Source organism: Azolla caroliniana, unplaced genomic scaffold (genome assembly GCF_043228905.1).
Source record: "Azolla caroliniana isolate FFs.n. ecotype wild unplaced genomic scaffold, voAzoCaro1.0.p SCAF_5, whole genome shotgun sequence".
Classification (NCBI taxonomy): Eukaryota; Viridiplantae; Streptophyta; class Polypodiopsida; order Salviniales; family Salviniaceae; genus Azolla; species Azolla caroliniana.
The window spans coordinates 3896845-3968446 of NW_028230440.1; the positions used below are offsets into that span (position 1 = coordinate 3896845).

At 39.2% G+C, this 71602-nt stretch overlaps 5 protein-coding genes across 8 annotated transcripts in view; 2 read left to right on the forward strand and 3 right to left on the reverse strand.

Annotated features, from left to right (window-relative positions):
• Positions 1–23778: 23778 nt before the first annotated feature.
• Positions 23779–35276, forward strand: LOC147863729 (putative clathrin assembly protein At2g01600). The gene is made up of 15 exons (XM_087319435.1): positions 23779–24332; positions 24913–24982; positions 29489–29586; positions 31066–31207; positions 31293–31396; positions 32340–32432; positions 32549–32599; positions 32685–32750; positions 32828–32893; positions 33002–33082; positions 33168–33248; positions 33370–33549; positions 33655–33730; positions 33814–33920; positions 34711–35276. Exons 1-15 carry the CDS (start codon positions 24234–24236, stop codon positions 35086–35088), a joined length of 1692 nt encoding a protein of 563 aa, XP_087175561.1. The 5' UTR covers positions 23779–24233; the 3' UTR covers positions 35089–35276.
• Positions 35277–36551: 1275 nt separating this feature from the next.
• LOC147863730 (protein WHAT'S THIS FACTOR 1 homolog, chloroplastic-like) lies at positions 36552–38238 on the forward strand. The gene has a single exon (XM_087319088.1). The coding sequence runs from the start codon at positions 36581–36583 to the stop codon at positions 37817–37819; it is 1239 nt and encodes a 412-aa protein (XP_087175214.1). The 5' UTR covers positions 36552–36580; the 3' UTR covers positions 37820–38238.
• A 2017-nt stretch (positions 38239–40255) lies between these two features.
• Positions 40256–45195, reverse strand: LOC147863731 (uncharacterized). Its single transcript, XM_087319306.1, has 16 exons — positions 44950–45195; positions 44736–44888; positions 44517–44666; positions 44073–44297; positions 43873–43982; positions 43635–43783; positions 43085–43200; positions 42954–42996; positions 42792–42883; positions 42548–42596; positions 41714–41829; positions 41583–41625; positions 41420–41511; positions 41176–41224; positions 40702–40772; positions 40256–40622 (listed from the first exon to the last, which is right to left on the reverse strand). Exons 1-15 carry the CDS (start codon positions 45193–45195, stop codon positions 40741–40743), a joined length of 1665 nt encoding a protein of 554 aa, XP_087175432.1. The 3' UTR covers positions 40256–40622; positions 40702–40740.
• Positions 45196–48334: 3139 nt separating this feature from the next.
• Positions 48335–51307, reverse strand: LOC147863732 (uncharacterized). Of its 2 annotated transcripts, none has more exons than XM_087320393.1 (11): positions 51204–51307; positions 50966–51114; positions 50499–50614; positions 50368–50410; positions 50205–50296; positions 49961–50009; positions 49488–49555; positions 49283–49408; positions 49048–49133; positions 48794–48839; positions 48335–48706 (listed from the first exon to the last, which is right to left on the reverse strand). In XM_087320393.1, the coding sequence occupies exons 1-11, from the start codon at positions 51293–51295 to the stop codon at positions 48665–48667; spliced, it is 909 nt and encodes a 302-aa protein (XP_087176519.1). In that variant the 5' UTR covers positions 51296–51307; the 3' UTR covers positions 48335–48664. The 2 variants fall into 2 exon arrangements, with proteins under 2 accessions (XP_087176519.1, XP_087176518.1); XM_087320392.1 differs by having other exon boundaries at positions 49488–49558.
• A 7550-nt stretch (positions 51308–58857) lies between these two features.
• LOC147863733 (uncharacterized) overlaps positions 58858–71602 on the reverse strand; it is a 17337-nt gene continuing 4592 nt past the window's right edge. Inside the window, exons 9-21 of one of the 3 annotated variants that reach the window (XM_087319437.1) lie at positions 62211–62237; positions 61824–61943; positions 61625–61734; positions 61388–61536; positions 60838–60953; positions 60708–60750; positions 60545–60636; positions 60302–60350; positions 59829–59896; positions 59624–59749; positions 59389–59474; positions 59127–59172; positions 58858–59039 (exon numbers count right to left, since the gene is read on the reverse strand). In XM_087319437.1, coding sequence (XP_087175563.1) covers positions 58998–59039; positions 59127–59172; positions 59389–59474; positions 59624–59749; positions 59829–59896; positions 60302–60350; positions 60545–60636; positions 60708–60750; positions 60838–60953; positions 61388–61536; positions 61625–61734; positions 61824–61943; positions 62211–62237 — 1074 coding nt within the window. In that variant the 3' untranslated portion in view covers positions 58858–58997. Of the gene's footprint in view, positions 59040–59126; positions 59173–59388; positions 59475–59620; positions 59750–59828; positions 59900–60301; positions 60351–60544; positions 60637–60707; positions 60751–60837; positions 60954–61387; positions 61537–61624; positions 61735–61823; positions 61944–62210; positions 62238–71602 lie in introns of those variants that run through there. The other 2 variants (XM_087319436.1, XM_087319438.1) reach the window with 2 other exon arrangements.

Below are 71602 nucleotides of genomic sequence, written 5' to 3' on the forward strand. Positions count from 1 at the left end.
CAAGAGGACCGACGGAGAGATCGGGAGCGGCAAAGAGGAGAGAGTCGGGAACCGACCTGACCGGAAGATGAACCGGTCGATAATCCGACACGACCGAAAGATGACGTTGTCGTGAAGAAAACCGGCCATAAGCGGAATCGGAGAGAAAGCGCATAAACCGGCTCTTACACGGATGGACGCGTGACTTGATATTTTGTACACGGATCGGTGGATGTAAATACTAAGCAACACACATTTATTAGGGGATTGTTCATATCTTTGTCAAGGGGGGGGACAGGGAATAAAGCGAATTGACAGGAGGATGGGGATAAAAAGGAGAAGAGAAAGGGGAGAAAGGGGTATCGCGCACTAGGGAGGACGAACTGCTACTGCAGATCTGAGTGTCGAGCTCTCTCTTCTCCTTCGGTTGTTGGTCTCTGTGGGTCGGGAGTTCGCCGCCTCTGCTTCGTGGACAGCCCGTGCGCTTCCAGCAGAGGCTCTTCCCCTTTGTTTTGTTTCTGGGAGTCGAGCGAGTGTTGTCTATGTGTGTGAGTAGGATCCCTGTGTCGGGTCCATCGCCGCCTTGTCGGTTGTAACCGTCAGAGTTGTATTCTCTTGTTATTGTAATCTCTTGTTACTGAAATCAAGTGTTACGTTCCATATCTCGCCTTCTCGCTCCGCGTATCTACAAATCTCTCTCTCTCTCTCTCTCTCTCTCTCTCTCTCTCTCTCTCTCTCTCTCTCTCTCTCTCTCTCTCTCTCTCCTCGGTTCAAGACCCCCATGGTCCCGCCCCTTTCTACACGCACGTGCGTAACAACGCGACAACGCGGAAGAAAATTGGAGTGGGGTCCGGTCAACCGGGCCCGAACCGAAGAAGAGCCGACAAGGCCGGATTTGTTCAGACAAACATGTACCGGCCGGTTATGATTACGGAAGGGAGCCGACCAAACCGGAACTCGATCGGCCAAGACCGATCCGGGCGAAGGCTAAGCCGACATGATTGGAGGTCGAGGCGAACGAGCCACAACACCCGGTGGGAGCCGATGAGCGCGAGAAGGAGGCCAAGAGCGAGAGGAGCCCTCCACATCTACCCTTGAGACTTTGGCGGTTGCATATCAACATAAGACCGAAGAGACAGCGGGTGGCGGCAAGGAGTCGGAGACCGGAACGGACGAGGCTACCGGAACAGGTACCCGGTGTGTGAAGACGGACGAGCACAGCCAAGAGGGCCAAACGGAGACGGAAGAGTGTACGACAACGAAGGATGAAGAGACCGACGCGGAGGTCGGGTCTACGGTGGATGAGGTGCGTAATACGAAGTATGCACTACGGCGTAAAACAGAGCATGCTCTATAGCCGCTCGAGGGCCAAGAAGCAAGCATGCACCCGGAAGAGCGGCAACGAGTGACCGGCAACGGCGGACCAATCGAGCCTTTGAGAGGCAAGCACGCGGCAAGAGACGGAGCGGTGAGTTGCCGGGATCGGCGGATAAACGACGAGAGCGGAGGATGGTGCGCGGAGAGCAAAGAGCTATGCACCAAGGAGAGAAAAAGCGACGTCTCGGAGGACATGCGGGGCCAAGCGGGCCAAGAGGATGCGAGTCGAGATGAAGCGGTAACGAGAGTCGTGAAGGACCCTGACACGAATGTCGAGATGACGATACGCTCTACGGCGAGAGAGCACGACGGGCAAAGGAGAAGCAAGGAACGCGGAATGGGGTCGCCTAAGGGCCAAAGAATGAGCGCATATTCGGGGGACAACATCGGCGCACGGGAAGAGCCTACGGAAGGCAAGCGCGGAGCGAGAAGAGTCAACACACCGAGGTGTTCGGCATGCGGAGACGATAAAACCAAAGGAGCGGAACGCAAAGGGCGGAAACCGGAGTGTGATCAGAGAGATCCGAAGGACATACGAGGCGGACCAAGAGGGTGTACCTCGGGGCGAAGTGGCAACATCGGAGGTTGCGGAGGACACCGAAGACGAGAGCACCGACACGGATGTCAGGGAAGCAACGTACCTTTTCGAAAGGGTACGCAGAGCGGAGCGAAGTGCGAGACGTGCGATGTGGCCACGTAAGGGCCGAGCAACGAGCACGAGGATGAGCGACGACGAAGTTCAGCGCGCGACAGTGCCGAGTCAAGGAAGCGGCCAAGGGAAGACATGCATGGACGAAGAGCACATGGTGCGATATTCGGCAAACGGTCGGGAAGAACGAGGATTCGGTCCAAGGTCACGCACGGGAAACGAAGGAAGACAAAGAGAGGTTTGCGAAGACCGGGTCTGGCGATCCCCTCTCCCCTCTCTCCTCTCCTTTTTATACCCCCATCCTCCTGTCAATTCGCTTTATTCCTTGTCCTTCCTGACAGAGATATGCACAATCCCCTAATAAATGTGTGCTACTTAGTATTTACATCCACTGATCCATTTATGAATCGTGTACAAAATGTCAAGTCACGCGTCCATCCGTGTAAGAGCCGGTTCATGCGCTTTTCTCTCCGATTCCGCCTATGGCCGGTTTTCTTCACGACAACGTATACTAGGAAATGGTGTATAGAAATAAGAGGGCAAATTTTATCCCACATTATAAGGTCCCTCCCTCCTTGGGCTATAAAAGGAAGGGAGGGGTTGCCTATTTTGCATATGAAAGGTATGCCACTTAGTCTAGAGTTCTTACCGTTTTAGGGTTAGGGTTTCGTTTAGGGTTTTCCTTATTCATCTTCGGTTAGGGTTCTCTCATAGTCGTTTGGTGCGGCCCATGCGGCCACCATTGTTGTAATCATTTGTTTGTTTTAATATATCTTGTTGAGTATCTTACCTCCGCCAATCTCTCCTTCTATGTGGTGATCTTATTCTTTCTTCTTCTCCTCTTGAGTTAAGCTTCCAAACATATATTATTCTTTCTCCTCTACTCCCTAGTCCAAGACCCCCATGGTCCCGCCCCTTCTACACGCACGCGCGTAACAACGCGACAACGTGCCATGGCACTGTCCCACAGGCGTGCCAGGTGTTGTCCGCCGGAATAGTAACCGACGAACAAGAGCGTAGTAATATGGAATAGAATAATTTTGTACCGCATGTAACAGTTCACGCGGGAAGCGTGAACGGCTAAAAGACCCTGCGTATATAAAGGGCAAAAAACCTCTTATAGAGGTAGCGTGTAATTTTGAATGTAAAAGACGTGTCGTAATAAAGTTCTATCTTCTCTGATATCTGTGTGTAGCTGCGGTTAATCTACTGTGTGTCTGAAATTCTTGAGAGCATAGAAGTAAGTAACGTTGTGTGTGCTAGGCCACTGTCTAAGGAGCTCAGTTGTAGTCGTCTCCCTTATACGCTGCTAGGTTACGCGCGTGCATGTAGGAAGAGGCGGGACCACGGGGGTCTTGGACCAAAGAGAGAGAGAGAGAGAGAGAGAGAGAGAGAGAGAGAGACAAGAATCCAATTACTAAAATCAATAACTTACAACTCGAACAGTTACAACTGGCAACCCGGTAATGGGCCCGACACGGGGTCCCACTCACGCACACAGACGACTGCCACACAACTCCAGGAACCAAAAAGGGAGATCAGCCGGGAGAGAGCCTTTGCTTGACGCACACGGGCTGTCAACGAAGCAAAGGTAGCGAGCTCCCGACACCCACAGAGACCGACGACCAGAGGAGGAGAAGAGGAGAGAGCTCGGCACTCCGTTCCGCAGCAGCACTTCCTCTTCCCCAACGCGCCCCCCCTCTCTTCCTCCTCTCCCTCTCTTTTATAGCACAAGGAGGGAGGCCCTTATCACCCATTACATCATATTAACTCTCTGTCCTTTCGGATAGAGATCCAATCCGATTCTCTCCCTATTGAATGCGTGCTACCTAGGATTTTACCTCAGCCGACTTGTACCTACCTACTTACTATACAACGAAAAGTGTGCTCGCGTGCAAAGGCCGGTTTGCACATGCTAAACTCGGTTTCCGCCTACGGACGGTTTTCTTCACGACAACGGGAAGTATCCCACTAAGTATTACGCACAGATGCTACCATTCGTTGTCACACAGTCACTTGGAGGTCTAGGTCGAAGGACTAACCATAGACTGTGTTCCTAGTCGGTAACAACAGGCTCTGACTCTGAGCTAATCCATAAACCCTTGGACTTATTCCAATTGATGAAGGCTCTGTCGAATACAAGTGTATAATGGACGTATTCACACTATCCCTTTGTATAGATCAAGTTTGGGCCATTTGTGTAATTAGCATAAATGGTAGATGCCCTAAGTCTGTCACTATATATAGTGACCTTGTAACCTTTTTGTAAGGTTGGGTTGTATTATTGCTTTATGGAATAGAAAGAGTCGTTTTGTGTCTCTCTCTCTCTCTCTCTCTCTCTCTCTCTCTCTCTATCTCTGTGCAACGACCTAGAAACTGTCATACGCAGGTACAGAACAGAATCAAATGCTTCTTGATCTTCCGCATAGACGACCTTGTCTCCAACATCTGGTATCAGAGCCTGCACAGTATTCGGTCCTTCAATCCGCTGTCGGACGTCGTCTCAGCCTACACAGCATTCAGTTTCCTGCGTCATTCGAAGAAGAGAGAAGAAGAAGAAAAAAACGAGGCTTGCATCTCATCGCGTTAGATCATCTTCGCTTGGAGTAAGCCAGCCGCTTGTACTCTGTTTCTTGTGATCGTAACCGCTCGAGGTGAAATCCCCTTGTGCAACATTGACACGATCGTGCTCCACTCGGTTAAACGGCATCCGAAGAGGTCATCAAACGCTGCTCGCCGCTCATTGTAACCACTCGGTGCAGATCGGTCTCAAGACAACAACCCCAATTCGTGCTTTATCCGGCTGATCGACATTCGAGAGGATCAGTTGGATCCGTCTCTCTCGTCGCTGCAGTCACCCGAAGCAGAATCGGTCCAGACAATCGGATTCAATAATCGGTATTTGGCATATATATTCGGAAGCGAACCGGGCTCACTCCGACTCGGCAACATTCGGGAAGACCAGTCGGTTCTGTCCCTCAAGTTACCGGAGTCAATTCGAGCAAGTTCAACAATACATATATCCGAGCCGAACCGACTCGGGTTCAAATCCGACTAGAACGATATCGGGTGAGCCAACCGGCTGCACTCCAACAAGGTTCGTAGTCAACTCCGAACCGAGCTTCGTCAACCGAAACCAAATTTGATGGCATCAACATCCGGCTCGTCAGAAATGAGTCTACGAAAGTTCGATGGATCGAACTTCAACTTCTGGAAGGAGCAAATGCAGGACTATCTCATAGTCAAGGGGCAAATCGATCCCATCGAAAATGAAGAACCTCCAAAAGGATACAAACCAATTGAGTGGCAGAAGCTGGACAGAATCGTCCGCGCCACGATTCGGATGCACCTATCGGAATCGGTATACTTTACGGTGCAATCGTGTACGACAGCATTCGAACTATGGAAAACACTGTCGGACACCTACGAAAAGAAGGTCGCTGCAACGAAGATGTTTCTGATCCGGCGCCTCTACAACTTGCGGATGAAAGAATCCGATTCGGTTCAAGCACATCTCAATGAGTACGAAAGCATAAGCTCCCAAATCTCGTCACAGGGGACGGCAATCGAGGATGAACTCAGAGCAATGATACTCATGAGCAGCCTTCCCTCATCATGGGAAACTTTCGTCACAACCGTGTGCAACGCGTCAACCACGGCTGTTAAATACTCCGAAGTCACGAGCGCAATCCTGACCGAAGCAGCTCGGAGAAAGTCTTTCGCCAAAGACTCAACAGACGACGCTTACGTAGTACAAGGTTCGACTGTCATAACTAGACTCGAACCCATAACCTTTTGTTACACGGGTCGAGACTTTACCATTAGGTTATGAATTGTAATTTGAAGGATATTATTTTCATTTAGGTTTTATTAGGAAATTGATGTATATTCCAGATTTCTCTGGAACATTCTAGAAACTTCAGGAGTATTCCTGAAGACACTATAAAAGGAGGCGCAAGGCATTAGTTCGAACCAAATCGGTTCAACGCCAGTCTTAAGCCTTCTAACTACTGTTGTATATCTTCCTTCATATAATACATATACCTTTCGCATCATCATTCTCTCTCTCTCTCTCTCTCTCTCTCTCTCTCTCTCACTCACCCATTCCTTCTCTCAAAGTTCGACACCTCTCATAGTACTAATCCTTCTCTGTCTTAGTACTATTCCCCGACAATAGTACTAATCCTTCTTTTAGTACTAATTCCTTCTCTGCCTTAATAGAGTTCCTGACAGTTTGAACCGATTTTCTCGGTGCCTGTCTGGTCTTTTCTCTCCCTCTTCCTTCTGTCTCCCTCCTTTCCTATTAGTCTCTTATTTTCCTTTTCCTTCATCCCATGGCCACCGTTAGCGCTGAAGAGTATCAATCCGTTTTCTCGGAATTTCAATGCTTGAAAGAGAAGTTTCATGCTTTGGAACAAGAAAATCAACGCTTGTTGGGGGATCTTCAGCAAATTTCCTTAGAAAAGCAGCAAACGCAACAACAGCATGGGGAACTTGCGTTACGCGTGCAACAACTCGAAGCAACCATCGTAGCAATGCAACAACAAGGGCACGGAGCACGAGGGATTCATAAAGAACCCAAGATTGGCCTTCCCACGAAGTTTGATGGAACGCGATCGCAGTTTAGAGGGTTTCTTAACCAGGTACGGTTAGTTATTCAAATGCATCCGTCCCGATATCCCACCGATGCATCACGAGTGGGTTTAGTAGGCACGTTGTTAAATGGCTCAGCATTAGCATGGTTCGCTCCGCTACTAGAAAAGGAATCTCCAGTACTAAATAATTTTGAAGAATTCATAAATGAGTTTAAAGCATGTTTTGGAGATACTGACAGCATAAGGACTGCAATCAACAAAATCCGGCGATTACGCCAAGGTGACCGTCCAGCCTCCGCATATGCTGCAGATTTCCGCCTACTCGCCGCCGATATCCCCTGGGATGATCAAGCATTGATGGAGCAGTTCCGCTATGGTCTACGCAACGATGTCAAGGATTTACTCTTGACTTTCCCTGAAGAGCCAAAATCATTAACAGAAGCAATCAGTCGAGCGGTCAGATGTGACAACCGCCTCTTCGAGCGACGTTCGGAACGACAATTTCAGATGCCGAGGGCAAGATCCGAGCCTACCTATGCCTCAGTGGTAGCAAAACCTTTTCAAAGGGAGTCACATAATGCGCCTCCAGTAAGTACTCCAACTCCAATGGAAATTGACACTACACGTCGTCGTGGGCCGCTATCGGAGGAGGAAAAGCAACGACGCCGAACAAACCGATTATGCCTTTATTGCGGTGGACCAGGGCATATCGCGATAAACTGTCCCCATAGACCAAGAAGGCAGGTAAACCAAGTCGTTGTTAGTTCTGACTATACTAAACCCGAGTCTATTTCAGTAGGAATCTCTGATAGTCCTCATAGTCATAATAGTCCTAATAGTACTAATAGTCCAAATCTCGCAAACAAATTTGATGTCCTTAGCCAATTAGAAGAAGAGTTAAACGACTAAGTCCAGCCAAAATAGGAGCCGTTTGGTTGGACAGCCCTAGATCTGTGCAGCCCATTAGTGGTTCCATTCCCTCTAAGCAAGTTAGTGATGTGTTCGTAGCCCAAGTAGCAGTTAGTACTAAAAGTACCCCTCCAGTACATACCTTAGCCCTTCTAGATTCCGGAGCTAATTCTTGCTTCATGGATAGGAATTTTGCCCGAGCTCATCAGATATCTCTCAGAAAGCTCCCATGTCCAGCCTCAGTAGTAGTCATTGATGGTCGTCCCATTGCTTCTGGTAATATCATAGAAGAGTCGGAACCCGTTAATATTGTCCTAGATAACTTAACATGTGTAGTATCATTTAATATTATTAGTATTCCAGAACATCCCATAGTTTTAGGATTACCATGGTTCGAGTTACATAACCCAGACATAGATTGGAGGACAAGGGAAATCCGGTTGCGACAAACCCAAGGATCTACCCAGAAGGTTGCAACCATTTCGCTACGTCAGTTGCGTGAGGAAGGGCGCAAGGAGGAAATGTTTCTCTTCGCAATATCAGTACAACCCTCCAGTACCACCAAAGAGGAGTCCACCGTTCAACTTCCCGAGAAGTATCGTCAGTATGCTGATGTGTTCGATAAAGTACAAGCCAACACACTTCCTCATCATCGGCCGTACGATTGCGCCATCGACTTACAACCGGGAAAAGAGCCGCCATGGGGGCCGATCTACAATTTGTCACCAACCGAGCTAGAAGTCCTTCGAGCCTATATAGAGGAGAATTTGGAGAACGGTTTCATTCGGCATTCGAAATCTCCAGCCGGCGCACCCATTTTCTTCGTCAAGAAAAAAGATGGCTCGCTTCGACTCGTTGTAGATTACCGTGGCTTGAATAAGGTCACAGTAAGAAATAGGTATGCTCTTCCCCTTATCTCAAGTCTTTTAGAACGGATCAACGGTGCCAGGTTCTTCACGAAGATCGACTTACGAGGAGCCTATAACCTCGTACGGATCCGACCAGGAGATGAATGGAAGACCGCGTTTCGCACCAGATATGGGCACTTCGAGTATACGGTCATGCCGTTCGGACTCACTAATGCGCCGGCAGTCTTCCAGCACATGGCGAATGATATATTTCGAGATCTCTTGGATGATTTTTTGATCATCTATTTGGATGATCTACTGGTTTATTCAAAGACCCAAGAAGAACATGATTCTCATGTACTATTAGTACTAAAACGACTTCGAGAACATGGTCTGTATGCAAAGTTAGAGAAATGTAGTTTCGGGTGCAACCAAGTGGAGTTTCTCGGCTATGTCATCTCCTCAGAAGGCATATCTATGGACCCAGCCAAGGTCAAAACGGTGATAGAATGGCACACTCCGCGTTCGGTGCGGGATGTGCAATGCTTCCTAGGCTTTGCAAATTTTTACCGGAAGTTCATACAAAATTACTCAAAAATTGTGCTGCCTCTCACACAGCTCACCAGGAAGGGACAATCATTCCTTTGGTCTAAAGAGACGGACATGGCTTTCGAGAGTCTTAAGAAGGCGTTTACATCAGCTCCAATTTTAGGTCATGTGGATCCGGAAAAACCATTCATTATCGAAGCTGACGCATCGGATTTCGCATTGGGGAGCATTCTGTCACAACAGGGTAACGACGAGAAGCTACATCCTGTGGCTTTCCACTCCCGTAAGTTTGACGCCGCCGAAATCAACTACGAAATTCATGATAAAGAGCTATTAGCAATAGTTGATTCTTTTATGCAATGGAGGCATTTCCTGGAGGGATCTCCTCATCAGGTCACTGTATTCAGTGACCACAAGAACCTTGCCTACTTTCAAGATGCTCGTGTACTGAATCGACGTCAAGCTCGGTGGGCCCACTTCCTCACACGCTTCGACTTCAAAATTACATATCGTCCGGGGAAGCACCAAGGGAAGGCAGATGCATTATCACGACGTTCGTATCTAACACCACGTCCCGGTGAGCCAGCTTTCGATAACCAGAAGCAAGTAATCTTGGGTCCAGCACGACTGCAAGCAGCACAGGTCTTTGACATGCCCGTGGATTCCGACATTACCAATACTATACGTGAGGACTTGAAGACTGACGCTTTCGCCCAAGCTATACTAGCACAAATTGACCCCTCTCGAGCGTCATGTTCACAATCACAATCACCAGGTACGGATTATCGGCAATTCAAATACTGTGATGGATTACTCTTCTTTAAAGAACTTTTGTATGTTCCTAATGGTTCTTGCCGCCTTCGAGTAGTACAAAACTGCCATGACACATATACAGCCGGACATTTTGGTAGTACTAAAACATTAGATTTAGTACAACGATCATTCTGGTGGCCCCGTATGCGACAATTTGTCGAAGATTTTGTTCGGACTTGCGATACATGCTGCAGAGCGAAAATGCCAAGACATCATCCATATGGTTTATTAGAACCATTACCAATTCCAAGCAAGCCATGGCAATCCATTGCTCTTGACTTCATTACAGATCTTCCAGTCTCTAAGGGATTCAGTGCGATTCTCACAGTGGTGGATCGATATACAAAGATGGCTCATTTCTTACCATGTACTAAAGAAATATCTAGTGAAGACACCGCCGAAATTGTCATGCGGGAAGTATGTCGGCATCATGGACTCCCTGATAATATCATCAGCGATCGTGGACCTCAGTTTGTGTCAAAATTCTGGAAGCACCTTTTTAAAATGCTGAAGGTCACTTGTCACCTCTCCTCCGGCTACCACCCACAAACCGACGGTCAAGCTGAACGAACAAATCAAACACTGGAGCAGTATCTGCGGTGCTTTCTCAACTATCATCAGAATGACTGGGCAGATATTCTTCAGTTCGCCGAATTTGCCTATAATAACGCTATCCACGCATCGACTAAAGTCACGCCATTCTACGCTTATACAGGATATCATCCCCGGTGGTGTGTCCTTGAAACCCCAGAAGTGTCCACAAATCCTTGCGCGGAGGATCGTTTGGAGCGGTTACGCAAGATACAAGCGGATTTATCTACTCAACTCCAGCAAGCTCAACAATCACACAAGGACTACGCAGATCGTCATCGACTTCCATCCAGTTTTAACATTGGAGATCGGGTGTGGCTGCTACGACGACACATCAAGACTACTCGCCCATGTGAGAAGTTGGATTATCGGCGATTAGGTCCTTTCCGTATTATCGGGAAGATTAATGATGTCGCTTTTCGTCTCGAGCTACCTCCGCAACTTCGGATACATCCGGTGTTTCATAGTTCTCTCCTCGAACCCTATCACGAGAGCACTATCCCAGGACGTACTATACAACCACCACCTCCTATCGAGCTCGAAGATGGACCTGAGTATGAGGTCGCTGCCATCCTCGATTCCAAGATTGTTCGCAACAAGCTCTACTATCTAGTCGATTGGCTAGGATATAGTCCCAGCGAGCGTACTTGGGAACCGATCGAGAATGTGACCAATGCTCGTGCTCTTCTAGAAGACTTCCATCGACGATATCCCGAGAAACCGGGTCCTCAATCCAAAACGACTCGTGGAACTCGTCGTTTTAAAGGGGGGATAGTGTCATAACTAGACTCGAACCCATAACCTTTTGTTACACGGGTCGAGACTTTACCATTAGGTTATGAATTGTAATTTGAAGGATATTATTTTCATTTAGGTTTTATTAGGAAATTGATGTATATTCCAGATTTCTCTGGAACATTCTAGAAACTTCAGGAGTATTCCTGAAGACACTATAAAAGGAGGCGCAAGGCATTAGTTCGAACCAAATCGGTTCAACGCCAGTCTTAAGCCTTCTAACTACTGTTGTATATCTTCCTTCATATAATACATATACCTTTCGCATCATCATTCTCTCTCTCTCTCTCTCTCTCTCTCTCTCTCTCTCTCTCTCTCTCTCTCTCTCTCTCTCTCTCACTCACCCATTCCTTCTCTCAAAGTTCGACACCTCTCATAGTACTAATCCTTCTCTGTCTTAGTACTATTCCCCGACAATAGTACTAATCCTTCTTTTAGTACTAATTCCTTCTCTGCCTTAATAGAGTTCCTGACATCGACAGACCGATCGAACATATGAGGAAGAGATTCCTCACGGCCGCCGAACAATCAACGAAGACGGAGCCAGTCACGGGATAATCGAATCTGCAACTATTGCAAGAAACCCGGACACATCAAAGCCGACTGCCGCGCACTCAAGAACAAGAACGACAAGTCTCAGAGATCAGACAAGAAGAGTGGCCGGCATGAGGAGATCAATTACGTCAGCTTCTCAGCTGATGTGCTACCAAACGACCCGAATATACTATCAATCGAAAATCCAGTCGGATCAGAAGTTCTGCTCACGACTGAAGAATCGAGCACATGGCTCTTAGATTCGGGCGCGTCATTTCACGTGACTCCTCATCGATCCCAATTTCGGCAATATACGATCCGTCACTCCGACTCAGTTCGAGTCGGTAACTCGCAACACTGTGACATCATTGGAATCGGCACAGTAGAGCTCAACCTTGCAGGTGGCTCTACACTTGTACTTCACAATGTCCGACATGTACCCGAGCTCTCAAGGCCATTGATCTCAGTCGGACAACTAGATGAAGACGGCATTCGTGCCGGTTTTTCTTCGGGAGGGTGGACACTCCACAGGGGGAACCTCCTGCTTGCTAGAGGACCCAAGATACACTCACTGTATCCGTTACATGTTACGCTCAGAGAGGGTAACCTGTTTTTGGTGGATATTCCTGTGTCATCACTATGGCACAGAAGATTAGGACACCTCAGCAAGGCCGGCATTATGCATCTATCTAGAGCCGGATACATCCCTAAACTCTCCTTCTCCGACCATCAATTCTGCGAGCATTGCCAGTATGGCAAACAAGCAGCCGCATCACACCCGACATCAGCACCAAGAGAAACGAGACCTCTCGATTTGGTCCACTCGGACGTCTGTGGCCCAATGCCGCATCAGTCTCTCGGCGGTGCCTCTTACTTCGTCAGTTTTATTGACGATTCGACTCGAAAGGTGTGGGCTTATCCAATTCGCACCAAAGATCGTGTCTTCTTGATCTTCTCCGATTGGCTCGCTATGGTAGAAAATCAAACCGACCGAAAACTGAAATGCTTTCGGACCGACACTGGGGGAGAGTTCAAATCAGAAGAATTCGTCAAATTCTGCTGACAACGCGGCATCCGACGTGAATTTACGGCACCACACAGTCCGGAGCAAAACGGGATTGCCGAACGCATGAATCGGACAATCCAAGAATGGATAGTTTCCATGCTCCAACACTCCGGACTGTCAGATGGCTTCTGGGCAGAGGCTCTACTCACGGCAGTACACATAATCAATATGTCGCCAAGCAGACCTCTAGGACTTCAAATTCCTCAGGAACTATGGATCGGCAGTAAGCCGAATTACGACAAGCTGAGGATCTTCGGATTCGAGGCGTACGCCCTTATTCCGAAAGATGATCGCCGAAAACTTGCACCTCGGTCCAGGAAATGCATTTTCCTTGGATATGGATCCGACGGCGAAATGGGATACCGACTCTGGGACCCAGAACGCAGACAAATCGTCCGAAGTTCGGACGTTGTGTTCAACGAGTCGGCTATGAATCCATCAGTCAAAACACCGATCGAAGTCCGAAGGGTAACATTTTCCGATGACTGCCGACCCTTCAAGAAGGCCCCGCTCTTAACACACGGTCAGCTTCACGGGTAGCTGAACCTTACACTACCGATTCGGACAACTCTGACTCGGCACAGCAGCTTTCGGACCATCCGACCTCGATACCCGATGCGACCAGTCCAATCATACCTCGACGATCCGAGAGACTGTCGCAACCTCCGGAGAGGTATTCTCCTGGAATTTTCTTCACCGACGCCGGCGAACCGACGTCTTACGAAGAAGCATCGACATCTGTCGATTCCGCCACCTGGCATCTGGCGATGGAGTCGGAAATGCACTCCATTCGGGCAAACAAGACTTGGGATCTGGTCGAATTACCTAGGAACCGACGTGCTCTTCCTTGCAAGTGGGTTTACCGACTAAAAGAGACGTCTGATTCGACCACCCCAAAGTACAAGGCCAGATTAGTTGCGAAGGGCTTCCGACAAGAATATGGTGTCGACTTCGACGAGATTTTTTCACCAGTGGTGAAAATGACAACCCTTCGTTTTCTACTCGGCGTAGTGGCAGCCGACAACTTGGAGCTGATTCAGCTAGATGTCAAAACAGCATTCCTCCATGGTGATCTTGAAGAGGAAATTTATATGGAGCAGCCAAAAGGCTTCGTGGCAACTGGCCAAGAACATCTAGTCTGCCGACTCAGGAAGAGTCTATACGGCCTCAAACAGGCACCGCGACAATGGTACAAGAAGTTCGACGACTTCATCCAATCTATCGGCTTCTCAAAAAGCGATGAGGACCATTGTTTTTTTTACCAACACAGCTCAAGATGGATCACCCATCTTCCTCATCATTTACGTGGACGACATGCTAATTTCTGGACGCCACGCGGGCGAACTTGCCGATCTCATTGGGCAACTGCGGTTGAAGTTTGCCATGAAGGACCTCGGTCCGGCACGACACATACTTGGCATGAAGATTAGTCGGCATCGCGATCAACGACATCTTTTTTTGTCTCAGACCGACTATATCGGACGTGTCTTGGAACGCTTCAACATGCAATCAGCCAAATCTGCTTCAACCCCGCTCCCCATGAATCTTCGGCTCTCTCAGCGAGACTGCCCGACATCCGGTCCGGAGGGGGAAGATATGAAGTCGGTACCGTATGCACCGGCAGTCGGCTCCCTTATGTACCTGATGGTCGCGACACGGCCTGATATTTCTCATGCCGTAGGAGTCGTTAGCAGATTTATGCACAATCCTGGCCGATCGCATTGGAACGCAGTCAAGCATGTGTTCAAATATCTGGCTGGCACAAAAGACCACAGCATTCTTTTCGGTCCGAACTCAACTACAGGCGTAGTCGGTTACACCGACTCGGACTTCGCCGGCTGTATAGACAGTCGGAAATCAACAACCGGATACTGCTTCAAATTCGGCAATGGAGCAATTTCGTGGAAGTCGAAACTTCAGGAGTGCACAGCGACCTCAACGACCGAAGCAGAATATGTAGCTGCGTCCGACGCTGCAAAAGAAGCTTTGTGGCTCGGCCGGCTGGCGCACACGTTTCGACAAGTCGACCATGACTCGGCCCCAGTTGTCTATAGCGACAGTCAAGGTGTTGTTGCCTTGTCGAAAAATCCGGTTCACCACAACGCCTCCAAACATATCGACGTTCGATATCACTTCGTTCGGGACTGCGTCATTTCAGGGAAAATCGGTCTAGAGAAAATATCCACAACCGACAATGTCGCAGATGGAATGACCAAGTGTCTTTCGGCAGACCACTTTCGGTCCCTTCGGCATCAGATGGGCGTAACGACAAACCAGTCCGGTTAGAGCCGGACACATCGCAGGATGGTTTCCGACAACCGACATCAGTTCCTTAATGATCGGCTTCAACTCTTCCGACCCGACCAGTTCGGTCTTCTGCCTTCGGACCCTGCCGACTCGAACAAAACTGATATGTCCGAGAACCTAGGTTTATGCCTGTAATCTTAGATAACCCATGTATACGCCCATTACGGGGGAGTGTCGAATACAAGTGTATAATGGACGTATTCACACTATCCCTTTGTATAGATCAAGTTTGGGCCATTTGTGTAATTAGCATAAATGGTAGATGCCCTAAGTCTGTCACTATATATAGTGACCTTGTAACCTTTTTGTAAGGTTGGGTTGTATTATTGCTTTATGGAATAGAAAGAGTCGTTTTGTGCCTCTCTCTCTCTCTCTCTCTCTCTCTCTCTCTCTCTATCTCTGTGCAACGACCTAGAAACTGTCATACGCAGGTACAGAACAGAATCGAATGCTTCTTGATCTTCCGCATAGACGACCTTGTCTCCAACAGGCTCCTAATGCTTTGCAAAAGAGATCGATAACACTCGGTGCCCTCTCAAGATTCGCTTCATTGCCTTGGAGGTACAACATCGTATCGTCTGCGAAGTCCGAGTCCAATAGGGACTTCCTTGAGTTAGGGATTGAAAGACCATGTAGATTTGCCCCCTAACTATTAAAAAAGCCTGACATTGCTTCAGTAATAAAGAGGAACAGAAAAGGGGCAAGAGGACAACCCTGTCTGATGGATCTAGTTAGAGAGATTTGAGCTCCTTTCCTCCCTACAATCAACACCTTACTCGAGCCATTCCTATATAAGGCTTGGGCAACACACCTCCATTCCCATGGTAGCTCAATGACCTTCGTCACTTCTTCAAGGAAGAACCATCGCACTCGATCATAAGCTTTCTCAAAGTCGAGCATCAGTTAGGCTAAGTTTTGATTGGTCTCCCTCGTCGTTGCAAGAGCCTCCCAAAACAAAATCACGTTGTCCATAATAGATCGATGCTACATGAAATTGGTTTGATTGGTTTTAATGATATCTCCTAGAAAGGGCTTGATTCTCTACACTAGTATGTTAGCAAATTTTTTATAAATTAGATTTAAAATTGTAATGGGCCTCCATTGTCTAATCTCATACAACGCAGTCTCCGATTTAGGAATCAGGTAAATCAAGCCTTCATTGAAGTTGCTCGGCATCCTTCCCGTCCTCCACATCTCTTGCAATCCAGCTTCCAAACTTGGAAAAATTTGCTCCCAAAACTCCTTGAAGAAGGCTTTGGGAAGGCCATCAGCACCAGGACAAGCCATACTATGTATCTTGTCTAGCCCCACTACAATCTCTTCCTTCTCTATGGCTTTTGACAACTGCGTTTTAGCTACCTCTCCACACCTGGTCTTCAAGCATACAAGTACATCATGCATCATGTTACTTGGAGGGTTGTTTGTCAATGTTAGAGCTAAAAGGTCTCTGTAGTAATTAGTCGCGATTTCCAAGATTTCCTCTTGATTAGACGCCGTCGAATCATCCTCCCGTTTGAGACTTTGAATATGCGTTCCTCACCATTTCAGAGCCTTGGTAAGAAAAAACTCCCTGTTAACTTTATCTCCCTTGACAACCCACCATGTTGTTGACTTTCTAAAGAGGACTTGCTCACGTTGCTACTTAATCTCCTACAGCACCCTAGTGGCCTCTTGCAACCTGTCTTTCACCCAAACACAACATGGGTCCACTTGCATGAGCTTTTGAGCTGAGATGACTGCCTTCCTTGGGCGTTGCAACTAGTATTGACACCTTACCAGCTCCTCCCTAGCCACTTTCTGAAGAACAAAAGAAGAATTAATTTATCTTTTCCTCCAATACCTATACCAGTCGTCGGATGACAGGGATGCCGCCCAAATGTTATTCATTGCATCCTTAACCTTTTGGATACCAAAAATCTTCGAAGGAATCCTCAAATTGCTCTCACTCTTCTTCTTATAAAGTACAATGCTTGCATACATGTCTTTTTTTCCAAAAAAATATACTACATTAGTATTAGAAAGCGCCATAAGGCTAAACATACAATATATACCACATATCCCTTATATTTTTCTAAATTCTAACCATTGGCTTAAATAAATACTTTTTGTTAGAGTAAAACCACTCCACCTTATCAAAAAGCCATCTATGAAATATACCCATGTCCCAGATGGCATGAAACTCCAAACGCTTAAGCTCCGTTTGGTGCATATTACCTTTTATACTATCCAACAACCCTCTAAGATTATGCACAATCTCTATCCAAATTCCCGAAATTATTTGGGCGGGTCTTTCAGTCACATTTTGAAATACCGTCAAACATTGAGCCTTCCAAATATACCAATTTGTAGCACTACTTACCAATTGCCATAATTGAGGTTTATCGGTTTGTATTTGTGGGTTCAAAGGGATCAAATTTTTTCCCATCAAACCATGTCTCATCACAATAGCATCTACAACCTCCTCCTGCATACATGTCTTTTGGATGTATGGTTGATATAATGTGAAATGGGTCCTCCTTATGACCTCTCATAAATGTGGGGAATTTGGTGTCGATGTAAACAATGACCATGTGTCGTTAGTTGGATAAAAATAAAACTAAATAATGGGTCGGTTATACATTGGGTAGAATATAAGATTATGCCCATGGTAATCCATCACATAGGACATCAATTTACAATCCTTTTTTTTTTTACTTTCAACAAGCATGAGTTATAGTAGCCTAAATGTTTAACATCTATGATTCTAAATTTGCTATTATAACATTCAAAAGATTATGGTTGAATTGGATAATGATGACCAATCAAACTTCAATGCACAACAACCAATAAACAAATAGATCTCTTAATATGGTAATCCCCAACGATTTAAGATTCTCGCAAAGGAACTATACATAACATAAGAACAAACAAGGTCTATGTGAAAAATGTATGGTGACCTTGTCATAGTAACGTGATGAGGTATGTATTGGTAACACTCCTTGTGAGATGTGCCAATTAGTTTGTTGAGAGTCTTTGCTTCATATGCAAATCCCTTAGTCGACAAGAGGCGTGAAACTCTTTTGTAGTTAGGAACATTTTCATCGCCGACATGGGAGTGTTGGTTCATAAGAATGAAACTTCATAAATAGGAGCCTAACCAATGTCACATAGGTAGGGATAGCGTGTATTCAACTTTTGCAGGTAAAGTTTCATTCTTAGCTCTTCGTTATCACGTACTTGTTTCTATGTCTTGTAGATAGGACCTTGTTGGTAACTTCTCTTAAACAAACTTTGTTAGGAAATTCATGGTGTGCGTCGACGAGATTTCTAAGCATGTGAAAGAAGTTAAAATCCAAAGTTTTTGTGCTAGGTATGTGTGTAAGTATGTGAAAGAAGTTTTTGTGCTCTTTGTGGCAAGTTTCCTTCCTCTTCACCCACTTTGCTAGATGTACACTTGATAAAGGTGAGTAATGAATGACAACAATGAATCATGCGAAACAATGAATCTTGTCATTTTGGGAAACAATGTCTACTAACTTTGTTTATGGACTCTGGTGCTACAAATGTCGGTGGTATAGGTTACACTGCATGCTCAGTTGCAGTTTGGGAGGAGTAGACCATACAAATCTTGGAGATATGGTGTACAAATACGTGTAGTTCTTGTATATGCACATCAAAATCGGTTATGATGTGAGCACAATGGAGTCGGTTGGTATACTCCTTTATCCAATACAACTTTTGTATTTCTTATGATTTTATAATACCAAGGCATATCATGCGAAACAATGAATCTTGTCATTTTGGGAAACAATGTCTACTAACTTTGTTTATGGACTCTGGTGCTACAAATGTCGGTGGTATAGGTTACATTGCATGCTTAGTTGCAGTTTGGGAGGAGTAGACCATACAAATCTTGGAGATATGGTGTACAAATACGTGTAGTTCTTGTATATGCACATCAAATCGGCTATGATGTGAGCACAATGGAGTCGGTTGGTATACTCCTTTATCCAATACAACTTTTGTATTTCTTATGATTTTATAATACCAAGGCATATCTATATAGGGGGAAAAAAACAATGAATCATGCGAAGGAAAACTAACTACAAATAAACGTGTGTTTGGAAGAGATGTTTCTTCCCCTAAATTATGTGCCTTACATAAAACTCATGGAGTCGTAAAACCCTTGGCAATGCTCATTGTATCCCCAATAGTGATACCAATGTTGCGAGGTCAACAAAATAGCTAACCATTTTCTTCCCATTAGATCGTCGTGGGTTGGGGATGCAAAACACCCTATTTTCAAGTGAGGTGTATAATGATAGGTGTCAACCACATACGAGCATTTATATGTTGCTCAAGCTTTCTCTCTCTCACACACAAACACTTGATCATAACAAAGAGGCAAAGTTGCTAATGTGCATCCCAAGACGCAACAATGTAGTCAATCACTCAAACGAAATGAAAAAGAAGAAAGAAAAATGCACGAAAATCACCAATGACCACATTATTCCTCAATCAAACATTTGCCAAGATGGATAAGTATAGTCAACATATGGTCAGTGAGAGTGATGAAGGAAAAGGATTAAGTGAGTGCTCGAGTTAATATTAGATATAGCGATAGAGAACAAGTAAAAAACTTACATTCTTGCCGCGATACTTATTTTCTAAATAGATATTACAAATTACAATTATGTTCCATTTAGATTTCCCCCTTTTCCCAAGGTTCTCTTAGTCTCTTTTTTTGTATATTGCCCACATGTTTAGCCTTGAGAAACAAGTGCGTAACCTAGGTTTAGTACTAGTTTGCACACTATTCTTTTACATGTCATTCAAAGTGACAAAAGAGAGTGAAGACAATGCCTTGGAGGTATTTCTAGACAAATAGATTTGGAATGTTTTTTATGTCAAGATACTCATAGGCTAAGTGCTTGTATTAACAAACATGCACATTATAATTGTAATTCTAAACGACTTTTACAAACAAGTGAACAATTCAATTGTAAAAAAATTCCCATTGCATGTACTTACTACTAACCAAAAGATATAACACTTAATTATGTGGTTCTCCTTGAAGGTACATGTGAATGTTGCAAATTGCAATAGAACCACATTGTTTTTTATTGCATTGTAAGACAAAAAATGGTGGATATTAATTTATTGCTCAATATACCATCTACAAAAATGCATAAACATTACCAAAACAATGAGAAACGAGAGCTACAGACTCAAACAAAAACAAAAAATGAAAGGAGATAAACGCCTGCAAGAAAGAAAAAAGGTAGATAATCAACGTGGTTACATGCATATAGGCATTGCCGAAATATTCGAAAACAAGGGAATGGGAGGAAAACCACAATAATATATAAAAGGAGACAAAAGAAGTCTCGATTGGTTTGTTATGCTTCTCCTACAATTTAGTCTCTCACATTTTCATGCAAGGAGGGTCGCAAGGTTACTACCTTTTAACTATTTTCAACGCCTAAGCTTGCTTCTTCAAATGTATTAACACCTTTTCCTACAATTTAGTCTCGATTGGTTTGTTATGCTTCTCCTACAATTTAGTCTCTCACATTTTCATGCAAGGAGGGTCACAAGGTTACTACCTTTTAATTATTTTCAACGCCTTGTTTCTTCAAATGTATTAACACCAATGTGTGTGTGATGCTTGACGCATACATACATAAACACGGGTTAAATAGATGATTCACAATTGCCATGAATGTCTCTCTGGCATTAACAAAATATTAAACAATGTTCTCCGATGTTACAGATGGTGAATGGCAATGCAAAGTGGATTTATCAGCCACCCGGTGGCTGTTTCCTCCTAGGGTACCAGACATAGAGGTAGGTGCTGAATTGTGAAGAGATTGGAGGGTGTCTTTGTTGAATGTGGGTTGTGTGAGGCTCGTGTTGAGGATAGTCTGTCGAGTAATTCTGTGACGAGGCTTTGTTGCTTCATTTATACATGATGAATTCTTGTAGCCATTGCAAAGTGGCTTGTAACATATGAGTTATATATTATCCTATGTACTTTTTCTTAACTAATGGAAATAGATTTTATTTTTTATTTTTAAAGAAAAAGAAAAAGGAAATCTTCATATTGTGAATGGAGGTTGGTTTTGTAAAAATAATACACACCTCTTACTTTATCAAACAACTCTTTGACTCAAGGAACCAAATTATTTATTTCAAAAAAACATACATTATACTATCGTGTGTGATAATTAATTGGGAAAATGATAATGAACACGAGCCATCGTCATTTCCTAATATCAAAGACTACTTCGTGCTTCAATACTTTCCTACCTCTCAACTCCATGCAAGCATGGAAAATTTGCATACTTCTTACGCGAATCATTCTCATCTTGATTAAATCAATTAATATATAAGAAATATGATTATATCTATCAAATAGACTGAAAAAAGATACTTGGAAAGTTGGATGAAATTGACTTACAATAGAGGCAAGGTACTAAAAAACAAAGCTTGAGGTAGTTCCAACGTTGGAGCACCAAAGCCTTGTTTACTATAAAAGCTCTAGCATCTTATATAAGTTTGAAACCCTAAACGGTTCTCTCGCATTACAAGCCCATTGGGCATTGAACAGTGGACATTGCCACCTAGTAAAATGTAGTTAGTTCCCCCAATATGTATAAAATAAAAATGTTTCTCGTATACAATGTGTAGTTACTGGTTACTATGAATCACACATAAATAAAATAAAATTATATACATTTGGAACTATCTCCAATTTGTATCTTAAATTGAAAAGATCAAGACTCATAGGGAAATTACAAATAATTATGAAATTATTTTCCTTGACAATGATCTAAGCATAGTGCGTAAAATTCGTGTTCGTTTAGCATAACATTCGTTTTCCTATGTTGGAAAACGAATGCGAATGTTATTCAAACATTCTTGTGTTTTTTCCCCCGTTATTTAAGGTTTATTTTTGTTTTTTCCTTTTTTTAGGTTTATTTACCTCATAATAAATAGTTTATCCAAAAGAATGGTATTTACCATTCTTTGATAGTGTTTACCATACACGAATGCACGTATGGTTCTTACTATGGATCCAAGAATGAAAACTTGATTTTCCAAATAAGAGTTGTCAATGCCACTATTTGTTGCCCATCAAAATTATATGGGTTTGATTGCCATGAACATGTGAAAGTTTTTGATATGTAGAGTAAGTAGAATACAACCATGCACTACCAAGATTACACATACATGGCACATGCATGTAAAGTACACACACACACACGCACACACACACCATATATGACTAGTAATGCTAGTAGAGCCCTCACACTACTTCGCACTCGATCTCGCGAGTAGGGCTTCATCAACACAATGCCTTTGATTCAAAACCTTACTTTCACACATAATTTTTATACCATAAATATTTTTTTCCTACACTACTTAGCACGTATGCATATCATGCTAATGACCTCATGATCTTGTGTTAGGGCTTAGATCTTAATGATAAGCCAAGTTTTTACCCACTTAGATTGAATCTCGATCTATGCTATTTTACTCAATGCCATTTGTGGAATGTAAGGGTTGAACATGTGACATGCTTGTCTCCATTGGACAACCATACCAAGTCCCCCCACCCTTCACATTTCACGAATTTTTAAATGTAACCATCAATTTTAGAAAAATATTGTCCACTTTGTACAAAAAATTTATTGAGAAGAGGGGTTATCTTTTTGAGATATTGGGGCGTTAGCAAACTAATGTTTTCATGTCTGATGGATAGACCTGGAGTTAAGTCATACCTCCAAAAATTGTAGGAATATTGAGTTGGCACGTTTATTGGAGCAAGTGGAGATGCTCTGGACGGTGGAGGGTGGTCTTATTGCTTTTTGGTGCTTCAATATATCACACCACCCATGTAGTGGTGACCTTAAACTATTTATAGTACCAATAAAGTGTGCCGATAAAATTATGTGTTTTGATACATCCGCACACACACAAAAATAGAGATAGATATAAATATATCATTATCATCTCAAGAGTGAGAGTGAGAGATAGAGAACACAGACAGAGTTTACAAAATACAAAATTGGGGAATGGGGTGGTGCTTGGATTTGGCGAATTTCATGCTTTGCTTTGTAAATATGTAAACATATGCATTAATTGCAAATATATACACATATATACCTACAAGGCTACAACATTGGTATATTCATACATAAACATTAAAGAATGCATGAACGTATATTGTGAACAACAACATCACAGGATGAAATTCTCAATAAATTCCTAGAATACTCTTCGTTGTTTCTTATCGACGTAAGGGTCCCTTAGACTATTGTAAACCTACATGAACTTACTAAATTGAGTCAACAAGAAGTTGATGGACGATTACCAATCTTATTGATTGCATTCTGGGTGAATGGACAATGGTGTTTTCCCGTAAGGCTCGTCCACGGAGGGTGAGAGTGAACTCCTAACGATACACCAATCATTGACTCTTACCAAGTTTGGGATCAGCTCTCTGTATACGTATGACACGGTATGCTCAAGTATGTATGTATGTATGTATGTATGTTTGTGTGGTAATTGAAAGAGAAAAAGGAGGGGTATTTTTTTGGATGGAATTTGAACGTCAGGGGTATTTCGGTAATTAAAGAAAACGAGAGAAAAGAAAGAGAAAGGGGTATTTTTGGGGAATTGATGAGCGTATGTATACTCAGTCGTATCGTATTTAGATACGTATACGAATACGAATACGTATACGCACTTGCATATGTAGTCGTATACGTATGTATGCGCAGGTATTTTCCAACAGGAGGGAAGAAATTGGGTTTTTTTTTTGTGTGTGTGAAGGAAGCTTTGTTGCTTCGTAGGATCCGATCGCGCAGAGAATCGTTAGAGACAGAAGCACAGAGTGTGAGAGAGAGAGAAAGAGAGATTGAGCAGATTTCTGAAATCTCCAGCAGCAGTGAGAATCCCAGAGAAAGTTCTGGATGGTCATCAGATCGGAGATAGGAAAGCTTCACAAGGAAGGAAAGAAGAAAGACGAGAAACAGGTGAAGGCAAATAATTTGATGCGTAAAGCTCAGAAAAGATCTTCGTCGTCATCATCCTCATCATTTTCATATTCATCTTCTTCTTTCTCATCATCGTCGTCTTCTTCTTCATAATCGTCTTCTTTCTTTCTCTCATTCATCATCATCACCATCATATTCTGCTGCTTTCTTCTTCGTTGAAGGAAGCTCAAAGTGAGAGTAATGGCTGGTGGAGCTACTCAGCAGAGTCTGCGTAGAGCTCTTGGAGCGCTCAAAGATACCACAACTGTCAGCCTAGCGAAGGTTAACAGTGAATTTAAGGTACTTGCTGTATTTTTCCTTTTAAGCATTTTCCTTTTGTCATTTCAAAGTTTTGTTTTTGAGTGCACATTATAAACACAGCCTTTCAAAGCAATTGTTCTCGTCAAACTTTCCTTTTGTTTTTCTTGTTGTAAAATCAATAAACCATATATATATTTTTGCCTATTTCAAGCTTTCCATAATAAGGAAGACCAACCTTTGAAATGTGTTTCTACTATTTCAAACCTTTCCATTTAAAAAAACTTCCTATTTAAAATCCAACCTTTGCGTTTTCTCGTAAAATAATTTCTATTTGTTTGTACATCCAAACATTTCTTTACTTCAAAACATTTTTTCTACCATTTCAAAGTTTCCCATTTGTTGAATTTCTTTTGTGAGTGCAATGTTTCAAAACATTTTAGATAAATTGGTTGACATTTCAAAGCTTTCCTGTTATAAAATGTTTTTATTGGCTTTTCAAAGCTTTCTATTAATTGGGCTTTGTTGTAAATGCATATATTTCAAAGTTTTTGTCAGTTGGATTTCCTGAACACTTTCCATTGGTTGGAGTGTATTCTGTAATCCAAACTTTCTTGTGTAGGATTTGGAGATAGCAATCGTCAAAGCTACGAATCATGTTGAATGCCCTCCCAAGGACAAACATTTGCAAGGCAAGTTCATGTATGCCTATTTTAGTGTGATCATGCATGTTGACTTAGAGATTAGGTAAATAAAAGGTTGTGCCAAATATGGACCACTGAATTGAATATGAGGAAATTATCACATGGGCTTTGGTGAGGTTGTGAGAGTCTTCTGATGGATCACCTTTGTTATTGATGGTGAACGCAATGGGGAGTATTTTGTGAAATGATTTTGTGAAGAGTTGGGAGCGCACAATGACAGTATGGAATTCATATTCTGGGGTTTCATTTTGCAAGCTGTGACATTGCATAGGCAGAGGGGGAATTGCCCGTTTGCCAATTACCCATTTCACATTGAGTGAGATGGAGATCAGACAACATTTGAGCTATGTCTCTGTGAACTGGGACTCTCATCTCTCTGCAGTCATGATGGTACCAGCTGTTTTTCTTCCTACCAATTGTAATCCCAGTTGAGCGTGTGCACCACAACAATCTACTTGTCCATAGTGTACTCCAGACAATGGTCTTAATTCACTTGAGCTAGATTTCTAGTGTAGTTGAGTCCATTTTTAAGAATAATTGTCCACAATCCAGTGCTACACCAATGGGTTTGGCTGACGCTGAGAAATCATGTATAGAAGGCACTGATGTGGTTGTAGCCAGAATATAATCCACTGTGCTTGTGCCATGCCTATGTAGAAGGCAAGCAAAACCATTCAAAATATCCAGTCCATGAGGGTCTGGTCTACCTCAACGAATCAATTTCCTTGTCTGAGATATACTATGTAAAAGGAGATCGTTGGGATGGAATGAAGCCACTTTAAGGATAACTATGCATGATCCATTCCTAAACCAATGAGTTCGGCTGATACTAAGAGAGCATGTATATTAGGCACTAGTGTGGCTGTAGGAAAGTAAAATTGCTACTTTAGTGGATATCTGTCTAGACTACTCAAAATGTCCTGTCCATGAGCAGATCCTCCAGAAAATATCCCCCATACTTAATGCATTATCTGTAGGATCTAGTAATCACCTACTCAAGCCCAACTTTGCAGAATCAAGTTCTTGCAGCATTTCCTCTGAAGTATCATGGAAGAGGATGGTTGCATGTTTCTTTAATTTGAAGTCTCCAAGCAATATTGCATTTCCACGGGAGAGAGATAGATATATTTTTAACGTCCACGGGAGACAGATTGTGAATGAACATAGGTCTTTGAAAGATTTTTATGCATAGGTTGATCCGAAATGGAGAGGTCTTGGAAGTGAGGGAAGAACCTATGGTTTTTTATCTGCCAATGACAAGGATGGTGAGATTGCGGTCCCGACGACAAATTTCTGTTGCCCAATCTATTGTAACCCCTATGCAATGTCTTGGTTGGGGGCCCATTTGTGTGGCCCTTGATTGACTTTTACCATGAATAAGAGTGACATGGCTAAACAAAGTTGTGATTGTTCTTTGCTGATGACCTTGTGTGGTTGTATTGTGGTCTTTCAATGACTTCTCCATTTATCTCTCGAGTTCTAGCAAGAAAACCCCTAGGCCTTGTTGATCCTCATGTTCCACTACTTTGCATAGTGGGATAGCCTTCCTTAAAGAGGCAATTATATCTCCCTCGTATTTCATGAAAAACAGTACAATGACAATCTAGTGGTCTTTAGATTTCATGATGACACAATCGACAATTTCTTTCTTCTAGAGGTATTCATGCATATTTGCCTACCTCAGTCTCTGATTGATGTGAAGAAGCTTGCAACTGCTGGGTCACACTGCACAACATATTGGATGAATGTACACCCATATAAAAGAACCTATTGATAAATCCATTCTCTGATGTATTTAAAAAATGTCTTATAGTGGGCCATCTTCCTACCAAGAGATGTGTGGGGCTGAAGATGGCATAAGCATAAATGTACTACCCCCGTTTTGATAAAGCTTGGATTTGTCCCCATCTAAACTGATCAAAGTGGAAAATAATAGAGTGACCCAAGTTGATATTATCAACTTGGAAAACAAAATAACAGGGATCTATCCTACGTTCTCATCTTAGTCTTCATGTGTTCCAACACTTGGTTTTCTCATGGCATGAAGCACTCTCCATATTTGTATGGGCACCATCATAAGCTTTTGTGCATCTCCCTATATATCTATAGAGATAGATAGATAGATAGATAGAGAGATAGATAGATAGATAGAGAGGGCTCATTGTCTTATGGAATATGTTTCAGCCATATTTTTAGCTACATCAACTTCAAGGCTGAGATCAGATTTATCATACTGAGAGAGAGAGAGGGAAAAAGAAAGAAAGATATATTAACATATTTTAAGAGGTCAAAATGGCCTATAAGACCAAACGAGAGATTACATCTTAAGTGTTGTCTCATATTTGAGAGCAACAAATCACGATGTAAAAAAAAGTAAATAAGATAAAAAGAGACGAAAGAATCTTGTTATTAGTACATGTAAGATTCTCAAGTCAGATATATTGTAATTTTTGCCTTCAAAAGATCTCTAGCATAGGTCGATCTAGAATGGAGAGGTCTTGAAGCAAGGGAAACACTTGCGATGGCGGGAGATAATGGCCTTTATTTGTCAATCACAAGGGTGGTGAGATTGTGGTCCATGGGGCTGGGGCCTATGTGCACGACAAATTGCTATTGCCCAATCTATTGTAACCCCTTTGTTACGTACTGGTCAGGAGCTCATTTGAGTAGCCCTTGATTGACTTGTACCATTAGTATTAGTGATGGGGGTAAATAAAGTTGTGATTGTGTGTCTATTCTATTGTCCTTCAACAACTTTTCCCTGTGTCTCTTGAGTTCTAGCAAGAAAAATCCCAAGCACCATCGGTCCTTATCATCCATTACCTTGCGCAGTGGGCCAAAGCCTTGTTTAAAGAGGCAATTGTATCCCCCTCGTATTTCATAAAGGACACTACAATGACAAACATAGTGTTTGTCAGATTTCAGAGAGAGAGAGAGAGAGAGAGAGAAAGAAAGAAAGATATATTAACGTCTTTTAAGAGGCCAAAATGGCCTATAAGACCGAATAAGAGATTACATCTTAAATGTTTTATCGTCTTTGAGAACAAATCAAAATAAAGTAAATATAAAAGTAAATAAGATGAAAAGAAAAGAGACGAGAGAATTTGGTTTTTGGCACATGCGAGATTCTCAAGTTAGGTATATTGTAGTTTTTGTCTCCGAAAGATCTCTATCATAGGTCGATCCAGAATGGAAATGTCTCCAAAGCGAGGGAAGCACCTACGATGGCGGGAAATAATGGCTTTTATTTGTCGATGACAAGGGTGTCGAGGTCGTGGTCCATGGGGCTGGGGCCTACGTGCATGGCAGATTGCCATTGCCCGATCAATCGTAACCCCTTTGTTATATCCTGATCTGGATCCCATTTCTGTATCCTGGGGTTGACTTCTAGCATTAGGAGTGATGGAGCTAAAGAAAGTTGTGATTGTTCTTTGTGGATGAGCTTGTGTGGTTGTATTCTTCAACAACTTTTCCCGATGTCTCTTGAGCTCGAGCAAGAAAAGTCCTAGGCATCTTTTTGTCCTCATATTCCATTACCTTGCGTAGTGGGCCAAAGCCTTGTTTAAAGAGGCAATAGTATCTCCCTCTGATTTCATAAAAGACGCTACATTGACAAACATAGTGTTCCTCGGATTCCACTCCTTGATGACACAATTGACAAATTCTCTCTTCTAGAGGTAGTTGTGTATATCTGCCTACCTCAATCTGTAGCTGATGTGATGAAGTTCTTAGCTGCCCTATCACACTATGCAGCACATAGGATAGATGTATGTCCATATAAGGTGGCCTGATGATGAATCCATCCTCCGATGTATGTAAGAAGTGCATCTTATAGTGGGCCATCTTTGTACCAAGTGGTATTTTGGGGCTGATCCATGTTATCTTGTTTTCCAAGTTAATAATATCAGTTCGGATCACCCTATTCTTTTTCACTTTGGTCATATTTAGGTGGGGAAAGTCCAAGGTATAGAGAGAAAGAAAGAAAGAAGAAAGAAAGATATATTAACGTCTTTTAAGAGGCCAAAATGGCCTATAAGACCGAATAAGAGATTACATCTTAAATGTTTTCTCGTCTTTGAGAACAAATCAAAATAAAGTAAATATTACACAATAAATATAAAAGTAAATAAGATGAAGAGAAAAGAGACGAGAGAATCTGGTTTTTGGCACATGCGAGATTCTCAAGTTAGGTGTATTGTAGCCTTTGTCTCCGAAAGATCTCTATCATAGGTCGATCTAGAATGGAAATGTCTCCAAAGCGAGGGAAGCACCTACGATGGCGGGAGATAATGGCTTTTATTTGTCGATGACAAGGGTGTCGGGGTCGTGGTCCATGGGGCCGGGGCCTACGTGCACGGCAAATTGCCATTGCCCGATCAAGAGAGAGAGAGAGAGAGAGAGAGAGAGAGAGAGAGAGAGAGAGAGAGAGAGAGAGAGAGAGAGAGAGAGAGAGAGAGAGAGAGAGAGAGAGAGATCTTATGGAATATGTTTCAGCCATATTTTTAGCTACATCAGCTTCAAGGCCAAGATCAGATTCAGCATACTGTTTGCAAGCACTTGCGAGAAGGCTTGTTAGAACTCACAACTGGACGGTATGTTTTTCAAAACTGAAGTAGTTTTTATTTTCAAAAGATTTCGTTTACTACCTACATCACATTCTTCAAGTTCTTCTTGTATAAATTAAACCATTTCATACTACTGTTATGCAATGAGTTCCATTAAGAAGAATGTTGGATGAGTGAGCAATCAATCTGTGCATGCACATGCATACTTATCATCAGTGGACATCAGTGGAATCTGTGCTCCAAACTTCATAGACTTATTGTGATGTCCTCTGATGTCCGAGACTCCAGGTGAAGCATACATCTTGATACTCCAGGTGTGCATGCACATGCATTGCTTATCATCAGTGGACATCAGTGGAATCACAATTAGACTTCAGTGCACATGCATGCTTATTTGAAACATCTGAGACTCCAGGTGAAGCATACATCTTGATACTCCAGGTGTGCATGCACATGCATTGCTTATCATCAGTGGACATCAGTGGAATCACAATTAGACTTCAGTGCACATGCATGCTTATTTGAAACATCTGAGACTCCAGGTGAAGCATACATCTTGATACTGGGTATTTAAGGCAGTCAAGTTAATAAATTGCCCAACTCAATTTACTAACATTCCTGTAGAAATAAATATTATTAAACACATGGATTTAGTGGGAGGCTGAAGAAAGTGAAATGGATTACTATGATAAGTAGACAGGAAGTTATATGGTATTACCTATTGCAATAAATTTGCAACGGTGGTTGTGAACATCCACCCCAAAATTATAATGTCATGAGAACCTTATTATTAAAACTGCTAAAAAATTTAATTCTTGTGGATGTCTGCAACTTGCTTTATCACCAATGCCATGAAGCATGCGATTTATACATGTACTTTCAAACATTACATGCTCAAATCTGGTTAACTCTTTGTCACGATAGCATCTGGCCTCTCTTCTCTTAATTAAAGATATTCCAGCCAATGACCCTCAAGCTAAGGGCCATATGCCCCATTAGTTTCTCTCATGCTGGCGAGAGAAGGTATCGAGCCCATTTGATATATCCTTGCATGTTGGTGAGGGAAGGTATCTGTTTCCTCTATGATTGTTTAATGCTGTCTCGGTGGTCCTCTCTGAGCTAATTGGGCCTTGCTCTGACCTAAGTAACTCTACTTAAAAGTAAGGTTACACAAGGATTTCAGACATATGAAATCAATGCTGTCTTATGCACCATTAATTTAGAAAAAAAATGTTCAATTTTGTTGAGTTTACAAATGAAGCTCTATAATTGTTTTAGTACTTCTGCAAATGTACCTGAAGTATTACATATTATGGATATGTAAATCTATACTGTGCTAGTGTGGTTTTTTCAAGATGTATTTGGTGGTACCATGAAATACTCTTAAGTGATAGGAAATTTTGGAGATATTTTTATTTTTGCTTGAGGAGCGACACCATACTCTCAGTTCTGTTGAATGAATGTATCTGTAAATGAACTAACTTAAGACAATGATGCATTTTGCAGGTTGCACTGAAAGCTCTAATTGTGATTCATAGACTTTTGAGAGAAGGGGATCCAGCATTCAAAGAAGAAATAAGCAGCTTTACCAGTAGTAGAGGACGTGTATTAAATTTATCAAACTTCAAGGATGAATCAAGTCCAAATGGTATGGATTGCAAGGTTTGACTTTAATATTATTGCAGAAAATTTGACTCGTTTTTAAGCTAAGAGATGCTTGGTTTTCGTTTTAGCTTGGGACTACTCTGCTTGGGTGAGAACATATGCTCTCTATTTGGAGGAGAAACTGGAATGTCTCCGTATTCTGAGATATGATATAGAAGCAGAACGAATTCAAGTGAGTGTTACCTTTGGTTACATTTGTACTTTGAAATGTGTTCAACAAATTTTGAAGGCTGGTATCGCCATCTTGATTCACCAATATCTTCAAGGATGATGAACCGCACCATCAAAAGTCGGGTGTAAAATGATGGTTTAACTCCCAGTGATCTTCTGCTTGGTAGATACCTACAAGTTTTTACATGCAAAAAGAAAAATTTATCCAAATTGGTACGTGATAAGAGATATGTCTTCTGGTCTGGGTGAGAATGTATCTTTGTGCCAGACATTTACCTGACACATCAATAATATGCAATATTTAATTGGTACGTGATAAGTATTAAGAGATATGTCTTCCTGGTCTGGGCGACAATGTAGCTTTGTGCCAGACATTTACTTGACATCAGTAATATGCAATATTTTATAAATTATATGGGCTCACACTTTCCATCCTTACCTTATTCATGCTAGGGAGGTCTCAATGCGTTAACATATTAGCCCGTAGAGGCACGGTTATTCCTTTCAGCATTATGTGACCCTAAGTACTGGATCTTTCAGTTGCCTTGTAATCAGCAGATTCCAAGTGGTAATTTATGTTTTCACCATTATCACACTTGGTAAGTTTGACATCATTTTAACAACCAACATATCCTGTACAAAATATCACACAAATTTTCAATTAGACCTTCTGAGATGATCACTGAATCCAAGATTAGAAAAGTATAAATGAGCATAGAACAATTTATCCTAACACAGGATATCTAGGTATCCTCAGAAAAGCATTCTGATTCTGAAGGATTTACAATTCTAAAAGAATTGAGACATCATAATCTGGTAGAGTCGATGGAGAACCAATCTAGACGCAACTTTATTTAAACCATTTGTTGAGAACAAACCCTGTGAAAGGGTATGTGTGTGTAATTTTCAATTTCTTTGTCTTATGACAACTCAATGGTACCCAGGCTCATAGCAGAACAAGAACTCTTCAGACAGAGGATCTCCTGGAACAGTTGCCAGCCTTACAACAATTGTTACACCGTCTGATAGGATGCCAGGTATGTAGAGGTTAAATTTTTTCAAATATTTGGAAATACAATGTTGGTAAGTAATTATCAGGATTTAAGTAAGACATGATGTTGTAATCCTAAACTAGGTCTACTTTTTGTTTTAGCCTGAAGGAGCATCTCTGACAAACTATATAATCCAGTATGCACTTGCTTTGGTATGATCAATGTCCATTTGTGGTTTATGAAAAATGAAAGCTTGCTGGTAGCATTCTAGTGAATGACTATTTAATTGCGAATCAGGTATTGAAGGAGAGCTTTAAGTTGTATTGTGCAATCAATGATGGAATAATCAACCTGCTAGACAAGGTAAAACCACCTATTAATTTGTGGTTCTGAGTTAAGCATGTAGAGTCTATAAGAGCTGAACAATGTCTTTTATACAGTTTTTTGAAATGCAACGACATGATGCTATGAAAGCCTTGGATATCTATAAGAAGGCTGCACAACAGGTTTCATTCATAACTGTTTTATTCCAATTGTCCTATTAGCATGGAATATATCATGCACAGATTGATGATAATGATGAGATAAATAAGCATTGGGATTGTCTTTGATAGACAGATAAATTATCTGACTTTTATGAGATTTGTAAGAGTTTGGAGTTGGCTCGCAATTTCCAGTTTCCTTCCCTTGCACAGGTGAGCATTAGGAAATCTAAAGTTTTTGATTCAATTCTCTTTTCTACAAATTGGCCTGAAATCTTCATAACGAAATTCCAAACAGCCACCTCAATCCTTCCTAGCAACCATGGAAGATTATGTGAAGGAAGCTCCTCGCTTGATGATGGTACCGAAGGAAATCGGGGTAAATCAACTTCTGGGATTCCTTTGGGCTAATTTTATTTCCTTGAGAATGAAATACCAACTGTATATTTTAACTGCCTCATACTATGGATTCAATAGATTGTTTTCTTTTTTCTGTTCAGGACTATAATGATGAGGTCCCAATGACTAGATTACGAATTACATACTATGAAAAAGGAGATGAACCAGAACCAGAGCCATTACCGGTATCCCAAGAGAGTGCTGTGGCTGCTGATGCGTTTCCATTTACCCCGCTGCCTAAGAAAGAAAATGGACTTTTTCCTGAAAACAATGATCTTTTGGCAAGTACCTTGTAAATCGTTCATAATGTTCCTACATTGATGCTTGTAGGATTCTGTTGCAGTAAGTTTGGAGTGTGAAATTTGATATTTAGAAATGAATTTCAGGGGCTTGGTGAATTTCATGCTGATGCTTCGGCCCTCGAAGAAAGCAATGCCTTAGCCCTTGCCATTGTTCCATCAGGTTGTAATCTAGTCTCTTGCATGTATTGAGCTTGTATTCTCAATGCTCATTTTGCGAACGATAGTTTAACACAAGCTAGACAGGTACAACAAATGGTAATTCAACGCCAAATTTAACTGCTGATATTACGGGTTGGGAGCTAGCCATAGTGCCAAGCAGCAATGACAGTGCTTTAAAGAATAGCAAACTGGTAATAAAACTACTCTTATACAACTATTATGGACTTCTGAAATTTCTTATCTTCAATCTTCCCACTGTACACAACTAGCGATTTGTAGTACATAATTATGGTGACCCTAACTTCTCATATTTTCTAACTTTGAAGAGGTTCTGAATGTGTTTCCCATAATCCTTAATTCATCATTTCCAACCATAATCACATAGCCTTGTAATGTTATGTTTGATCCATTTCTGGAAGGGACAGCAGGGTTCATGCACCATGAATGATAATGCATCTCTGAACTAAGCAGAAAGCCATATCTTACTCAGCTTCAAATTTAGAAGTTGGAATCTTGGTTTTCTGCTGGTTTTGTAACTATATGTGGTTTTTGTAGATGAATTTTATTCTGATCATGTTTTAAAGAGAAATTTACACTCTCGTCTACATTCTACAGATGGTACTGGCAGATGCTAATATGGGACTCCAGAATATATCTCAAATTTAAGCATATAAAAAGATCTATTAAGATTGTGTGACTGTTCCCACAAATATGAACTCTCTTAGTAAAAAAGCCTATAGTTTTAAAATTCAGCCATTAAGCTTCTATGACTCTTCTCACAAATGACTTCTTTTAGTTAGTATTGATCAGAAGGGTAAAAAACGTACTGGATTGCCAAGAGATGGTAAGAGTTCTGTTATAACATGATGATACGCTAAAAGGAAACAAAAAAAACCATTGCAGGGAGTGCATTATTTAAGATTTATTTCCAATTTATGTTCAAGTCCATCTGGTTTCATTCTTGCTATTCTTCTCTTCCAGGGTGGAGGATTTGACCAGCTTACTCTGGATAGTTTATATGATGACGCTGCAATGAGACGTGCTCCATATTCAACTTCAACAAATAACTATGGGGGAGTAAACAATCCATTTGATCCCAGATTGAATTCATATTCTGGTATGGTTCAGGATCCTTTTAGCGCATCTAACAATGTTGCTCCACCACCGAATGTACAAATGGCAGCAATGGCCCATCAACAACAAGCAATGCTATTACAACAAAACTTATTGCAACAACAACAAGTTATGGCTACGCCATTGGGATCCAATCCATTTGGTAATCCGTATGCTGTGAATTTCCCATACGATACTCAACAGCAATATCAACACAACCCATTTGGCAATCCAGGCTTATTATAGAACAAAAGAGAGAAAGGAGCATTTTGGGTATACCCTATATTTGGTTGTATATGCACTATGATTTTATATGATATAAGACCTTGCCCATTTCCTTTCCTGGCCAAAGGATTCTTATTTTGTCCATTTTGCAACAGAAGATTAAGGATATATGTATCATGTTTGTATTCAATAAAAGCTAGTTTTCTGTTCTTTTGTACCAAAAAATAGACGGGAAACTATAGGAATTGGAGAATTAGTAGTGCGAAAGAACATGATGAAAATGTCTACCAGAGGCCAAAATCAGTTTAAAGTAAATCATCCTGAAGCGAATTCTGAGTTGTCCTTTTGTTTCTCTATGAATCCATGCTTAAAGTTCATGAATTATATTTGTAGTCTATCTTCCTCGGTGTGATTAGAGTCTTTTGCATATATATCCGAAATCTTGCTGCAATACCTCATGTCTTCCATCATTTTGGAGAGGGGTGTAACATCAAAAGGGTACGTTCTTGATGTTGAGGCAATTGTCGGTGAACCCCCTTTTGGTGGGAAGGTGACCATGGTTTCAAATAATCATTTTTTGGTGGGGGCTCTTGGAAATGTCCTTTGGATCATCTTTGTCATATAGTGCTCGACGAGGCAACATAATGCGAGTAACGTAAGGATGTGGTGATGATAGAGAAGGCTTGGATTGGGGCTTGCATCTCTTTGACCTCAATGTAAGTGTTGATTTTTGCTTCAAATATCACTCTATAAAGTTTGGTTTGTGTGTTACCAATCCATTGGTTGGAGGGGATAATTGGCTCATGGATAAGCACAATTGTGTGCATGATCCATGTGTTGAGAAGACTCTCTAACAAGCCCCTATTGAACATGTGTGGAAGGATAGGGCAAGTGCATGTGGCATATATGAAGTACTCAGCTTTTCCACTTGGAAGGCTTGACATGCTATCTAAAATCAGGAAATCTAGATCTATTCATATTAAGAAGCATATCGTCACTATAGTGATTGATCACCTCTATGGAAGAAGAAGGATTTTTTGCTAAAATGAAAGATTTGTTTTGCTCTAATGGTTTGATTTGCAATATTTAGCATTTCTCAGAGGTAATGGAGCCATTATTTCTACAATGTACAAGCGACTAATTAAGTTAAAGCTTAAAACATTCAATGCAAATACAAAAACTGTCTGTCTCGCTTAACCCTACTATCTATCTAACATTAAAATTCAAAACTACCCATAAAAAAACCTCAATTCAATTCTTGAACATTTTAGTTTTGAAGAGATCCCAATCTTTGAAGAACTCTTACTTTCGGAGGTATCAATATTTTTGAAACCAACGAAGGTGGCTACAAAGTATTGTCTTGACTCTTTATATAAATAAAGAGAAGCTATATTTATAATCGCCTAGCAATTTGTGATGGGAGCATGTTGCAACCATACCTTCATGTGAACTTATGAGTACACACTCACACTCAGAAACAAGAAGACCCAATGCTTCATGGTTGTTGAACCCAATGGTCATGGTGGCTGTGGCTAATCTGAGATGCAAGCAGCAGATACTTTGCAATCTTCGATATAATATCCCTTCTTCTTCTTCTTCTTTTGTCGATCAATCATGGAATGTTATGCAGGTGAGATGCTTCAAAAGTATGCCAGGACCTCGTTCCTGCAGGCGAAAGATGATACTCGAGAAGATGCAACGAAGAAATAATGTTCAAAGCTTCCAAAACCTTATACAAAGCCAGAAAGCTCTGCAGCGAGTTTTGATTCTGAAGAAAGTTTTGGCGAATCATCCTTTCCCATCCATGGAAGCTTCTGAGCTTGGAAGAGATGTCGATTCAAATGGATTCATGATGCAAAGAAAAGCCGTTCACCTTTTGGGGAAGTATCCGTCTATCTTTAAGATTTCAAACCACCCTCTTTGGGAGAGACCTTTTGTTCAGTTTACTGATGAAGCTAAAGCTCTTGTTGATGAAGAAAAAGAGGTTATGAATTCGTATAAGCCCATTTTAGCTGAAAAAGTTGCAAAGTTGTTGATGATGTGTGTTGATAAAAGATTGGCTTTGGATCATCTTTGTCTTCTCAACCGCGAGCTTTGGCTTCCAGTTGATTTTCGATCAAAGTTCATTCATGAATATCCACAATTCTTTAAGGTTGTGGAAAGAGAGGGTATAACATATCTTGAGCTTACAGAATGGGATGACTCCTTAGCAATAACTATGAGAGAATTAGACCTACATGAAAATCCTTTGCATAGCAAAACGGGAAAAAAATTACCTTTCGGTTTCCAGCTTCACTATGCACATGGCCACCGCCCAGGGTTGAACCAAAGGCAAGAGATGAACAAATGGCAAGAATTACCTTTCATCTCTCCATATGAGAATCCTGAAGGAACTAACTCGATGTCTTTGCAATATGGTAAGCGAGCTGTTGCAGTGCTTCATGAGTTTTTAAGCCTTACCTTAGAAAATATGAGTAGTGTTGAGGTTTTGGATGTAGTACGGAAGCAACTTTTACTTCCTTGTAGGCTTCTTTATTTTGTTCATAAGCACTATGCCATTTTCTATGTGGCTGAGAAGGGTAATATGCATCCTGTCTTCTTAAAAGAGGCTTATAGAGCTATGGATCATCCCAAGAAAGTAGCACATTTGATAAAGAAAGCTCCTCAGCTAGAGATAAATGAGAAGTTCAAGCAACTTATGCTACTACCCCATGTTGCAGCCAAAATACCTGGTCTAGCAAGGAGAGAGTGAGGCTGCCAATATGTTCACAAACTAGAATAATCGTCTTTACATATGCTCACCTGGTCATTAAGCAAAAGGGAATGCACACCAAAAGAATTTTCTTTTCAAGTGGTGATTAAACTATACTAATGTAAAGTTGAGGACCCTTTTCATTGAAGAGATGTGAAGGGATGTGGCAATTCTTCTTTACTGGAATACTAGCCTTCTAGTTGACATGGGATCTTTCACCCAGGACCTTAAATGGCTACTTTTAATGGATGATATTAATATGCAGAATATATGACCGTATTTTGTTTTTGACTTTAATTACATGTATTCACAAAACCATCAGCATCCATTCTAGAACATGTAATCTCTTATAAAACAGAATCTCAATATTTGATTCAGGCCTTTGAATGGAAGCCTGTATAACAAAGTTTGTACTTTCATATTGTGTTTATGAAGACCAATAGTACAATTTGAGTTTGATGCTGTGAGCTTTACTTGCAAAACTGAGAAATAAGATGACTCCCATACATAGATTGAGATATTCGCATTCGTGGGGCCTCCCCCACGAATACCAACGAATACGTATAAGAATATTTCTTCCAATATTCGTTAACTTTTTTTTTCCCCTTTTTTTTCCCTAATTTTTTTTTTGAAAAAATGCATTCGACGAGTAGCGAATAGAGAAGAGCTCTGCCGGGAATAGCAATCAGCAATCAACAGGGAACAACATCAAACATCGGCTCCTCGGATCACAAATTTTCATTGAGCCATGGAAAATGAAGAAGCTTCTACACTTCCATGGCTCAATCAAGAAGCTCTTCGCAATCATTCACATTTTTAAGAGTTATATTTCCTCTTTGATCTGTGAAAGAGGAGTTTATATACATTATATGCAGAGTCTCATTTTATTCTGAAATAATCCATCGCTTAATGATAAATCTCGTCGAAGAATCATATGTATAATGGATTGGATCTTTCTTTGATCCCTGAGAAGAGGTTATGCAGAATTCATTATGTTGATGCATCTGGTGGATCACTTCCATTGTTTGGTGATGAAGATTCTTGAAGAGTGATTCACGTGTACAGACCCGTGAAAGCTTGTTCAAGAAGCTCCTTGAAGAATCCTATGGTGTAATAATTTGATAAAATGTAAAATCTTGTTGAAAAGAATACTTGCATTCATGGATCGAAGATGAATCCACTTCTTGAGGAATCCTTCATCATTGATTGCAGATAGAATTATTGTTTGAATAAGAAGACAGACGAGTCAAAAGAGATGAAAAAAAGCAAGAAATCAAGAACGACACTGAGCTTTTCACACGGTGAGGCTTCAGGAAGATCTTCAGATCAATCTCAAGCTGAAGTAATTGCTTCCATCATTTCAAAGCATCAGTTAAGAAAAGGACAAAGAGAAGGAAAAAATCATACCTCTAGTATACTTTCAAATACAGGAACTCTAAGGAAAAGGTCAAAGACAAAATCATCTAAAATCATCCATTCAGATGCATCAAAAGGGCTCATAATCGCTTTAATTAAAACTTTTCTTTCTTATGTTAGTGTGATTTTGAAGACCTTCCATTTTTCTATTAATTGGTGATTTTTCCTTTTTTTTTAAGTGAATTGAATAATTTTTATTATGTAAATTTATTTTCCATAAACGAATGGTTTTATAATATTCTTCGAGCAATTTTATATTCTCGAATACTACGAATATTGCGGATGTCGAATACCACGCATATCACGCATGGTTCAATCTATGCTCCCATATTAGCAATCGACAATGGTTTGGTTTGGTTTGAGCTTTTATTGGTTTTAACGGTTTTCGGTTGAAACAGTTTGACAGTTTAAGGTTGACATTTGATTTAATTTTCAAATAGTTTTTTGAATAATTTTTTAATAACATTTCCTTTTTAAATCTACTTTAGACATTTTAAGATAAATCTTTAAAATTTTGAAAAATTAAAATCGAAAGATTTAAAATTGAACTTGGAAAACCAAAACAGAACCTCTCAACCTATCTACAGGCATGCAAAGTGATTTCACATAAAAGAGATAGCAACAACGTAGCACTACAATCGTCTCACTGACATTTGCCCAATACGTCAATAACATGGAGAATATATGGCAAAACACTTTGATTAGAAATGAGAACAATGTATTGGTATGCCAGAATATTGAGTCTACGAATACAAATAATAATCATTATCCTATGCTCTAACATACAGCATACTGTCAATTGATAGTTTGGATTATCAGAGTATATTTTTAATAGTTGTATCATTCAATTTACATACATACCTGTTGATGAGAAGAGACCATCTTTACACACCTATAAACTACTACCCATAATGTTAAAAATACTCCATAACACATTCACAGGTAATTTTTGAAATACAATGTTGTATCACCAAAGTTTGTTACAGCACAACAGAAGTAGTGAGGCATATGCCAAAAGCAAAGGTTTGGCTTATTAATTCATGAGATCAAACATTAATTTATGCTCAAAGGTTTGCTGCACACATTGTGAGTCACTTATACCAATAAAAGCACGAGGAAGATGCAGCATTAAGCCAATATCTGAATCTAATAACACGATAACCAGCTATATCATATTCGAACACTAGAAAATGATGCTGCATATGTCCAAAGCAAAGATTTGGCTTTATTGAAAAACGGGAATACACTTCACAATTTACGCTCAATGGTTTGCTGCATATCTTTCATTAGACACAGCTTTCTTTCCATTTAACTTTTTCAGCTCATAACCAGATCGTCTCAATATCAAGGTAGCGGGCTCAAATGGACTGTCTTGAGAACTTTCAACCTACAGATAATGAGATAAATTCTTTCTAAACGAAAACATTATAAAAAAAAGGATGAACAGTAGTGTGTAGCAGACTGACCCCCAGTTTCACAGAGAAATTTGCTTGCCCAAAATCAAGCTACTCAGATAACTGATCCTTAATGCCATCTTCTGAAATAAACATTGCAAAATCCCAATATTATATTTCAAGAACATGCATAAAATGGTATTGAATTTTGTAAGTATTCAGTTAGCTGCAGAAAAATAAACTAAACGATGCTCAAATGGCTAGGTACAAGCATAATCCTGTTTTAAAGAAAAATTTATGAAAATGTACGGGCATGACGATACCTTTCCAATGACAAAGCAGCTTATTGTTCACACGTTATTCAGATGAGCAGTAGAGCTAAGAATAGCTAAGTATTCATACAAGTAATATTATTGTCTAAGGCACCTTATTGTCCATACCTTATACACATGCAGGTTTTAATGAGCCAACAAAGTTAATCATATGTCAGAAACAGGGATTTATTACATGAAAGTAAAGTGTGTATGAAATAAAACATATGCTTACGTAAAGTTATGAAATTTCCATTGTTGACAAAGACCGAAATCATATTTCCCTGCCAAGGAAGTTATGGAAAGTTATTTGTTGATTTGAAACAAATTGACCAAATACGATACATGCGATGGAACTTAATCCGTTCTTGTACTGGTGTTGTAATCATTTCTAGGGCGGTTATCAATATAATCATTGAATGTACCAATTCTTATGCATTTCAATTTCATTTTGTTTATAGCAATGATAGTTTCCTTACTTTCCTGTTTCTATCATCCATGGGAGTGCACTCCAAAGACAGACGTGTGTCTATATCATCAGCAGTAATAGTATACTCGGGTTCTGCAGCACCTGTAAAAAAAAAAAGTCTCTTTAAATATTAGATAGGAAAACCACCTTTAATTAAAGAGGTTAAATAACACCTGCAATATGGAGATAACTCCCATCTTTGTTGTGCCGCACCCACTGTTTAGAAAGACCAATGAAAAATAGCAATCAATTTAGTCAATATTCTACTTCGCTATCAAATTAAAATCAATCATACATTTTCTACCTGAAAGTGACACAACGTAGTACCATTGATAGAAATACCAACTGCTCTAATTTTGTTTCCAAGGACTGCTTCCTCAGTTATGTGCAAACCTTCAATACCTGGTAAAGGGTCTGATTCTGTAATAAAAAAATTACTCTTGTAACACAAGTGATGAATTCATCTTTCTGTCTCTCTCAACATTAAGAATACAGTTTCGCATGATCATCGACAAAACATCAAAGCCAACGGAAAACGTAGCAATGATCAGATTTTCAGTATTAATAACCATTATTTCAGATAATCTGTTTCAATACATCAAAACAGATAGGAACCCTATGTTTGATGTTACTGTCTGAATCAGCAGCAGAACAAACATATTCTGGACCAACATTTGATAATAAAAAATTAGCAAAAGAACTAGGCAAGCCATTACTGATCCTTAATGCCATCTTCTGAAATAAACATTGCAAATCCCAATATTATATTTCAAAGAACATGGAGAAAATGGTATTGAGTTTTGTAAGTATTCAGTTAGCTGCAGAAAAACAAACTAAAAGATGCTCAAATGGCTAGGTACAAGCATAATCCTGTTTTACTGAAAAATTCATGAAAATGTACGGGCATCACGATGCCTTTCCAATGACAAAGCAGCTTATTGTTCACACGTTATTCAGATGAGCAATAGAGCTAAGAATAACTAAGTATTCATACAGGTAATATTATTGTCTAAGGCACCTTGTTGTCCATACCTTATACACATACAGTTTTTAATGAGCCAACAAAGTTAATCATATGTCAGAAACAGGGATTTATTACATGAAAGTAAAGTGTGTATGAAATAAAACATATGCTTACGTAAAGTTATGAAATTTCCATTGTTGACAAAGACCGAAATCATATTTCCCTGCCAAGGAAGTTATGGAAAGTTATTTGTTGATTTGAAACAAATTGACCAAATACGATACATGTGATGGAACTTTTTCCGTTGTCGTACTGGTGTTGTAATCATTTATAGGGTGGTTATCAATATAATCATTGAATGTACCAATTCTTATGCATTTCAATTTCATTTTGTTTATAGCAATGATAGTTTCCTTACTTTCCTGTTTCTATCATCCATGGGAGTGCACTCCAAAGACAGACGTGTATCTATATCATCAGCAGTAATAGTATACTCGGGTTCTGCAGCACCTGTAAAAAAAAAAGTCTCTTTAAATATTAGATAGGAAAACCACCTTTAATTAAAGAGGTTAAATAACACCTGCAATATGGAGATAACTCCCATCTTTGTTGTGCCGCACCCACTGTTTAGAAAGACCAATGAAAAATAGCAATCAATTTAGTCAATATTCTACTTCGCTATCAAATTAAAATCAACCATACATTTTCTACCTGAAAGTGACACAACGTAGTACCATTGATAGAAATACCAACTGCCCTAATTTTGTTTCCAAGGACTGCTTCCTCAATTATGTGCAAACCTTTAATACCTGGTAAAGGGTCTGATTCTGTAATAAAAAAATTACTCTTGTAACACAAGTGATGAATTCATCTTTTTGTCTCTCTCAACATTAAGAATACAGTTTCGCATGATCATTGACAAAACCTCAAAGCCAACGGAAAACGTAGCTATGAGCAGATTTTCAGTATTAAAAACCATTATTTCAAATAATCTGTTTCAAGACATCTTGACAGATAGGAACCCTATGTTTGATGTTACTGTCTGAATCAGCAGCAGAACAAACATATTCTGGACCAACATTTGATAATAAAAAATTAGCAAAAGAACTAGGCATGCCATTACTTAAACAGAGAAGCATAGCTCAGAGTAATCTCCATGTTCATTCTGACCTTTCAAAGGATTTTTTATTTTCTTTTGACGATAATTAAACCCCCGTGCTAGAATTTAAAGCACAGGAGAGATCAATTTTCTAAAGTATACCATCAGAATAACTCTCTTCATGAAGAGTAGGTAAATGTGGCTCTGTGTCATGAACTTGTCCTCCACGAATTGGATTTGAATCCTCATATGAATTGATTTGAGGATCATTTCTGGTGTGAAAAACATGAAAGTTATGAGATTCGTTTGGCCTGCATAGAATTTCAAATGGAATAATATCAGTTGATTATCATCAGCGACAGAAACAGTGCGAAATGAAGCTTACAATAAGGTGTATTACCTCCTAACATTTTCGGTGAAGTAATTAGGAGACTGAATGAGGGGGGAACTGGGGGAATCTGGTGTCTCAGCTTCCCCATACATTGGCACCATATCCAGCCCATGAGGTCCCTGTTATGATTCAAGATTTCTTATTAGTGAAGGTCACATATATGGCGACTTGAACCCTCGTTTCTAACAGGAAATTTGCACTGTTCTTACTGGAGATGGAGGTGTTTGTAACCGTGGATGGATTCGTGAAGGTGAAGGAGCTTGCTGGGCTGATTTATATTCATCGTCTTCTTTGTCATAATCGTCTTCTTTCTTTCTGTCATTCATCACCATCGCCATCATATTCTTCTGTTTTGTTTTTCGTTGAAGGAAGCTCAAAGTCTGCGTAGAGCCTTTCAAAGCAATTGTTCTCGTCAGATTTTGGTTTTGATTTTCCTGTTGTAAAGTCAATAAACCAAATTTATAGTTTATACAACGAATTCATACAAAATATATTACAACCGTAATATCCACATGAACCAGAAGAATGTCAAGGAGAAAGTCTAAGTATCAGAAGCCCTCATGATGGAAGTTGTTCCAAGAGGGGGGGTGGAAAAACCCATCTTTTGTGGAGCATATCTCCACTTTATTCTTTCTCCAAAAAGAGATGAAAACCTCAGCGTTTTTCCAAATTTCTCGAAACTGTTGTTGTCTACGAATCACAACCTCAGGCTCACCAGTTATTGCATCATATTGACCTCTTAAAGTGTGTATGAGCATTAACCATACCTCTTTGACTAAGTCAACTGCATTCTGTTTAACTTTCTGAAATACACATTTACATCTAGCCTTCCACAATACCCAAACGAGTAGAGAAGATATCGTAGACCAGACCATATCCTCTTCCAAACAACGAACTGATGTAATATCCGAGATCTCCAATACATGTCTCCCATCGGAGAGGAGAAGGAACTCACCATACTCCTTTTCATAGTTTTGAATTTCCTTAGCCAATCTTCCCCATCTCACAAAACCCCATGTGTACACCTGCCTACCATAAATAGGATATAACATTCTCAACATTCTTTTCCAAACTGCTCTAGCAAACCGATTCAATGGGAAAACCACAACTGTCACATTTTAAATCCTGACAATGTCCTCGCATCCATGACTTCAAAGGAATGGCATAATGTATCAACAACCATTTAAATAACACGACCTTTTTAGGAATTTGCATGGCCCATAACCATTTCCAATAAGCATTCAACCAAGAATCAATTACATTACCAAGTCTCCAAAATTTACAAGCTGTTGGTGTAACAATCACACCTCTCCTTAACATTTCTCTACCCATTTTTACCGAATACTGAAAGAATGGGATTTGTTTACCTAACATTCCTTGCGCTAATCTGATTTGCCATTTCCACTCACTAGGATCCCACAAAAGGCGACCAATGGGCTTAGTCTCATAGACCCATAAATTAGAGAGATTGTTTACATCATTTGGATGTGGGTTCAATATCCATTTTTTATCTTTCTTCCATAATACACGAATAGGCAACTTATTCCCTCGAGTTACAATTTCGTCTTCCACAAAGAGAGAATGCAGTCGTCCACAAGACAAAACATTAAAGTACAAGCATTCATGAGAGTTTTTATAATCCCTAACCCCCAATAATACATGTAGGGATGAAAACATACCATACCAAAACATACTAGTTTGAGAAGGTTGAAAGGAAGATCTTGTAAAGACTCTATCCATTTCTGAATACATAATATTCCCTCCCCAAATTTCCCTACAAAGTCAGCCAATTCCCAACTGACTTAACTTCACCTTTATCAAAGTCAGCCCAATTCAACCTAGTTCTCTTCCCTAACATTACCCCATCTTCTGATGTAAATAGTGGGTTCAATATGAGGGGTTGACGCAACTATTCCTCCTTACATGATGGTAGAGATTGGACTAAGTACTGTTTCAAGTCCCACCATGCCTTCATCATACCCCGTAAAAACTTATCTTGGCGAAAAATATCAATGGACTAGTTAAAATCTCTTAAAAACCACCATCTAATACTATCTTTCCAATTGCCACCGATAGAAGGCACAACTTTAACCATTCTCTGCCTTAAGATTTTTTTCCAAGCATCCCCACCAGGCAACAAACCTCTTATAATAAATTTCCCCACTAAAGCCTTACATTGTAAAAGAGGGTCAATCAAACCAAGACCACTTCGTCCTTTGGAGTTCTAATAACTTTCCAAGATACCTTGATTCTCACATAAGAATAATCTTTAGATCCCCAAAGAAAATTCCTAATAAGCCTTTATACTTGCGATCATAGATTGACACATGCGTGATATTCGTGATATTCTCCATTTGCAACATTCTCAATATTCGAGAATACAAAATGGCCCCAAGAATATTAAAAAACCATTCGTTTTGTAAAATAAATATAAAAATTTATTTATTTATTTAAATAAATGTATTTCAACAAAAAAAACAATTATTCATTAATAGATTATAGTGTCAAGAGAGTTTATGAAACTTATTTTAATTAACTAATTTTTTTAAAACGAATATTTTTATATTTATTATACAAATATGATTAGTATGAACTTTGAAGATATGATTAGTTTCAAGTACCATTTTTAATGTCAATATAAAAATATCCATAAATTTTGAGGAAATAAAAAGTGAGAAATTAATGAGCCTTTATTTTATTTTATTTATTTATTAAAAATAAAACGACTACACATTTACTATAAAAATTTAGTAGTGTCAAGTCAAGTCCCCAAAGTCCCTCTTTTATTATCCCTATTTATTGTTAAGTTCCTTTTTTCTATCTTAGGAATTTTTTTTAAAAAAAGTTTTTTTTTTTGGGGGGGGAGGTAAAACGAATACTTGACTACCCATTCGTATTCGTATTCGTATTCATTCGAATGGGAAACCCCAAGAATGCGAATATGTCAATCTATGCTTGCGATAAAGCATAACGTGAGCACAACCAAGCCGATAAAATGTACCACATGGAGGCCAACAATACTAGATTGGCAATGACAACCCTTCCTGCCAATGACAATTTAGCATGGATCTATCCTACGTTCTCATCTTAGTCTTCATGTGTTCAACACTTGGTTTTCTCATGGCATGAACCACTCTTCATATTTGCATGGGCACCATCATAAGCTTTTGTGCATCTACCTATATATCTATAGAGATAGATAGATAGATAGATAGATAGAGAGGGCTCACTCCCTTATGGAATATGTTTCAGCCATATTTTTAGCTACATCAACTTCAAGGTTAAGATCAGATTTATCATACTGAGAGAGAGAGAGGGATAAAGAAAGAAAGATACATTAACATATTTTAAGAGGTCAAAATGGCCTGTAAGACCAAACGAGAGATTACATCTTATGTTTTTTCTCGTATTGGAGAGCAACAAATCACGGTGTAAAAAAAAAGTAAATAAGAGAAAAAGAGACTAAAGAATCTTGTTATTAGTACATGTAAGATTCTCAAGTCAGATATATTGTAATTTTTGCCTTCAAAAGATCTCTAGCATAGGTCGATCCAGAATGGAGAGATCTCTGAATTTTATCCTAATCATGTTTTCGAGAGAAATTTACACTCTCATCTACATTCTACAGATGGGTACTGGCAGATGCTAATATGGGACTCCACCATATATCTCAAATTCAAGCATATAAAAAGTTCTATTAAGATTGTGTGACTGTTCCCACAAATATGAACTCTCTCAGAAATGACTTCTTTTAGTTAGTATAAACTACTGCTACCCATAATGTTAAAACTACTCCATAACACATTCACAGGTAATTTTTGGAATACAATGTTGTATCACCCAAGTTTGTTCCAGCACTAGAGAGGTAGTGAGGCATATGCCAAAAGAAAAGGTTTGGCTTATTAATTCATGAGATCAAACATTAATTTATGATCAAAGGTTTACTGCACACATTGTGAGTCACTTATACCAAGAAAAGCATGAGGAAGATGCAGCATTTGGCCAATATCTGAATCTAATAACACGACACCCAGCTATATCATATTCCAACACTAGAAAATGATGCTGCATATGTCCAAAGCAAAGATTTGGCTTTATTGAAAAACGGGAATACACTTCGTAATTTATGCTCAATGGTTTGCTGTGCATATAATGTTAGGAAAGCATTAGCCAATAGCTGAACCTAATAATACAATATCTTGCCATATCATGTTCACAAAAGGGACATTTTCATACAATTTTATGGACAAAAGGACTGACATAAGCCTGATAAGAAATGTTCTCAATCTCACCATCCTACACTATCATGCCAGTTACGAGGTTACCATTCAAGTGCTTGGAAGTCTTTGCCAGTTACGCTTCTCTGGGTATTGAGTAAACATCTTGTTTGTTAATACCAAGCAATAACCATTAATAGCATGGCAGCCGAAACTTGAAATAGCACCACACAACCAAGAACAAGATGTTCATCAATCAAAGCCTCTGAATTCTGGAGTAAGCTGTCAAATTTATATGAATAAAAGATAGACAGAAGGTACTTAACTCAAACACCTTCGCATTCAAAAGGATTGAAAGTGAAAACTAAGTATAACAACTAATTATTTAAAGAATAATAATAATAATATCAGTTATTCAATGACTATGATGATCATTGTAGGGATCCCGAAATAACAAAATAATCATACACATTCTGTACAAAGAAAACTGTACATAAGTTGGTAAAACTACAGTACAGGCACACAGAAGAACCCTGTCCATTATGTGCCAAAGACCACTGATGGAAAAATTAAACTTCACATCTTTACTTCCAGAAAACCTTTTTGGTTCTCTTTCGATCAATAGCCTGCATTATAATTCATGTAACCGTGTAAAACACATCAGATTCAGTTTATCTGCAGCAAAGATGTCAGAAATGCATTTACCATCTTACCGCTTTGACAAATGCCCGCATAGTCAAAACCAGTAAATCTCGGGTTCTGTGTCATATAATCTCAATTAGCATTAACATCACCAGAAACTAATGAAACCTCACAGATATGAAGCTAAGACTACACAGACCAAAGAAAGTCATCATATGATGCGACTCATCAAACCAGAACAATGTGAAATTCAAAATACCAAGCTAAACTGCTCTATTTAATTCTTGATTAATGATGAAAGGTAAGAAAGCCCTATTGAACGCACCGATTTTCTTCACAATCTAGCAGTTGGATGATGCCACCACTATTTATGATCGCACATTGACAATCCTTTACAACTTTAATCTCAACCTGCAAGATATTGCAGAAAGGACAGTAATGAATGCACAATTTTACTGGGCATGATAAAACACTACACTTGACAATGTCACAGGAGTCTCCATGTATTAGCAGACATATATATTGCCCTTATGAATTGAGATCCAAAATAAGTGTATTACAGGTGATTCTGATGCATATCTTTCATTTGACACAGCTTTCTTTCCATTTAACTTTTTCAGCTCATAACCAGATCGTCTCAATATCAAGGTAGCGGGCTCAAATGGACTGTCTTGAGAACTTTCAACCTACAGATAATGAGATAAATTCTTTATAAACGAAAACATTATAAAAAAAAGGATGAATAGTAGTGTGTAGCAGACTGACCCCCAGTTTCACAGAGAAAATCGCTTGCCCAAAATCAAGATACTCAGATAACTGATCCTTAATGCCATCTTCTGAAATAAACATTGCAAATCCCAATATTATATTTCAAGAACATGGATAAAATGGTATTCAGTTTTGTAAGTATTCAGTAAGCTGCAGAAAAACAAACTAAAAGATGCTGAAATGGCTAGGTACAAGCATAATCCTGTTTTAATGAAAACTTTATGAAAATGTACGGGCATGACGATACCTTTCCAATGACAAAGCAGCTTATTCTTCACACGTTATTCAGATGAGCAATAGAGCTAAGAATAACTAAGTATTCTTACAAGTAATATTATTGTCTAAGGCACCTTATTGTCCATACCTTATACACATGCCGTTTTTAATGAGCCAACAAAGTTAATCATATCTCAGAAATAGGGATTTATTACATGAAAGTAAAGTGTGTATGAAATAAAACATATGCTTACGTAAAGTTATGAAATTTCCATTGTTGACAAAGACCGAAATCATATATCCCTGCCAAGGATGTTATGGAAAGTTATTTGTTGATTTGAAACAAATTGACCAAATACGATACATGCGATGGAACTTTTTCAATTCTCGTACTGGTGTTGTAATCATTTATAGGGCGGTTATCAATATAATCATTGAATGTACCAATTCTTATGCATTTCAATTTCATTTTGTTTATAGCAATGATATTTTCCTTACTTTCCTGTTTCTATCATCCATCGGAGTGCACTCCAAAGACAGACGTGTATCTATATCATCAGCAGTAATAGTATACTCAGGTTCTGCAGCACCTGTAAAAACAAAAAGTTTCTTTAAATATTAGATAGGAAAACCACCTTTAATTAAAGACGTTAAATAATACCTGCAATATGGAAAAAACTGCTATCTTTGTTGTGCCGCACCCACTGTTTAGAAAGACCAATGAGAAGTAGCTATCAATTTAGTTAATATTCTACTTCGCTATCAAATTAAAATCAATTATTCATTTTCTACCTGAAAGTGACACAACGTAGTACCATTGATAGAATTACCAACTGCCCTAATTGTGTTTCCAAGTACTGCTTCCTCAGTTATGCACAAACTTTCAATAGCTGGTAAAGGGTCTGATTCTGTAATAAAGAAATTACTCTTGTAACACAAGTGATGAATTCATTTTTCTCTCTCTCTCAACATTAAGAATACAGTTTTGCATGATCATCGACAAAACCTCAAAGCCAACGGAAAATGTAGCAATGATCAAATTTTCAGTATTTAAAACCATTATTTCAAATAATCTGTTTCAATACATCGCGACAGATAGGAACCCTATGTTTGATGTTACTGTCTGAAGGATAGCTCAGAGTAATCTCCTTGTTTATTCTGACCTTTCAAAGGAATGTTTTTTTTTTTTTTTTTTGACGATAATTAAACCTCTGTCCTAGAATTTAAAGCACAGGAGAGATCAATTTTCTACAGTATACCATCAGAAGAACTCTCTTCATGAAGAGTATGTAAATGAAGCTCTGTGTCATGAACTTGTCCTCCACGAATTAGAATTGAATCCTCATATGAATTGATTGGAGGATCATTTCTGGTGTGAAAAACATGGAAGTTATGAAATTTGATTGGCCTGTATAGAATTTCAAATGGAATAATATCAGTTGATTATCATCAGCGACAGAAACAGTGCCAAATGAAGCTTACAATAAGGTGTATTACCTCCTAACATTTTCGGTGAAGTAATTAGGAAACTGAATGAGGGGGGAACTGGGTGAATATGGTTCCTTAGCTTGCCCATACATTGGCCCCATATACAGCCCATGAGGTCCCTGTTATGATTCAGGATTTCTTATTAGGTAAGGTCACATATATGGCCACTTGAACCCCCGTTTCTAACAGGAAATTTGCACTGTTCTTACCGAAAATGGAGGTGTTTGTAACCGTGGATGGATTCGTGAAGGTGAAGGTGGAGGAGCTTGCTGGGCTGATTTATATTCATCGTCTTCTTTCTTTCTGTCATTCATCATCATCACCATCATATTCTGCTGCTTTATTCTTCGTTGAAGGAAGCTCAAAGTGAGAGTAATGGCTGGTGGAGCTACTCAGCCGAGTCTGCGTAGAGCCTTTCAAAGAAATTGTTCTCGCCAAACTTTCCTTTTGTTTTTCTTGTTGTAAAATCAATAAACCATATATATATTGTCTATTTCAAGCTTTCCATAATAATAAGGAAGACCAACCTTTGAAATGTGTTTCTACTATTTCAAACCTTTCCATTTAAAAAAATCCCCTATTTTAAATCCAACCTTTGCGTTTTCTCGTAAAATATTTTCGATTTGTTTGTACATCCAAACATTTCTTTACTTCAAAACCTTTTTTCTACCATTTCAAAGCTTCCCATTTTGTTGAATTTCTTTTGTGAGTACAATTTTTCAAAGCATTTTAGATAATTTGGTTAACATTTCAAAGCTTTCCTGCTATCAAATGTTTTTATTGACTTTTCAAAGCTTTCTATTAATTGGGCTTTGTTGTACATGCATGTATTTCAAAGCTTTCCAGCTATAAAATATTTTTATTGGCTTTTCAAAGCTTTCTATTATTTGGGCTTTTGTTGTACATGCATGTATTTCAAAGTTTTTCTGGTATAAAATGTTTTTATTGGCTTTTCAAAGCTTTCTATTAATTGGGCTTTGTTGTAAATGCATATATTTCAAAGTTTTTGTTAGTTGGATTTCCTGAACACTTTCAATTGGTTGGAGTGTATTCTGTAATCCAAACTTTCTTGTGTAGGATTTGGAGATAGCAATCGTCAAAGCTACGAATCATGTTGAATGCCCTCCCAAGGACAAACATTTGCAAGGCAAGTTCATGTATGCCTATTTTAGTGTGATCATGCATGTTGACTTAGAGATTAGGTAAATAAAAGGTTGTGCCAAATATGGACCACTGAATTGAATATGAGGAAATTATCACATGGGCTTTGGTGAGGTTGTGAGAGTCTTCTGATGGATCACCTTTGTTATTGATGGTGAACGCAATGGGGAGCATTTTGTGAAATGATTTTGTGAAGAGTTGGGAGCGCACAATGACAGTATGGAATTCATATTCTGGGGTTTCATTTTGCAAGCTGTGACATTGCATAGGCAGAGGGGGAATTGCCCGTTTGCCAATTACCCATTTCACATTGAGTGAGATGGAGATCAGACAACATTTGAGCTATGTCTCTGTGAACTGGGACTCTCATCTCTCTGCAGTCATGATGGTACCAGCTGTTTTGATGCATATTACGTGAACATGATCTTCCTACCAATTGTAATCCCAGTTGAGCGTGTGCACCACAACAATCTACTTGTCCATAGTGTACTCCAGACAATGGTCTTAATTCACTTGAGCTAGATTTCTAGTGTAGTTGAGTCCATTTTTAAGAATAGTTGTCCACAATCCAGTGCTACACCGATGGGTTTGGCTGACGCTGAGAAATCATGTATAGAAGGCACTGATGTGGTTGTAGCCAGAATATAATCCACTGTGCTTGTGCCATGCCTATGTAGAAGGCAAGCAAAACCAATGTAAATAAAACAGCTACTTTAGTGGATATATGTTTAAACCATTTAAAATATCCAGACCATGAGGGCCTGGTCTACCTCAACGAATCAATTTCCTTGTCTGAGATATACTATGTAAAAGGAGATCGTTGGTATGGAATGAAGCCACTTTAAGGATAACTATGCATGATCCATTCCTAAACCAATGAGTTCGGCTGATACTAAGAGAGCATGTATATTAGGCACTAGTGTGGCTGTAGGAAAGTAAAATTGCTACTTTAGTGGATATCTGTCTAGATTACTCAAAATGTCCTGTCCATGAGCAGATCCTCCAGAAAATATCCCCCATACTTAATGCATTATCTGTAGGATCTAGTAATCACCTACTCAAGCCCAACTTTGCAGAATCAAGTTCTTGCAGCATTTCCTCTGAAGTATCATGGAAGAGGATGGTTGCATGTTTCCTTAATTTGAAGTCTCCAAGCAATATTGCATTTCCACGGGAGAGAGATAGATATATCTTTAACGTCCACGGGAGACCGATTGTGAATGAACATAGGTCTTTGAAAGATTTTTATGCATAGGTTGATCCGAAATGGAGAGGTCTTGGAAGTGAGGGAAGAACCTATGGTTTTTTATCTGCCAATGACAAGGATGGTGAGATTGCGATCCCGACGACAAATTTCTGTTGCCCAATCTATTGTAACCCCTATGCAATGTCTTGGTTGGGGGCCCATTTGTGTGGCCCTTGATTGACTTTTACCATGAATAAGAGTGACATGGCTAAACAACGTTGTGATTGTTCTTTGCTGATGACCTTGTGTGGTTGTATTGTGGTCTTTCAACGACATTTATCTCTCGAGTTCTAGCAAGAAAACCCCTAGGGCTTCCTTAAAGAGGCAATTATATCTCCCTCTTATTTCATGAAAAACAGTACAATGACAATCTAGTGGTTTTTAGATTTCATGATGACACAATCGACAATTTCTTTCTCCTAGAGGTATTCATGCATATTTGCCTAACTCAATCTTTGATTGATGTGAAGAAGTTTGCAACTGCTGGGTCACACTGCACAACATATTGGATAAATGTACACCCATATAAAAGAACCTATTGATAAATCCATTCTCTGATGTATCTAAAAAAGGTCTTATAGTGGGCCATCTTCCTACCAAGAGATGTGTGGGGCTGAGGATGGCATAAGCATAAATGTACTACCCCCGTTTTGATAAAGCTTGGATTTGTCCCCATCTAAACTGATCAAAGTGGAAAATAATAGAGTGACCCAAGTTGATATTATCAACTTGGAAAAAAAAATAACATGGATCTATGCTACGTTCTCATCTTAGTCTTCATGTGTTCAACACTTGGTTTTCTCATGGCATGAACCACTCTCTATATTTGTATGGGCACCATCATAAGCTTTTGTGCATCTCCCTATATATCTATAGAGATAGATAGATAGATAGATAGATAGAGAGCGCTCACTCTCTTATGGAATATGTTTCGGCCATATTTTTAGCTACATCAACTTCAAGGCCGAAATCAGATTTATCATACTGAGAGAGAGAGGGAGAAAGAAAGAAAGAAATATTAACATATTTTAAGAGGTCAAAATGGCCTGTAAGACCAAACGAGAGATTACATCTTATGTTTTGTCTCGTATTGGAGAGCAACAAATCACGGTGTAAAAAAAAAGTAAATAAGAGAAAAAGAGACTAAAGAATCTTGTTATTAGTACATGTAAGATTCTCAAGTCAGCATAGGTCTATCCAGAATGGAGAGGTCTCTGAATTTGATCCTGATCATGTTTTAGAGACAAATTTACACTCTCGTTTACATTCTACAGATGGGTACTGGCAGATGCTAATATGGGACTCCACGATATATCTCAAATTCAAGCATATAAAAAGATCTATTAAGATTGTGTGACTGTTCCCACAAATATGAACTCTCTTAGTAAAAAAGCCTATAGTTTTAAAATTCAGCCATTAAGCTTCTATGACTCTTCTCACAAATGATTTCTTTTAGTTAGTATTGATCAGAAGGGTAAAAAACGTACTGGATTGCCAAGAGATGGTAAGAGTTCTGTTATAACATGATGATACGCTAAAAGGAAACAAAAAAAACCATTGCAGGGAGTGCATTATTTAAGATTTATTTCCAATTTATGTTCAAGTCCATCTGGTTTCATTCTTGCTATTCTTCTCTTCCAGGGTGGAGGATTTGACCAGCTTACTCTGGATAGTTTATATGATGACGCTGCAATGAGACGTGCTCCATATTCAACTTCAACAAATAACTATGGGGGAGTAAACAATCCATTTGATCCCAGATTGAATTCATATTCTGGTATGGTTCAGGATCCTTTTAGCGCATCTAACAATGTTGCTCCACCACCGAATGTACAAATGGCAGCAATGGCCCATCAACAACAAGCAATGCTATTACAACAAAACTTATTGCAACAACAACAAGTTATGGCTACGCCATTGGGATCCAATCCATTTGGTAATCCGTATGCTGTGAATTTCCCATACGATACTCAACAGCAATATCAACACAACCCATTTGGCAATCCAGGCTTATTATAGAACAAAAGAGAGAAAGGAGCATTTTGGGTATACCCTATATTTGGTTGTATATGCACTATGATTTTATATGATATAAGACCTTGCCCATTTCCTTTCCTGGCCAAAGGATTCTTATTTTGTCCATTTTGCAACAGAAGATTAAGGATATATGTATCATGTTAGTATTCAATAAAAGCTAGTTTTCTGTTCTTTTGTACCAAAAAATAGACGGGAAACTATAGGAATTGGAGAATTAGTAGTGCGAAAGAACATGATGAAAATGTCTACCAGAGGCCAAAATCAGTTTAAAGTAAATCATCCTGAAGCGAATTCTGAGTTGTCCTTTTGTTTCTCTATGAATCCATGCTTAAAGTTCATGAATTATATTTGTAGTCTATCTTCCTCGGTGTGATTAGAGTCTTTTGCATATATATCCGAAATCTTGCTGCAATACCTCATGTCTTCCATCATTTTGGAGAGGGGTGTAACATCAAAAGGGTACGTTCTTGATGTTGAGGCAATTGTCGGTGAACCCCCTTTTGGTGGGAAGGTGACCATGGTTTCAAATAATCGTTTTTTGGTGGGGGCTCTTGGAAATGTCCTTTGGATCATCTTTGTCATATAGTGCTCGACGAGGCAACATAATGCGAGTAACGTAAGGATGTGGTGATGATAGAGAAGGCTTGGATTGGGGCTTGCATCTCTTTGACCTCAATGTAAGTGTTGATTTTTGCTTCAAATATCACTCTATAAAGTTTGGTTTGTGTGTTACCAATCCATTGGTTGGAGGGGATAATTGGCTCATGGATAAGCACAATTGTGTGCATGATCCATGTGTTGAGAAGACTCTCTAACAAGCCCCTATTGAACATGTGTGGAATGATAGGGCAAGTGCTTGTGGCATATATGAAGTACTCAGCTTTTCCACTTGGAAGGCTTGACATGCTATCTAAAATCAGGAAATCTAGATCTATTCATATTAAGAAGCATATCGTCACTATAGTGATTGATCACCTCTATGGAAGAAGAAGGATTTTTTGCTAAAATGAAAGATTTGTTTTGCTCTAATGGTTTGATTTGCAATATTTAGTATTTCTCAGAGGTAATGGAACCATTATTTCTACAATGTACAAGCAACTAATTAAGTTAAAGCTTAAAACATTCAATGCAAATACAAAAACTGTCTGTCTCGCTTAACCCTACTATCTATCTAACACGAAAATTCAAAACTACCCATAAAAAAACCTCAATTCTATTCTTGAAACCAACGAAGGTGGCTACAAAGTATTGTCTTGACTCTTTATATAAATAAAGAGAAGCTATATTTATAATCACCTAGAAATTATGATGGGACCATGTTGCAACCATAACTTCATGTGAACTTATGAGTACACACTCACACACAGAAACAAGAGGACCCAATGCTTCATGGTTGTTGAACCCAATGGTCATGGTGGCTATGGCTAATCTGAGAAGCAAGCAGCAGATACTTTGCAATCTTAGATAATATATCCCTTCTTTTTCTTCTTTTGTCGATCAATCATGGAATGTTATGCAGGTGAGATGCTTCAAAAGTATGCCAGGACCTCGTTCCTGCAGGCGAAAGATGATACTCGAGAAGATGCAACGAAGAAATAATGTTCAAAGCTTCCAAAACCTTATACAAAACCAGAAAGCTCTGCAGCGAGTTTTGATTCTGAATAAATTTTTGGCGAATCATCCTTTCCCATCCATGGAAGCTTCTGACCTTAAATGGTTACTTTTAATGGATGATATTAATATGCAGAATACTTGACTGTATTTTGTTTTTGACTTTAATTATATGTATTCACAAAACCATCAGCATCCATTCTAGAACGTGTAATCTCTTGTAAAACAGAATCTTAATATTTGATTCAGCACTTTGAATGGAAGCCTGCATAACAAAGTTTGTACTTTCATATTGTGTTTATGATGAACAATAGTACAAATTTGAGTTTGATGCTGTGAGCTTTACTTGCAAAACTGAGAAATAAGATTTAAATTTGAATTTGAAAACCAAAACAAAACCACTCAACCTATCTGCAGGCATGCAAAGTGATTTCATATAAAAGAGATAGCAACAACGTAGCACTACAATCGTCTCACCGACATTTTCACAATACGTCAATAACATGGAGAATATATGACAAACATTTTGATTAGAAATGAGAACAATGTATTGGTATGCCAGAATACTGTGTCTAGGAATACAAATAATGATGAATATCCGATGCTCTAACATTGGTGGTTCAAAACAGCATACTGTCAATTGATAGTTTGGACTATCAGAGTATATTTTTAATATTTGTACATTTCAATTTACATACATACCTGTTGATTAGAAAGAGCCATCTTTACATACCTATAAACTACTGCTACCCATAATGTTAAAACTACTCCATAACACATTCACAGGTAATTTTTGAAATACAATGTTGTATCACACAAGTTTGTTCCAGCACTAGAGAAGTAGTGAGGCTTATGCCAAAAGCAAAGGTACGGTTTATTAATTCATGAGATCAAATATTAATTTATGCTCTAAGGTTTCCTGCACACATTGTGAGTCACTTATAGCAATAAAAGCATGAGGAAGATGCAGCATTTGGCCAATATCTGAATCTATTAACACCATACCCAGCTATATCATATTCAAACACTAGAAAATGATGCTGCATATATCCAAAGCAAAGACTTCGTACTTTATGCTCAATGGTTTGCTGTGCATATAATGTTAGGAAAGCATTAGCCAATAGCTGAACCTAATAATACAATATCTTGCCATATCATGTTCACAAAAGGGACATTTTCATACAATTTTATGGACAAAAGGAATGACATCAGCCTGATAAGAAATGTTCTCAATCTCACCATCCTACACTATCATGCCACTTACAAGGTTACCTTTCAAGTGCTTGGAAGTCTTTGCCAGTTACGCTTCTCTGGGTATTGAGTAAACATCTTGTTTGTTAATACCAAGCAATAACCATTAATAGCATGGTAGCCGAAACTTGAAATAGCACCACACAACCAAGAACAAGATATTCATCAAGCAAAGCCTCTGAATTCTGGAGTAAGCTGTCAAATTTATATGAATAAAAGATAGACAGAAGGTACTTAACTCAAACACCTTCGCATTCAAAAGGATTGAAAGTGAAAACTGAGTATAACAACTAATTGTTTAAAGAATAATAATAATAATATCAGTTATTCAATGACTATGATGATCATTGTAGGGATCCCGAAATAACAAAATAATCATACACATTCTGTACAAAGAAAACTGTACATAAGTTGGTAAAACTACAGTACAGGCACATAGAAGAACCCTGTCCATTATGTGCCAAAGACCACTGATGGAAAAATTAAACTTCACATCTTTACTTCCAGAAAACCTTTTTGGTTCTCTTTCGATCAATAGCCTGCATTATAATTCATGTAACCGTGTAAAACACATCAGATTCAGTTTATCTGCAGGAAAGATGTCAGAAATGCATTTACCATCTTACCGCTTTGACAAATGCCCGCATGGTCAAAACCAGTAAATCTCGGGTTCTGTGTCATATAATCTCAATTAGCATTAACATCACCAGAAACTAATGAAACCTCACAGATATGAAGCTAAGACTGGCCTTCTACACAGACCAAAGAAAGTCATCATATGATGCGACTCATCAAACCAGAACAATGTGAAATTCAAAATACCAAGCTAAACTGCTCTATTTAATTATTGATTAATGATGAAAGGTAAGAAAGCCCTATTGAACGCACCGATTTTCTTCACAATCTAGCAGTTGGATGATGCCACCACTATTTATGATCGCACATTGACAATCCTTTACAACTTTAATCTCAACCTGCAAGATATTGCAGAAAGGACAGTAATGAATGCACAATTTTACTGGGCATGATAAAACACTACACTTGACAATGTCACAGGAGTCTCCATGTATTAGCAGACATATATATTGCCCTTATGAATTGAGATCCAAAATAAGTGTATTACAGGTGATTCTGATGCATATCTTTCATTTGACACAGCTTTCTTTCCATTTAACTTTTTCAGCTCATAACCAGATCGTCTCAATATCAAGGTAGCGGGCTCAAATGGACTGTCTTGAGAACTTTCAACCTACAGATAATGAGATAAATTCTTTATAAACGAAAACATTATAAAAAAAAGGATGAATAGTAGTGTGTAGCAGACTGACCCCCAGTTTCACAGAGAAAATCGCTTGCCCAAAATCAAGATACTCAGATAACTGATCCTTAATGCCATCTTCTGAAATAAACATTGCAAATCCCAATATTATATTTCAAGAACATGGATAAAATGGTATTCAGTTTTGTAAGTATTCAGTTAGCTGCAGAAAAATAAACTAAAAGATGCTGAAATGGCTAGGTACAAGCATAATCCTGTTTTAATGAAAACTTTATGAAAATGTACGGGCATGACGATACCTTTCCAATGACAAAGCAGCTTATTCTTCACACGTTATTCAGATGAGCAATAGAGCTAAGAATAACTAAGTATTCTTACAAGTAATATTATTGTCTAAGGCACCTTATTGTCCATACCTTATACACATGCAGTTTTTAATGAGCCAACAAAGTTAATCATATCTCAGAAATAGGGATTTATTACATGAAAGTAAAGTGTGTATGAAATAAAACATATGCTTACGTAAAGTTATGAAATTTCCATTGTTGACAAAGACCGAAATCATATTTCCCTGCCAAGGAAGTTATGGAAAGTTATTTGTTGATTTGAAACAAATTGACCAAATACGATACATGCGATGAACTTTTATCGTTCTTGTACTGGTGTTGTAATCATTTATAGTGCGGTTATCAATATAATCATTGAATGTACCAATTCTTATGCATTTCAATTTCATTTTGTTTATAGCAATGATAGTTTCCTTACTTTCCTGTTTCTATCATCCATCGGAGTGCACTCCAAAGACAGACGTGTATCTATATCATCAGCAGTAATAGTATACTCCGGTTGTGCAGCACCTGTAAAAACAAAAAGTCTGTTTAAATATTAGATAGGAAAACCACCTTTAATTAAAGAGGTTAAATAACACCTGCAATATGGAGATAATTCCGATCTTTGTTGTGCCGCACCCACTGTTTAGAAAGACCAATGAAAAATAGCAATCAATGATTCAACATTCTACTTCGCTATCAAATTAAAATTAATCATACATTTTCTACCTGAAAGTGACACAACTTAGTACCATTGATAGAATTACCAACTGCCCTAATTTTGTTTCCAAGGACTGCTTCCTCAGTTATGTGCAAACCTTCAATACCTGGTAAAGGGTCTGATTCTGTAATAAAAAAATTACTCTTGTAACACAAGTGATGAATTCATCTTTCTGTCTCTGTCAACATTAAGAATACAGTTTCGCATGATCATCGACAAAACCTCAAAGCCAACGGAAAACATAGCAATGATCAGATTTTCAGTATTAAAAACCATTATTTCAAATAATCTATTTCAATACATCAAGACAGATAGGAACCCTATGTTTGATATGACTGTCTGAATCAGCAGCAGAACAAACATATTCTGGACCAACACTTGATAATAAAAAATTAGCAAAAGAACTAGGCAAGCCATTACCTAAACAGAAAAGGATAGCTCAGAGTAATCTCCATGTTCATTCTGACCTTTCAAAGGATTTTTTATTTTTTTTTGACGATAATTAAACCCCTGTTCTAGAATTTAAAGCATGGGAGAGATCAATTTTCTAAAGTATACCATCAGAAGAACTCTCTTCATGAAGAGTAGGTAAATGTGGCTCTGTGTCATGAACTTGTCCTCCACGAATTGGATTTGAATCCTCATATGAATTGATTTGAGGATCATTTCTGGTGTGAAAAACATGAAAGTTATGAGATTCGTCTGGCCTGCATAGAATTTCAAATGGAATAATATCAGTTGATTATCATCAGCGACAGAAACAGTGCGAAATGAAGCTTACAATAAGGTGTATACCTCCTAACATTTTCGGTGAAGTAATTAGGAGACTGAATGAGGGGGGAACTGGGTGAATATGGTCTCTCAGTTTGCCTATACATTGGCACCATATCCAGCCCATGAGGTCCCTGTTATGATTCAAGATTTCTTATTAGTTAAGGTGACATATATGGCGACTTGAACCCTCGTTTCTAACAGGAAATTGCACTGTTCTTACTGGAGATCGAGGTGTTTGTAACCGTGGATGGATTCGTGAAGGTGAAGGAGCTTGCTGGGCTGATTTATATGCATGGGAATTGTCCCATAGTTGGCTGGGAGGTATAGAATCCCGCCTTCCCTACATGACCAATTAGCAACATTACATTAGCAACATTACAGGCAGCTGCATTTTAAACTTCGGTCACAGATTTCTAAAAGCAAAAATTGCCTCTCAGCAGATGTAGTCAGTCAGTTAATTTTCAAGTGTTACAGACTAGGTCACTAAAACTTAAAAAAATATGTGGTGAGGTAGAATAAGATAGCTAATTTATTAATAAATAGGAAAAGTGTTTAATGTGAACTCATAGTTAAGGAAATAAAAAATAAGCCTTGTAAATTGAAGTACCTCTTCACGAAGATGCTGCACTAGCATCTGCATGCAAAAAGTAACATGTAGTTATCACATCACTATATAGAACCTCAATAGTTAAAGATAAGATTACTTCAAATTACAACAGCACTTATATTAAAGGAATAAAACATATCAATGCCATCCATGTGAGTAATAAAATATGTCTCACGACCACCTATGTACAATCTCAAATGTAATGTCCAAGTCAGTGACACAGGTAAACCCCTCCCAAAAGATAGCAGGAACAGACTGCAGTCGTAGGGGAAACATTGTTGGAGTAGGTGTACAAAAGTTACAATGTGTTACTAAAGAAAGTAAAGCCAAATGATGATCGGGGAATTGTTTACCTCTGTGCCACAGTCAGCAGAATAATTGCATGATGCACATCATAATAGTAGAGACTACAGTAAAAACGAAATTATCACCAACGAAGACAAATTAATAGAGAAGAGTAACTTGAGAAAGATGATGATATGTTAATGTCCGCGATGGTCAACATGACCCATGGGACTAATAATGCTGACATGAAAAACTAAAGTTGTTTCCTACTTTCACTCTTTGGATTTTCCATGACTTTGGTTATGTGGTCAGGTAGAGGAGCAAAGACACTCCTAGAGTCATTGGCAATGGTTACATCCTTGTAGGCTTTCTTGAAAATCATGACCAATGTCCTCATTCGCAAGGCATTCTAAAATGATATGTTCTTCTATGTTTGGTACGTTGAAGCAACATAGATCACATATTTTCTATCTCTTCTATATATTCAGCTAACCCCCAATTTCTATTTTCATGTCTTATCGTGTGTATCAGTGTGGAGGTACGTCTCGATCACTTCAGCAGGAGTGTCCAGATGTGAACTAGGGCATTACAGCCTCACTGGGTAAAGTTCCCAAATATCAAGTATAATTGTAGCTGCAATTGTACTTGAAGTTAGATCTATGTTGGGTTGTTCTGCATTTAAAGTGGAGATCTCTCATTTTGCATTCAGTGTTGGGATTAAAGGCTCTTTAGGTTTCTCTAACTAAACTAGAAAACGAGTTTAAATTATTTACTACATTCTAATTCTTGTTAAAGTTATACAGTCTCGTTTTTAGAGCTGTACTACAACTTCTAAAAGAATATTTTTTGTAGTTTGAATGGGATCCTTGTACAAGATTCCACTCAGCATTAAATAAGTATTTATGAGACCATAACTTAGCTGTCACATCAATATTTAAAGCTCTTCTTCTAAAAGCATATTCTAGGTATCTTGGATAGCATACATATATGTGTGTGTGTGCACACTCCTACCTTGTATATTCTTTCTTAAGTAGTAGGCTCTTGTTTTGCAGAACTGCTTCTATTTCTTTAATCCCTCCTATGTGTTAGACCCCATAATCATTTTTAGTTTTTATATCTCTGCCTTCATAAAAATCGAATGGTTTAAACACTTCGGTTCGGGTTTTTTTAACGGTTCGGTTCGGTCTCAACATTTAGAAATCGCGGTTTAAATGGTTTTTTATTTTTTGTATTTTTTTTTAATTTTAAAAAAATAAAAAATTTGTTTTTAAACCATCTTTTCATTTTCATGCCTTATTCTCACATTTTAGGAAAATCTTTAAAATTTTGAAAATTTAAATAATGAAATTTCTAAGTTTTTAAATTTAAATTTTGACCTAAGCTGAAAACCGAAACCGAACCACAAAACCGTGGTTTTACTGGTTTAATGGCTTAACGGTTTGAAAAAAAAATTAATGGTTCGGTTCAATGGTTTCACCCGGTTCAGTTCAGGTTTCTAAAATTTTAAACGGTTCGGTTTAAAACCAGTTCGGTTTTGACCATCTCGAACCAAACCGTTGCCGATTGTTACTTCAGATATTTCAGAAAGCTGTCATTCTATTTTCTACTTCCTTAGAACTGGTATCAGAGCGAGGTTGAATCCTCTCAAGATCTCCATTGTTTAGTCTCCACATTGCATAAGTGGGAGTTTTGTTTTTCATGTTCGTTCTGTAATCCTTCTTTCACCACAGAAAATACATCAGCCAATGTTGGTGTAGAATTCAGGAAATTTGATGGCACTGGATTCGACTTATGGAAGGTTAGAATGGAAAGCACACTTTTCTTACAAAGGATGTGCAAAAGCATTGGAGGAAAACAAATCAGCTGGCATGGATGATGCGACTTGGAAACTGCTCAATCGTAAGGGCTGACTAGTGGTCATGAGTTATGGGGCAAACTGAAGACTATGTACGAGTCAACCACTGCAGTGAATCAAGTTCACCTAATGAGAAGGCTCATTACTGCACAACTTGAAGATGCAAAGTCTGCAGCTGAACACATTTCCACATTTAATGGTCTACTCAATCAACTTCAAGATGTAGGTTTACAGATCTTTGATAACAAACTGAAGGCTATCTTTTTACTCATGATGTTGCCTGAAACGAGGCGCTTGTTGTCTCACTCTCAAGTAGTGCAAGCCTTACATTTGATGGCGTTATCGGAGCAATCCTCAAAGAAGAAATTCATCGAAAAGCAAGTGGGGAGTCTTCTAGTTCTGCCAACATAACAAGAGGGAGAGCTGTAACAAAGAATGTGTCAATGCAAAGGTCCAGAAGCAAAAGCAACGGGAAAGAAATCACTTGCTTTCAGTGTGATCGTAAAGGGCAAAAAGCCTGATTGTAGATTTTATAAACAAGAGCTTGAAAGAACGAAGAAGAATAAAAAAGATACATCAGAAAAGACACATGATTTGGACAATAAAAAAGGAAAAGAGAGGGAGAAGGTGAATATAGCCCCTAGAATCATCATTAAAGAGATTCTTGACACAGAGGACATATTGTGTGCTGCAGACATCAAAATTACTGATACAGCTATAGTAAATGCATTATTAGCCGTACAAGATTCTGTCATGCAGACTTGGATAATTGACTCTGGTGCCTCTTTTCATTGCACAAGGAGTGCTTTCTCTCATTTTCTGCAGGCAACTTTGGAAGGTTCACCTTGGAAATAACCATACCTGCAACATTGAAGGAATGGTCAACAACTAACACTAGACCAAGTTTGGTATGTTCCCAGGATTAAGAAGAGCTTGTTGTCTGTGGAACAGCTTAACTTACAAGGCTATTCTACAATCTTCACAGGTGGAACCTGGAAGATTGTACGTGGAACAAGACTAATTGCCCAAGGAAGCAAGAGGGGTATATTGTATTGCCTCTTACTGTTCAATTTATTGCAATTACAGATGCAGAAAATGGAGTCGAATTGTGGCACAAAACATTAGGTCAAATGAGCCAAACGGGCTTGGACATTCTACTCCCTTCTCAAAAGCTAGTGACCAAAGGTAATAAGCTTGATTTTTGCAATGATTGCCTTCATGGAAAACAAGTAAAATGTTCTTATAACATTGGTTCTTCAAGGAAAACAACACCACTTGAGCTCATACACTCTGATTTATGTACTATGCCTACTAAATCCTTAGGAGGCTCCTTACATTTTGTACTTTCATTGATGATTACTCTAGAAAGTGTTGGGCATATTTGTGTTACACCGTCGATTACTCCTCTATCGGTTACTATCGGCTGAGCACACACTCTCTATCTCTCTATTCCTAACCTTCGTCTCTCCCTTTCCGTTCTCAAATACTCGATATATATACAGTCCTCTATGCTCGGTGCCTTCCCACCATTCTTCCTTAATATTCGGCTTCCTTTGTTCGGGTGCTAATGCCTGGTTCCCTTTGATTCGTTTCACACCTTGTCACAATTGTCCCACCGGGTAACAATTTGCTAAAGGATAAGATTGAAGTGTTCGCTGTTTTCAGAAACTTTCATGCCTTTATCACTACTCAAACAAGCTTTAAACTAAACTGTCTTGAGGATAGACAATGCAGCTGATTTACAAATTTTTGTGCAAAAAAAGGAATCAAGAAAGAGCTTACAGCTTCATACTCTATGTGAAAGGGTTTGATGTATGCTGTCCACAGTCAATCTCCCTAATGCATTTTGGTGAGAGGCTTTACAAATTGCAGTGCACAGTATTAATCTATCCCCACACAATTCATTCAAAGGTGGCATACCGGAGGAGATTTGGTCTGGCAAATCAGCCTCATATGATCATATGCATTTTCGATTGTGAAGCTTTCGTGCACGTTAGACAATAGCTATGAAACAAGCTGGATGCAAAATCCATCAAAGGCGTCTTTCTAGGATATGGCGCGGAAGGTGAGATGGGTTATTGAATTTGGTTACTTCATCTCCGAAAGGTAATCAGAAATCATGATGTTGTATTCAATGAAGCAAAGTTGCTCAAAAGAAATTGTACTTCATTAGAATAAAAACAAAAGAGTGAAATTTCAGCAACAGCCAACCACTGGCTCAAGAATAACATCTCCGGGTGAAGATGAACAAGTAGAGATCTACAAACCAGTTCTATTTCCAGAAGAAGATGGACAACAACAAAGAAATTTTAAACCCTGAAGATGAAGATAAAATACAGCCACCTACAAATAAAGAAATAACTGCAGAACTACAGCAAGAAGATATTCCATTAGATCTAGAACCAATTCCAGATAATGTAGATCACTGGGTTAGGAGATCAACACAGCTGAGACATCCAACCCAAAGGGATGACCCATCTCTTCATCAAATTCTCATAACAAATGAAGGGGAGCCTCTCACTCTTAAAGAGGCTAGGAAATGTGAGCATTTTAACAAGTGGGAGTGTGAGAAAAGCTGTTAATAGCAGCAGAGGAACAGTTGTTAGAACAAAAAATAGACACAGTAAAGCTGTGAGAAGGCTGTTAGACAGCAGTAGCAAAAATGGTTGCAAAGAGTAGAGGCACGGCCAAAGAGTAGAGCTTCTTTGCAAGGAGTAGCAAAAATAATCTCTTTACAAAAGAGGTTGGTATAGCCTATTTATACAAAATTGGGGAACATGGGTGAAATGGTTGTTTGGTAGTTAAGTGACTCTTGTACTACCAAAACAGTACAATAAACTAGGAATAAGAGAGAATATCTTGGAAAAGGTGGAAGAGAGAGAAGGCATTTAAAGCGTTGCAGATTCTAGAGAGAGAAGAATCTAGGAAGAGAGAATGTAGAAGATAAATAATAAAGATGAAAGAGAGCGCAAGTCTAGAGCTATCACCCTCCAACACCTCCTCTCAGCTCTCTCAACTCCAGAACGGCTTAGTAAATAAATCAGCCACATTTTCTTGAGTAGGACAATATGTCAAGTTGATGACTTGTGATTTCACTAATTCACGAACAAAATGGTAGTGCACTTCAATATGTTTTGTTCTACCATGAAATGTTGAGCTATGTGCCACGGCATGGGCACTTTGGTTAGTGAAAAGTGCAATAGGAGAGTCTTGCAAAACACCAATGTCACAAAACAATTGCATTAACCATAGCATCTCATAGAAAGTATCCAAGTAGGCTCGATATTCGGTTTCCGTCGATGAAGTAGAAACTGAGTTTTGCTTCTTTGATTTCCAAGAAATCAAGCTTGAACCTAACATAAAACAATAGCCAAATGTGGACCTTCTAGAATCCATATCACTTGCCCAATCAATGTCCGAGTAGCCAACAAGCTCAATGCCGCCTCTAAAAGAGAGACCATAATCAAGTGTATTGGCCAAATACCTAAGAACTCGAATAGTTGCTTGCCAATGACTTTGTCTTAGAGGACTTGAGAATTGGCTAAGAATACTCACACTAGTACAAATCAGGCTTGGTGTAAGTTAAGTGAAGAAGAGACCCAATTAACCCTCTATATTTTATGATATCTTCAAATATGGGAGAATTGTCTTCACGAGATAGCTTTGAGTTTGGATTCATTGGACAAGAGAGTGGTCTGCAATTTGACATGTTATAGGTCTTAAGGAGCTGCCTGAGATACCTATGTTGGCTAAGGAAGATACCACCATGTGATTGATAGACCTCCATACCTATGAAATAATGGAGAAGTCCTATAAATCAGTCATTTCGAATGTTGTTTTGAGGTCAGCGCGGAGCTCCTCGATTTTAGAAGGGACCCTGTAATTAAAAGGTCATCAACATATAATATGATCAAGCATAGCAAATTATCTTCGAAACAAACGTAGAGATTGTTGTCAGCATAACAGTGCTGAAACCCAAGATAGAGAGAGAGAGAGAAGGTATCAATTTTGTCATGCCAAGCTTTGGGAGCTTGCTTTAAGCCATACAAGGCTTTGTGTAACCTGTAGACCATGTTTTCCTACTCTGAAATCTCGAAACTTGGAGGTTGTTCAACATAAACCTCCTCTATCAAGTCATCATTAAGGAAGGTTGACTTGACATCCATTTGAAAGATGGGCCATTTGTTGTGAGCAGCAAGTGCAAGCGCACATCGAATAGAGGTGTACCTTGTTGTTGGAGCAAAAGTTTCCTCGTAATCTACTCCTTCAACTTGTGAGTAGCGTTTTGCAACTAGACATGCCTTATGCTTTTCCAAAGTACCATCAACATGGTACTTGGTCATGAAAATCCATTTCAATCCAACAACTTGCCAATGTTGAGGCCGAGGGACCAGCTCCCATGTATGATTCCGCTCAATGGAATTAAGTTCAACTTCCATTGCTGCTTTCCACTTCGGAAGAACAATGGCCTCTTTTGTTGTTGTGGGTTCTTGTGATTGCACAACAGTGCACAGTAAGGCAAAGTTGCATGAGTGACGAGGCCGTTGTGACCTTCGTGTTCTTTTCTTTCTTATAGGCCGTTTTGGACTCTTAAAAGACGTTAAAATTTCTTTCTTTCTTTTCATGTTGGTCGGAGAACCAGATGTACACTCATGAAGTTCAAAATCGGAGAGATGGGAATCACAAATGGTGGCTTGAAGCCACTTGGGAAGTGGTGGAAGTGGGTGTGTAGAGGGAGGGGAAACGATTGGAGTTGAGGAAGGAGTTTGAATTGTTGGCGAAGTTAGAGGTTGAGTAGGAGGAGATGGGGGGATTGAAGGTGAGACATCTTCGTCTAAAATAGGAGATTTCGGAGCAGCTGGGATTCAACCCTGAACTCAGGTGAAAGCCTAGAGTCATCCAGCTCTCCACAACACTATTTTGTTGAGGAATGTTGGTTGTAGAAAATTGGCAAGCAATGCCTCATTGAGAGCAAAAACGATGGAAAGCGTGCAAGATAAACTCTCCACCATTGTTGGACCTAAACTTTCGAACTTTCTTTGATGTTTCGCGACAAGAGCTACCCATTCTTGAAATTTCGTGAAGGCTTGAGATTTCTCTACAAGAAAATAAACCCAAACCTTACAAGAGAAATCATCAATGATAAGCATGAAGTGGTGTGCACCACCATGAGTAGTGGTTTTAATGGGACCACAAAGATCCATGTGCACCAACTCCAAGATAGATATTACACGGTGAGTGGCTTCATGAGGGAAAGGCTCTCAATGTTTCTTGCCATGAAGACAAGCAACACATGGGTATTGGGAGTTTTGAAAATAGGAAGACCCTCAACTAGTTGTGAAGAGGAAAGGCTCTCGATGTTGCTTGCCATGAAGACAAGCAACACATGGGTATTGGGAGTTTTGAAAATAGGAAGACCCTCAACTAGCTGTGAAGAGGAGAGCTTTTTAAGAGAATCATAATTGAGATGATTGAACCTAGCATGAGACAACATGGGATCTTCTTGTAGACCGAAAGTAAGTTGGCAAATATGCAAGGCCCATGTAGCACACCTTGAAGAACGGCAGGTTCGTCATTTGACGAAGTGTTAAGAAACACATTACCCACACACGAAGCCTCCATACTTGAGGCATCTCATATGGAGATTTGGGAGGAGCTAGGCTTCACATCATGCAAAATGGATTTGTCATAAGGCATGTGTGCAGTGGCACCACTGTCTACTAACCACTCATCAATGGTTTAGGTAGGTGGTCCATCCAAATGTGAAGAATGCTCCTCAATGACAAGGAAAATAGTTTCTTTGGCTGAGTGGGCCGCGTTTGATTTTGGTATAGGTTGACTCTTTGGGGAGTTGGGGAATGGTTGATAAAACCATAGTATGAACCATACGTACCATACGTGCATTCGCATTTGCGAATAGTTCAATCATTCGAGTATGGTAAACACCCTCGAAGAATGGTAAATACCATACTTTTGGATTAACTATTTATTATGAGGTAAAAAAACCTAATAAACAAAATAAACAAAAAAAATCTTTAAAAAAGGGGAGAAAAAACAAATAAAAAAACACAAGAATGTTTGAATAACATTCACATTCGTTTTCCAACGTAAGAAAACGAATGTTATGCTAGACGAACATGAATTTTACGTACTGTGGATGAAACAATGGTGGCATGTGAGGCCATGGATAACCTCCTCTTGAGCTACAACTAGACAATTTGCAGCAGCTGTAAGTAGATGCTCAAGGTCTTTCTACACCTCCCTAGATGCTAGGTGAGGCTTAGATGAGGGGGAAGAAAAAAAAACCTTCTCTGTAGGTTGGGAGAGTGGCTGCTAAGAGAACCTCCTCTATAGGTTTGGGAGGGAGGCTGCAAAGAAAAGAAAAAACTCCTCTTAAGGATGGGAGGTTGGATAAAAAGAAGATAGGTTTGTGTGCTCTTTGGCAAAAAAATCAGGCTGAGGCTATGGAGACCTCACTGCTCTAATACCATGTGAGAAAAGCTGTTAATAGAAGCAGAGGAACAGTTGTTAGAACAAAAAATAGACACAGCCAAAGAGTAGAGCTTCTTTGCAAGGAGCAGCAAAAATAATCTCTTTACAAAAGAGGCACAGGTACAATAAACTAGGAATAAGAGGGAATATCTTGGAAAAGGTGGAAGAGAGAGAAGGCATTTAATGCGTTGCAAATTCTAGAGAGAGAAAGCATTTAAAGAGTTGTAGATTCTAGAGAGAGAAGAATCTAGGAAAAGAGAGAATGTAGAAGATAAATAATAAAGATGAAAGAGAGTGCAGGTCTGGAGCTGCCACCCTCCAACAAGGAGCTCGCCATGCAAGAGGAGATCAAAGCACTCCATGAGAATAACACATGGGAGCTTGTGGAGCTACCCAAAGGTAAAAGGGCTATACCCAACAAGTGGGTCTAAAAGGTAAAGACTCTAGAAGGTAAACCCAAGTATAAGGCTCATTTAGTAGCCAAAGGGTACAAACAAATACAAGGAATTGATTTTCAGGAGGTTTTTGCTATTTCAGCCTTATTGGATTTGGAGCTGTATCAAATGGATGTAAAGACGGTTTTCCTTCATGGTAGCCTAGATGAGGAACTTTATACATTGCAGCCTGAAGGGTTCCCGATTCCAGGAAAAGAGCATTTAGTTTGTAAACTTTGACACAGTCTTTATGGGCTAAAACAATCCCCACGTCTTTGGTAGAAGAAATTTTATTCTTATGTATGAATGCTATTTCTAAGTATATG

Excerpts from the sequence above, each read along its gene's own strand:
- LOC147863732 (XM_087320392.1), bottom strand. The coding sequence starts at position 51,295 with ATGGGGCCAATGTATGGGCAAGCTAAGGAACCATATTCACCCAGTTCC. Across the intron at positions 50,615-50,965 it reads TGAAGAGAGTTCTTCTGATG|AATCAGACCCTTTACCAGCT; the intron begins GTATACTGTAGA and ends TCTTTATTACAG. Across the intron at positions 49,409-49,487 it reads TTTTCTCTGTGAAACTGGGG|GTTGAAAGTTCTCAAGACAG; the intron begins GTCAGTCTGCTA and ends CATTATCTGTAG.
- LOC147863731 (XM_087319306.1), bottom strand. The coding sequence starts at position 45,195 with ATGGGTAGAGAAATGTTAAGGAGAGGTGTGATTGTTACACCAACAGCT. Across the intron at positions 44,889-44,949 it reads GTGGTTTTCCCATTGAATCG|GTGTACACATGGGGTTTTGT; the intron begins GTTTGCTAGAGC and ends TATGGTAGGCAG. Across the intron at positions 43,784-43,872 it reads TTCACCGAAAATGTTAGGAG|GCCAAACGAATCTCATAACT; the intron begins GTAATACACCTT and ends AATTCTATGCAG.
- LOC147863729 (XM_087319435.1), top strand. The coding sequence starts at position 24,234 with ATGGCTGGTGGAGCTACTCAGCAGAGTCTGCGTAGAGCTCTTGGAGCG. Across the intron at positions 29,587-31,065 it reads TTAGAACTCACAACTGGACG|GTTGCACTGAAAGCTCTAAT; the intron begins GTATGTTTTTCA and ends TGCATTTTGCAG. Across the intron at positions 31,397-32,339 it reads TAGAAGCAGAACGAATTCAA|GCTCATAGCAGAACAAGAAC; the intron begins GTGAGTGTTACC and ends AATGGTACCCAG.
- LOC147863730 (XM_087319088.1), top strand. The coding sequence starts at position 36,581 with ATGGTCATGGTGGCTGTGGCTAATCTGAGATGCAAGCAGCAGATACTT.